Here is a 72,089-nt window from a genome sequence, read left to right as displayed (position 1 = left end):
CACTGTGCCCAAAGGTGATATCCTCATGCCTTTTTACATCCACCTGATAGAATCTGGTAAATGGACTGAAGGCCTTGCAGATTTGAGCCATGGAGGCTTGGTGATGCACTGCCCCTGAAGCACTAACAGCCCCGGTGGAGTGCTCTTTGATTCAAAAAGGTGGAATCATCCTCCTTAAACCATAAGCTTGAACAATTACTTGCCAAATCCACTTAGAAATAGTAGATTTTGATGCTGCCAGTTCTTTTTTAGGACCTTCAGGCAGTACAAACAAAACATTCTTCCTTTGAATCTGAGCATTCACCTTCAAGTAGACTTTGACTGCTCTCACTACATAAAGAGAATGAATCGACTTTTCTTCCGTAGAACAGGGTTCTGGAAAAAATGAAGGTAGAACAATATCCTGATTTAGATGAAAGCCTGACACTACCTTCAGTAGAAAGTTAGGATGAGGACACAATACTACTTTATCCTTGTGAATAATTAAATATGGCTTTTTACAAGAAAGAGCAGTCAATTCTGATAACCTTCTTGCAGAAGATATGGCTACCAGAAAAATGAGCTTCCTTGTCAAAAGGACCAAGGGAATATGTCGTATCAGCTCAAAAGGCTGTTTCTGTAAAGCCAACAGAACTAACTTCAAGTCCCAAGGGTTCAGGGGTAACCTAACCAGTGGATTAAGCCGCGTTACCCCCTGTATAAAGCTACAGACCAAAGAATGCGAAGCAAGTGGTCATTGAAACAATACCAATAAGGCCGAGACCTGGCCCTTGATAGTACTCAAGGCCAGCTTCATCTCTAACCCTATTTGCAGAAAGGCAAGGATTCTACCTATGACATCTTTTCTGGGATGCCAACCCCTGGATTCACACCAGGTAACATATTCCTTCCAGGCTCTATAATATATGACTCTGAAGGCCGGCTTCCCTGCATTAATCAAGGTACAGTGGTGTGAAAAAGTGTTTGCCCCCTTCCTCATTTCCTGTTCCTATGCATGTTTGTCACACTTAAGTGTTTCGGAACATCAAACCAATTTAAACAATAGTCAAGGACAACACAAGTAAACACAAAATGCAATTTGTAAATGAAGGTGTTTATTATTAAAGGTGAAAAAAAATCCAAACCATCATGGCCCTGTGTGAAAAAGTGATTGCCCCCCTTGTTAAAACATACTATAACTGTGGTTGTCCACACCTGAGTTCAATTTCTATAGCCACACCCAGGCCTGATTATTGCCACACCTGTTCACAATCAAGGCATCACTTAAATAGGAGCTGCTTGACACAGTAAGGTCCACCAGAAGATCCTTAAAAGCTACACATCATGCCGAGACCCAAAGAAATTCAGGAACAATTGAGAAAGAAAGTAATTGAAATCTATCAGTCTGGAAAGGGTTATAAAGCCATTTCCAAAGCTTTGGGAATCCAGCGAACCACAGAGAGAGCCATTATCTACAAATGGCGAAGACATGGAACAGTGGTGAACCTTCCCAGGAGTGGCCGGCCGCCCAAAATTACCCCAAGAGCGCAACAACGACTCATCCAAGAGGTCACAAAAGACCCCACAACAACGTCCAAGGAACTGCAGGCCTCACTTGCCTCAGTTAAGGTCAGCGTTCATGCCTCCACCATCAGGAAAAGACTGGGCAAAAATGGCCTGCATGGCAGAGTTCCAAGGAGAAAACCACTGCTGAGCAAAAAGAACATCAAAGCTCGTCTCAATTTCTCCACAACACATCTTGATGATCCCCAAGACTTTTGGGACAACATTCTGTGGACCGATGAGACAAAAGTGGAACTCTTTGGAAGGTGTGTGTCCAAGTATATCTGGCGTAGAAGGAACACTGCATTTCATAAAAAGAACATTATACCAACAGTAAAATATGGTGGTGGTAGTGTGATGGTCTGGGGCTGTTTTGCTGCTTCAGGACCTGGAAGACTTGCCGTGATAAAAGGAACTATGAATTCTGCTGTCTACCAAGAGATCCTGAAGGAGAATGTCCGACCATCTGTTCGTGTACTCAAGCTGAAACGAACTTGGGTTCTGCAGCAGGACAATGATCCTAAACACACCAGCAAGTCCACCACCGAATGGCTGAAGAAAAACAAAATGAAGACTTTGGAGTGGCCTAGCCAAAGTCCTGACCTGAATTCTATTGAGATGTTGTGGTATGACCTTAAAAAGGCTGTTCATGCTCGAAAACCCTCTAATGTAACTGAATTAGGACAATTCTGCAAAGATGAGTGGGCCAAAATTCCTCCAGGACGCTGTAAAAGCCTCATTGCACGTTATCGCAAACGCTTGGTTGCAGTTGTTGCTGCTAAGGGTGGCCCAACCAGTTATTAGGTTTAGGGGGCAATCACTTTTTCACACAGGGCCATGATGGTTTGGATTTTTTTTCACCTTTAATAATAAACACCTTCATTTACAAATTGCATTTTGTGTTTACTTGTGTTGTCCTTGACTATTGTTTAAATTGGTTTGATGTTCCGAAACACTTAAGTGTGACAAACATGCAAAGGAACAGGAAATGAGGAAGGGGGCAAACACTTTTTCACACCACTGTAGATACCACTGATCCTGACAGCCCACGCTTCATCAGAATGTGGGTTTCAATAGTCAAACTGTTAAATTTAGCATTTGTAAGGTAGGATAGAATACCGGACCTTGCGAGAGTAGGTCCGGACGTGGTGGTAGGGTCCATGGGTCTCCTACTGCCATCTTTATGATCTCTTCATACCAAGATTTTCTGGGCCACAAGATTTACTGACTTCCCTTCCTGCTTGATACGAAGAAGTCATGGAAGCAGCAGAATAGGAGGGAATGCATAAATCAGTAAAAACTGATCCCACGGGGCCACCAAGGCATCTGTTCCGCAGGATATGATTCACCTCTCTCTGGGTCGCATGTGCCCCACCAGTAATTGATATAGGCCACTACTGGATGGGATCCTGACAGGACAATTCTGCAACCTGAATGTTCAGGCCCTCAGGGCCAAGAACACTGCCCAAATCTCTAAAATATTGGTGGGCAAGGTCCTTTCAGTTCTTGACCATTTCCCTTTGACAGTCACCTCTTCCAGGACTGCTCCCCAACCTGAAAGGCTGGTATCTGTTGTTACCACCTTCCAGGTAACTGGTAAGAAAGATTTTCCCTTCTGCAGATTTCCGGTTATCCACCACCAACCGAGGCTCTGGCGCGCCTTTGGAGACAGACGCATTGGGAAATTTAGAGCTTGGAACTTCTTGTTCCAAGTCGATAGGATACTGTTTTGCAGCAGTCTTGAATGAAACTGAGCATAAGGAATGGCTTTGAATGAAGCCACCATCTTTTCCAATAACCTCATACAAAGCCAACTAGAAGGATTCCTCTTTGCTCTGACCATCTGAATCAACTCCTTTATGGCTGATCTTTGCCTATGGCAAGAATACCCTTTTCTTGACTGTATCTATGATCAGACCCAAGTACTCTAATCTCCTTGATGGTTTTGAAGAAGATTTGTATAGGTTGAGAATCCACCAGGCATTCCAGGTAGTTGACTGTGGTGACCATACTTTGGTCTAAGCGAGCTACCAACTGGTCTATCAAGAGCAGATAGTCTAGGTAAGCTATAATCGTTATACCTCAAGCCCTTAATCTGACCAGAGGAGGGGCCAGGACCTTTGTAAACACCCGAGGTGCCGTAGCTAGACCGAAAGGCAGAGCTACAAACTGAAAATTTAGTTTTTCTACCTTGAAACTTAGATATTTCTGGTGAGCAGGGTCAGAATGATACCAGAAGCTCTCCTCCTTGTAGGATGGAGACAACTGGTCGGATTGATTTCATGCGAAAAGAGCAAATATTCAGGAACCGGTTTAGAACTTTGAGATCTAGAATGGGTCTGACATCTCCATTTGGTTTTGGCACCGTGAAAAGGTTTGAATAAAACCCCTACCCCTGCTCTTCCATGGGGACTGCCATGATCCCTTTTTGAGACAAAAGATGGTCCAATGCTTGAAAAATAACTTCTTTTTCTCTGGATCCTTGGGGACATTCGATCTGAGAAAACGAGGAGACGGGAACTCTCGTAACTCTAGTTTGTAACCTAAAGCTATTGTGGAGATCACCTATCTGTCTCAAAACTCCTCCAGCCAGACCCTTGAGAACTGCAGAAGTCTTTCCCCCACTCAAGAGAGTGGGGGCACCCCTTCATAAGAGGCTTTAGTATTTTTTAGGTTTCTCTCCTCTCTCCATCCAAATCATCACCATACAGCCACAGAAAGGAAAACTAGCCAGGAGTTTTTTTGCATTGCGCTTTGGCTAACCAATTTTTAAACCAAAGGATTCTACACATATGCACCAGCCCAAGCGTAAGGCACGAGGCCTGAATAAAATAATCTCTCATAGCGTCAATTGCAAAACATAAAGCCCCTGGCAGCTCAGCTAAATCCTGGGCTTGCTGATCAGGGATAACCTTGAGCACCTGTCTCAACTGGTCTTTCAAGGACTGACATACACCAATTGCTGCCACTGCAGGTCGAGTCACTGAACCTGCCAAGAATTTTTTTTTCTTTTTAACAGGAATTCAACTTTCTTATCAGTTGGATCCCCAAGCATTTGAGCGTTGTCAAGCGGACAAGTAAAACTTTTATTCACAGAGGATATAGCAGCGTCATTTGCTGGTATCTCCCACTTTTTATTGAATTTTTCCTCCATGGGATAAAGTGTTGAAAACTTTTTAAGAGGAAAAAAATGCTTATCTGGGTGATCCCACTCAGAGTACATAAGTTGTCCAGCCAAAGCTTAAGGAGGCTTTAGAGAACCCATACAAGAACTGGGCTTTTCAGCTGACTTAGTTAAGGATACCTTAAATGTGGAATAGACCATTTCAGTAAGAGATTGCACCAGAAATTTCTCAGGTTGTGAAGCAGGTTCATACATACTTGACCCCTCAGAAGAGGAGTCATCAGCCTCTTCATGATCCCTTGAGAGGGATTCATTTTCTCACTCCCACTGTTCCCCTGTTTGAGGGTCCTGGGTGGTAGAAGGGGGCCTAACGCGCTTTCTCCTATTCTGGGAAGATGCGATTTAAAGCCATTAACCTTTCTTCCAATCTCATCATAGCTGAGGAGAATATAGATGGGGGGTGAAATGTTGGAAACAATGGCAACACCTGCCGAACCCGATGGCTCACTCTGACTGTCTCCCCCATTCCTCCAGGGGAGGATGATGCTGTAGAAGCAAGACCAGGGTCCTCAGAGCCCAAAAGGTAAAACCTTTTTTGGGGTGTTTGCACCTCCCCTTATGCCAACCATAGTACCAAACACAAACAAATTCACCAGGTAGACCCATTATCGCTGGGATAGACAGTCTAACAAGTAATCTAGGATGCTACATCAATCACTTTCTACAAGATTTGGTAACACAACTTCCATCCTTTGTCAAAGATTATGGACATATGCTTGAAATTCTTTCATCATTCTTGTGGCAACTGCATTTCAAGTGTCTCTCCCTGGACGTCACATCACTCTACTCTTCTATTGAACACAGATATTGCATAGCAGCGGTATATTTAGCAGATAGAATATTTTCTATCCAATAGTGATATACATCCCTTACAAACTAAATTCCTCCTCGACTCCATTGAGTTTTGTCTCACTCACAATTATTTCTCTTTTGTGGACGAGTACTTCAGACAAATTAGAGGGACAGCCATGGGAGCTAGATTTGCTACCAGCTACGCAAACCGCTTCATGGGCCTCTGGGAAGACAGGTCCATTTGGGCCAACAATCCCTTTAAGGCTCAGCTTGCCCTCTACACTAGATACATAGATGACATTCTGATCATTTGGGATGGATCTAACACGGATCTAAATAAATTCCTCGAATATTGTAATTCTAATCCATGTAGCATTTCCTTCACCCATGTGGTTGATGATACAGCCCTCGTCTTTCTAGACCTTGATTTGCAAATTGATGAAGAAGGCATGATCCTGTCCAAAACCCATTTCAAAGAATGCCATAATGGAAACCCAATAGGCCTCAAAGTGTTTGGCATTGAAGCCATCAAAAGCGATGACAACATAGGGAGGAGATTTCAAAGATTTTGTAGACAAGAATCATTCTGGATTTTCACTTTTGGTTCCTTGGCCCCTGTTGGAATGAATGAAGATCTTGAAGTCCACGGGGTTATTTAGATACATTACTAGAATCAGCATGTACACAGACTACTCTTACATCAAACACTACTGCCCCTTTTATGTTAATTTGCCGGTATGTCCACACTCATATTTATATCCTATTTTATTCCATTTCACTTTTTGAACCACAACTATTTTCACATCTACTAAGTACCCTAGGGCCTATTTATTTCCCCATATATTTATCATGAATTTTTGAAGCCATCTGCACAAGTTGTTACCTCTATTCCTTTCATCAATTTCTCTTTCAGTTCAGATATTGGCATATTCATACAACCATATCTGTATGCATCATCATTAATCATATATATATATATATATATATATATATATATATATATATATATATATATATATATATATATATATATATATCATATCATATTTTATATATTATACTAGACACTACAGTTATCAACGTCTGCATCTACTACTACTATTTTTTTTTTAATTCTCCACACTCACTTTCGACATCCTAACTTCTCCTACAAGTTGCCTCTTGTAAATTGCAATTGCATCCTGCAGCCTAATATTACTACAACAATTTATTTCATATATATGTATATTTATATATATCTTTACAAATAAGACAGATTCCTCTGAGTGCATATCCTGTACTGGCAGTTCCACCCTTATTTGGGATGGTGTGTGTCCTGGTCTTCACACACCTATCATGTGCTCGCCATCTGGAGCCACCGATGTATGCTATCCTCACAGCATACACCAATCTGGCTCGTCAAAAGATTGCCGTCTCCTTAGATCAGCCTCTTCAGGGTACTGGGCAGACCTTTGGACACATGATCGGCCTTTGGAACGCATGACCACGCCCACTCACTCAATGACGTGCGCTCCAATGAAATACCATACATTCTCCGGGTCTATCACGAGGACTTACAAGTATGCCCATGGATCCGCCATCAACCGGCCTATTTAACAAGCCCCCACGGCTTGGCACTGGAGAAAGCCTGCAGCTTCTACTGAGACAGAACAAGACCTGAAAAAGCTTTGAACAAGTACGTGCTCTTGACAGCCCCCGGTGGTGACTTTGGGCATGACAATGTTTACTGAAAGGAAAAAAAAACCCATAAGAACTTAAAAATTCTTTAGGAATCTCCACTTATCTTATCCTGCTGCAGGGTTCTGTGATAAACCAAACAGACCCAATATTTACCCCTTACAACGGGCTCCGTTAAAAAAACCTTCAAGGACTGGGGCCCTTTTTTATCGGGGGTTAAACTCCCTTGGACCCATATAGCACCCCGCCAGGAAGCTATATGGCTGAAAAAACCAAAGCACTGGATCCCGGGGTCCAGCTCTCAAAATAGAGAAGTGTTGCAGGCTAAACCTTGTTTCTTCAGACACGAAGCCCAGGTACCATTCAATTTGGCCTAATTTGGCTGCATAGCCCCAGCGAGGATTACTCCAGTGGAGCTCAGCAAAGCACATCTTTACTCGTGACCAACACCTTAGACACTGGCAAAAAAAATGGGGTACTCCCAGTAATCCCAGGGAGGGTATTACTAGGAGGGGTTATATAGCGAGTTAACTTACTGTCTTAGGGTGTGCCAGAGTCCATCACCTAAAGGTGGCCTACATAACCCACATAGTAACTACTATGGCACTGTGTCCCGTGATTTATGATAAAGAAAGAAATAAATGTCCGGCAATGTAAATCCATCTCTGATGACAGCACCTGATGGACCTAAAAAAAAACACACAACTCCGCCTCCATGGGAGGCTCCCGCTGACTGACGCTTCTTCGTGATGACAGCTGTTATTTAGTTGAGGGTGGGGTCACCCGTTTACATTAGCAGGTGGCCCCGCCCTCAGCTATATAACAGCTGTCATCAGTATGAAGCGTCAGTCAGTGGGAGCCTCCCAATGGAGGTGGAGTTGTGTGTGTGTTTTTGTTTTTTTCAGTCTGTCAGGCACTTTCATCGAAGATGTATTTAAATCACGGGACATTTTTATTTTTTTATTTTTTAACAAAGGACTTGCCCCAAAGTGTCTCCTGTCATTTTTACTATTTTTTGTTGCAAAGTTTTTAAAGTTTCATAGAGATACAATACAGAATAAACAAATGCGGGTGCAGCCGCTACAACAAACAAATTTATAAATCAAAACAGTAGAATGAGAACTGTAAGGAACCATTTAACCGTAAGCTGAAGTTAATGCACCTTTGCTAGTGTATACTGAATGGTTGAAACTTGGGTGATTGAGGTGTTCGCAGATATATCCCATATTCACCTTTACATGGAAGTGCTTTGAGGCAGCTCCCTAAGAATGTAATAGAGACATAGCACGTTGGAACGGGCAACGCTAGTTGTCTATAGCTAAGCTCATGGATCAAGCAGTTACGGACGTCTGTCTATAACCCTCAGACAGATGCATCCTTGATCATAAGCCACTGGCGTGGTGAAAAAAAAGCCAAGCTCCCCTGACCCTGTACTGGTGCCATACTCGCACAGGTGGCCCTCTACTGCGTATGCAGCCGCTGCAGTATTGCCAACGTTGAGTTCCACCTGGTGGGCATGTTACAGATGAGGCGGTTCTTGGGCAGGAAGAGGCCATAGAGGAAGAAGAAAAGGAGTGGGTGGAGGAGAGAGGTGTGGCAGAATCACCACTAATAGCATTTTGGAGGCGTGGTGGCGGAACAAGCTCCAACAATACTGCACTCTGTCCTGCATCCTTCCCAGCTATCAGCAGGGTTACCCAGTGCGCTGTGAAAGAAAGGTAACATCCCTGTCCATGCCTGCTGGACCATGAGTCAGTGTAATATGCACCTTACTGCTGACCACCCAGCCCAACGAGGCCAAGACGTTGCCTTCCACATGTCGGTAGAGAACCGGAATGGCCTTCCAAGAAAATAATTGCCATTTGGGAACCTGCCACTGAGGTACAGCCCATTCCACAAATTCTAGAATGGGGGCAGAGTCTACCAGCTGAAAAGGCAGCAGTTGGAGTGCTAGCATTCAGCTGCTGAGCATGTGGAAGCTGGGACAGAATTTCATTCGCTGGGTTTAGCAACTGGGCTAGGGAAATTTGCCTGCTACAATCAGATGTTGGTGTACCCCTAGCAGATTGCCCAGAGGGAGGTGCTTGGGACACCTAATTCTCCACCTTCATTCCTTTCAGTGCAGGTCTCTGAGAGGACTGAAGTTATAGTGGGGTTGGAGATCCCAGCTGATGAGGAGCAAGGAGAGGTCCACCTTCTTTGGTGTGGGTCTTTTAAGCATTGTTGCCAACGGACTGCATGGGAGCTCAACATATGTCTGGTCAAGCATCAATATGTTGCAAACAGCAATGGTGCGATCTGCTACACGTCTCAAAAAAGGCCCACACCAAAGAACTTTTGGAAAAACATGCGGAGTCAGCAGCACCCTGCACATGTGGAGCTATGCGGTGTGATGCAGTCGGTTGCCTGCCCTTAATCTGGCCCCTGGAGGGCATCCTGCCTCGTTGGAGATGTGACTCCTCCTCCTCTCTTCTATCTGGCACCCATGAAGAGTCAATGACCTCATCATTCCCTCCCTCCTTGGCACTGGAGCAAACCTGGCAGTATGCTGCAGCTGGGGGAACATGACTGCCAGTTTTTTGTCCTTCTTGGACACCCCCTCTCTCTGGGCTCATGTTACTGCCTTCATCCTCAACCTGGGTACCATAATCAGAGCCTTCAAAATGCTGCGCATCCTCCTGCAGCATGTACCCTACACTGTGGTCGAACAGTTTGGGGGACACCTCAGAGCATGATGGTGGGGCTAGGAAAGGAGTGACTGATGACATTGAGCTGATAGAAGAGGCCACTTTGGCAGCTACATTGGCAGACAAAGTACCCTGAGCCAGGGTGACAGAGGATGAGGAAGATGAGGATGGCTTGGTCATTCACTCTACCAACTCTTCTCTATGTTATGGCTCAACACGGCCAGCTGCCAAAAAAAATGACAAGTGTGCCCCACGGCCACATGCTGAGGATGCACCGTGTCCATGGCCAGCACTGTTGGCTGTGGACACAGAGCCTGCTTGCCCTCTTTAAGTGGCCTGTGAGCAACTTCCTCTCCTTGGTGGCCTTCTAGACATACTGTACAATTAGATAAGCAGAATAATGCCTGAAGTTTACTAAAAACAGTACACCAGGAATGGCCTACAGTCAGGTATAGGCTTGGCTATACACATATATATATATATATATATATATATATATACACACACATATATATATATATATATATATATATATATATATATATATATATATATACATATATATATATATATATATATATATATATATATATACATACATACATATATATATACATATATATATATATATATATATATATATATATACATATATATATATATATATATATATATATATATATATATATATATATATATATATATTGAACTGCAGCTCACTGAGTCACCTACCTGCCTGCCTGCAAGTGTCTTTGAACACGCACTCCAGGAATAGCCTACAGTCAGGTATAGGCTTGGCTGGACTACAATGCAGTGGATATATATTTTATAAACTGCAGCTCAGTGAGTCACCTACCTGCCTGAAAGTGTCTTTGAACATGCACTCCAGGAATGGCCTACAGTCAGGTATAGGCTTGGCTATATATATATGTATACACACTAAATATACACTGCAGCTAACTGAATTGCCTGCCTGCTCAAACTAAATGAAATTACACTCTCTCTGCCTCTCTCTTAGCAATGTCACCAACACACTACACACGGCCAACGTGCAGGTGGCCTTATATAGTGTGGGGCGTGGCCTAAACCCCCTGAGCCATAATTGGCCACACGCACCCTGCCTTTGGCCAATTTTTACTCTCTTCGCTGACGGCGCTGTGATTGGCCAAAGCATGCAGGTCATAGTGCATTCTTGGCCAATCAGCAGCCAGCAATGCACTGCGATGACACAGTGCACATTATGGACCATGACGCACCACTCGAATTTGGCACGAACGGCCCATAATGTTTGATCTTCGAACGATCAAACAGCCGATGTTCGAGTCGAACTCATGTTCGACTCGGACAGCCCATCCCTAACTGTGCTATAAAGTTAATGCTGCATCACAACCACAGCTAAGGAGAAAGTATCACAAGTGCTTTTCCGTTTTGCAAGTACACTATTATCAGCACATCACCTTACATACAGTCTGCTGTCCACTTGTTTTCCACATTCGATTTACAAATACTGCAGTCTAATACCCTGAGCTAGCTGAAGACAAAGAAGACAAAGGAAATTCTATCACCTCCTACAAAGTACTGTAGTTCACTTTGCTGAAGCTAACGTTGCATTACAACCTGGGGGAGGGGGGGGGGACCCTTGAGCACAGGATATACTTATTGTGTTTACTACTGTGTGACCACAACAGTTATTGCAGATTTGGTGTGCATGCTTGGAGGTCAGTGGGAAGTTGCTCAGTATAATTGTTTGAGGATATTGAGTGCCTGTCTTACTGTGCGCCTGTCTGCATGTACATCCTGACAGTGGTCATTGATTTTTAAAGTTTCATGTACACATTGACTGTGATCTATTGTCATTCTCTATATTTAAGTTACCACTTTGTTTATTGTGCTAAGTATTTTCTCAGTAAACTTCCTACATGGTTAATTGACAAATGGTGTGAGACTATATCTATTACTGCAGCCGGTGAAGTGACGGCTTCCAAGAATATGGTAAATATTAAAAATAATTTAAAATTATATATATATATATATATATACACATACATACATATACATATATATATATATATATATATACACACACACACACACACACACACACACACACACACACACACACACACACACACACACATATATATATATATATATATATATATATAAAAATAATAAACTGTGTGGTGTACCATTACTGTATTTTTCCTTACTGTTAGGTCTCACACTAACATCACCATACAAGTGTGCCAGAGGGGTTGGAGTCTGTTCTTGGGGTTGATAGGTAGAGTACAGGATTAAACATGCATCAGCAGTTCCTACGGGGGGTGAGTGCTACAGAGACAATACAACTTTCTCTTAGTTTTACACGTCTTCTCTAATTCATCCATTTTCTGTTCCTATACACACTTCTCAGTCACCAACTGTTCAATGTGATTGCAAACATTTGCATCTGCCTTTACCGCCATTGCTAATATATTCTTACTTACACTTCCTATCTGATTCATTAATTGTGTTCTGTCCTTATGCCACCACATTTCTTTTTCTATAGCCATGATTTTCATTCTCAATAGCATACATATTACATTACCATTCTCACTTTCTTGCGTTTGTTTTCGATGATGGTTTATGTTTTATATCATCAATTTGAACATCACATTGGCTCAATAAATCCTTAACTTGGGTGGGTTAAAGCGTTTGCTGCCAAAGTGTTAAAATTGACACAGGCATGTCTCCTAATAAAATCTTCAATGACCTCCATTGATATGCTAAATTCACACTGAAGCTTGTCTAACCAGTTTTTACAAGACACAGACACACAGTTGTTCAAAAGTGAATATGGACTTGTAGTCCTTCAAGAAAAATGACACTATTAGCCCTTGTACACACGGTCGGACATTCCGACGGAAAATGTCCGATCGGATCGCGTTGTCAGATAATCCGACCGTGTGTGGGCTCCATCGGACTGTTTCCGTCAGAATATCCAACCGACAAAGCTTTAGAGCTGGGCTATAACATTTTCCGACAACATGATCCGATCGGACGAAGTGTAGAGAATTCCGATCGGACAAAGTGCCACGCATGCTCAGATCAAATTCCTAGACCAAAACTATTGGCTACTAGCATGAAACGTAGTCCCGTCGTAACGAAATAACGTCATCACGTTCTGAACGATCGGATTTTCCGACAACTTTGTCCGACCGTGTGTATGCAACACCAGTTTCGGATAAAATCCATCGGATTTTGTTGTCTGAATGTCCGACCGTGTGTACAAGGGCTTAAATCAGTGCCTTACTATATCCTTATTACCGATAATTTTAGCCCTCTCAGATCTCAGGCCACATGGAAATTCTATTGGAACAGAAAGCTATTTCACTCTCACATGGATATAAAAAAAAAAATATAAAATATAATCTATATTTCTCCTACTTTCTCCTCAAAGATGTATAGTTTATCCTATAAATCTGCAGGGTGCATCAGTTAATCAAGGGTGATCAGCCCCTCACTCGCCAGCACACTTGACCAGCTACACAAGCCTAAAACAATTTGCATTAATGATACAATAAACTTTAACACATACCAATAGATATGCATGTCCACTCACTGATGAAATATTTCACAGTGTGTACCTGTGTATTGTAAGTACATGAGTGCATGTGGGCTGTATTCAGTATCAGTGTCTGGTAGTACCTGTGTATTGTGAGTACCTGAGTGTTGTCTGAGTAGTGTGTGTGGATCGTTAGTACTTGGGTATTGTGTGCACGTGGGTCTGCAAGTACCCGTGTATTGTCTTGTTGAGTATTAGTGTCAGGAAGCGAGTCGTTAGGTAATTTGGACTGGGTGTAATCCCCAATCCTCATTAAATTTAATAGGTACAATGCCAGATGGGTGTGGAGACACGACTCTTTGTACATCTTGCAGCATTCCTTGATCATCGGATCCAGGGCGAATACTGCTGTGCAAAATGTAAGTGCATTGTTTCCCTAGAAGCCCAGGTTCTGAATCTGGGGAACCAACTGTCAGCACAGAGAAGACCATCTATACTAAAGGGATGAGCCAGGAACGTCCCCAGCAGGTGCCAGGAGGCCAGCACAGAAGCGGGTGGAGACAAAGAGGTGCAGGCACTAGAAAAGAGTAGATGGGTGACAGCAGTAAGGGTTGAGGGGGAAGTGGCAGGAAGGCTGATCCAGGGTTGGGGCATCCCAATAAGTACGCTACATTGGGTGACATTGGTGAGACCAGTCAGGGACCAACACTGCTGGAGCTGAGGGACTCTCCTAGTTGCAGGGGGAAGAACTCCTCCAGTGTAAGTGGGGGGGGGGCAAAGGGAAAGGAAAGAAAGATTCTGGTGGTAGGGGACTCAATTCTTAACAGGACAGAGAGGGCAATCTGTAACAAAGACCTGAAGCGCCGAACTGTATGTTGTCTACCGGGCACTCGGGTTCGGCACACCACAGATCTGGTGGACAGATTACTGGGAGGGGCTGGGGAAGACCCGGCTATCATGGTGCACATTGGTACCAATGACAACGTCATAGGCAGATGGAGTGTCCTAAAGAAAAATTTTAGGGACTTTGGAGCTAAATTGTGGAAAAGGACCTCCAAGGTAGTATTCTCAAGAATACTACCAGTACCTCAAGCCACAAAAGAAAGACAGAGGGAGATTAGGAAAGTAAACAAGTGGTTGAGGAGCTGGTGTAGTAAGGATCTACTGATTACCAACAATACAGACCTGATTATGGATGTGGAACTACGGGGCAATTTAGGAGACAGCTATCACAGGTCAATTTGCTTCTGTATAAATCACACAAATAGGAAACACAAGGGGAATAAAAAGACACTGAATTTCAAAAGAGCCAACTTCCCTAAACTACGAACCTTGCTAGAAGGCATAAATTGGGATAAAATCTTAGGAACAAAGAACACGGAGGAGAGATGGGTTTGCTTTAAAAGCATATTAAATAAGGGCATGAGCCAATGCATTCCATTGGGTAATTATTTTAAAAGAGCAAACAAAAGTCATGGATGGCTTAACTCCAATGTAAAAATGCATATAAAAGCAAAAGAGAAGGCCTTCACAAAATACAAGGTTAAGGGATCATCATCAGCATTCAGCCTTTATAATAAATGCAAGACATGTAAGGGTGCAATTAGGGCAGCTAAGATGGAACACAAAAGACACATAGTGGAGGAGAGCATAATATAAATAAAAAATCCCAAGAAATTCTTTAAGTATGTAAACAGTATACAAGGGACGACAGACCATATTGGCCCCATAAAGAATAAGGAATGACATCTGGTTACAAAGGATGGGGAGATGGCAAAGGTGTTGAATTTTTTCTTCTCCTCAGTCTTCACAAGGGAATCGGGGGGCTTCAGTAACCAAAACTGCAGTGTTTATCCTCATGACACGTCACAGGAAGCACCTCCATGGTTAACAGAGGACAGATTTAAAATTAGACTTGGGAAACTTAACATTAATAAATCAATGGGATAAGATGGCTTACATCCGAGGGTATTTGGGGAACTTTGTCAAGTAATTGATAGACCATTGTTCCTCATTTTTATCGACAGTCTACTGACTGGAATGGTACCAGCTGATTGGAGAAAAGCCAATGTAACACCAATATTTAAAAAGTCCCAAAAATACATCCCTGGGAATTACAGACCGGTTACCTAACATCAATAGTATGCAAGCTCTTTGAGGGGACTATATACATGATTTTAGTAAAGAGAATGGTATCATTAGCAGTAATCAGCATGGATTCATGAAGAATCATTCTTGCCAAATCAATCTAGTATCTTCTATGAGAAAGTGAGTTTGCCATCTAGATAAAGGAAGGCCCATAGACATGGTGTATCTGGATTTTGCAAAAGCATTTGACACAGTTCCCCATAAATGTTTAGTGTACAAAATAAGGACCATTGGCATGGACCATAGGGTGAGTACATGGATTGAAAACTGGCTACAAGGGCGAGTTCAGAGGGTAGTGATAAATGGGGAGTACTCAGAATGGTCAGGGGTGGGTAGTGGGGCCCCCCAGGATTCTGTGCTGGGACCAATCCTATTTAATTTGTTCATAAATGACCTGGAAGATGGGGTAAACAGTACAATCTCTGCATTTGCGGACAATACTAAGCTAAGCAGGGCAATAACTTCTCCGCAGGATGTGGAAACCTTGCAAAAAGATCTGAACAAATTAATGGGGTGAACAACTACATGGCAAATGAGGTTTAATGTAGAAAATTGGAAAATAATGCATTTGGGTGGCAAAAATATTGTCAGAAACCCTGAAATCAGACCAAGAAAGAAGTATAGTTAAATCACACTTGTGTAATAATAAAAGTAAATAGATCAAACATGGTCAAAACATAGCCATAGTTCAGGAATCGGAAAGGATAGTCAGACAAGCCAAACGTCAGGGAGCCGGAGATGAGCGTAGTAAAACAGCAAGCAGGATCTAGAGCCAGAGGGATGTCAGCCAAGCAAGTCTTTTACCAGGCATGCAGGAGATAGTCTCTGTGATGTTGACTATGGCGAAGGCAGAGATCCTCTGGGCTGGACAGCTTAAGTAAGCTTAGCCAGCAGCACAAGGCAACGTGGCGGGGCACAAGATGGCGTGGGCATAGCATGAAGAGGAGGACTTCAGTGAGGACTCCCAGTCTGCTGCAGAGGACACAGGTGGGGGCTGAACATGCGCTAACAAACCCCTCACCTATGCAGATATGTCTGGGTTCACTGCAGATATTAAATCTCTGTGAGGTTGACTATGGTGAAGGCAGAGATCATTTGGGCTGGATGGGTTAAGTAGGCAGGACTGATGAGCAGAATATCATCAACAGCTGAGTAACTGTGGAGAGATATGAGCTGGCAATTAGCAGACAGCTGAGCAGCCAGCTCAGCCCAGCCCTGACAGTTCCCCCTCCTCAATGACCCCTCTCCCTTGGTGGACCACCAGGCTTGCAGGGAATACGTCTATGGAAATCACGGAGGACAGGGACATGTAGGTCCGAGGATGAGACCCAAGAGTGTTCCTCCGGACCGTACCCTTTCCAATGCACCAGGTACTGTATGCAAACAAAGGTGGGACTTTACATGAAGTGCGTGAGTGCAATGAGATAAAATTTGGTGAGCAATTGGGAAAATGTATTAATTGGTTCATAAAGTTAATCAATGTAAATACAGTATACATACAATATTGTCAATTCCATATAAGAATATATTTGGTACAAAAAGGTAAAAATAATGAAACATCTATACATAGTAATATGAACACAAGACCATTTTCCACCGTACACCAAATTCATGTTAATATAAAACCATAGATATAAGGTAGTGCCTGCCTGACAAATGGCTCGGATATCCAGTTGGAAGAAATATAGATAAGATATTTGGAGAATTAAACATAGTTGAAAATAAACGCGACAGTTGATAGCTCTACGCATTTCGTGGCTGAGGTACCACCCATCAGGAGCAAGCGCTTGGCTTCTCTAAAATAAAAATGGTATAGAAATAGTCTGTTATTGACAGACATATGGTAAAGGTGGGGCAATAAGAAAAAGACCCCACCCTGAGTACATTCTTACGTAAAATGGTGAAAAATGGCAGTAGCTAGATGTCGGCCACCGCCAGCCATTCGGAAGCACCATCCCCGGGAGCCAAGGCGGACAAGTCAGCGGGGGCAACCCTCAAGGCGCCATCCGGCCGGCACAAACTCACGGGCAAATCTGCGTGTAAAGTGAAAAGTTAAGCGGCAATACAAAGCAAAAAGTGTCACCAAAAGATAAACTAAAGTGATTGTGTGAACAGAAACAGTGTGTATTGATGGTGAGAGAATAAATAAATAAATAAATAAATAAATAAATAATTATTGGAGAAAGGAGAGTGCAATCATTTGTCATGGTCAAACCATTTGTCAGGCAGGCACTACCTTATATCTTTGGTTTTATATTAACATGAATATGGTGTACGGTGGAAAATGTTCTTGTGTTCATATTACTATGTATAGTTGTTTCATTATTTTCTAACTTATTGTACCAAATATATTCTTATATAAAATTGACAATATTGTATGTATACTGTATTTACATTGATTAACTTTATGAACCAATTAATACATTTTCCCAATTGCTCACCAAATTTTATCTCATTGCACTCACGCACTTCATGTAAAGTCCCACCTTTGTTGCTCTCCTCAATTTATCATAAGGATAACTGTGTGGCCCTGGGAGTTGGGTAACTCCACAATGAAATCCATAGACAGGTGGGTCTATCAACTGTAGGAAGCCCCCTGGAAGGTGTCATGGAGTTTTACTCTGCGCACACACCGAACAGGCAGCTATGAAGTTGGATACATCAGCACGTAGATTAGGCCACCAGAATTGTTGGGAAATGGCACAAAAGAGTTGATTCTTCCCAGGGTGGTCAGCAGCCTTGGGAGAATAGTAAGTCTGGAGCACGGCAGTATAGAGACTCTCTGGGACAAAGCAGTGGTCACAAGGTTTCTCAGGAGGAGCATTGACCTGAGCAGCAATAATTTTGTCACCCAGAGGAGAAGTGAGACTGGTGCGAACCATAGCCAGAATAAGATTGGGAGGAATCACACTTGTGTAGCACTTACCCTCCGAAGGAGCTGCTGATAATTGAATGGGCCTGTACTCTGCTATTCCACCCTCAATAATTTGGCTCAACCTACTTGACACAGCTGTGTAACAGTGTTGGTGCGAAGACCCAATAACAAAGAACAATTCAATAATAACAGATTACATACATTTCACCTTTTGTTGTTACCTGGGTATACGCAGCTCCACCTGCTAGGAGAATAAACAAGCCTCACAACAATTGTACATAAACCAAAATATAAATTTACTGAGGCAAGTTTAAACAATAAGTACAAGAATTGTATTGGCACACAAGTTTGACACAATACTGAGATAAGTGTTTGTAAATGGTTATACTCAAGGGTTACCTAAATGACCCCTGCAGGTGCACCTCCAAGTGTGACTAATGCTCAGAGCGATAAACTCTTGGCACTGGGCACCTTCCCACTTACAGCAACAGCCGTGCAGACACTCTAAGCCTGCAATACACTTTACAGCACTAGCAAAACAATATAACGCAATGTAATACTCAAGAACTCCCCCTGTGAAGAAATGCAGTTCTTTGTATGTAGCGGCAACACTGTAAGGCCTGACAGTAAATGATGTAGTCTCTTGTCTTCTGTCTTCAGCTAGCCATTATACTGCAGTATTTGTATTTCATTGGATTTGCAGATGGCAATGCGACGTAAAGTAATGAACAACAGTAACTCCAATTGTGCAATGCACCTATAAACTCCTTTTCCTGGGAATATATCCCCACCATCAGTCGATTTTTAGTGAAGTAAGGCTTTGAGGCCTATCTGAGCACAGTCTAATTGAAAGGACTGTTTCGTGGAACTACAGGTATCAGCAATGCTATGAGATTAGTCGATGTGTGTGAAGTGCTGTATATAACTTCTGGGCAACAGCCCTCTCACCACACCAGGCCTGGATAACTGAATGCCTCCACTCCAGTGGTCTCAGTCCTGATGCCTGCCAGCTCTTTCACGCTGCACCCCTCCGCAAGATGACCGGGACCCTCTTTTGGCTCCATCGGGTGTTCTGGATCCTCTGGTCAGATCACACCGTTGCTCCAGCACACTGTGGTAAGACACTCTCAGTGATGGCCGTTCCTCTCTGCATGATACAAGCCGCGGCTCTTCAAACACCCACCTGCAGATCCCTGTAGGCAGGCCATGCATCCCCGCAAGAAGAAACAGAAAATGGCCGTGCCAAGCCTTTTATTACCTACCCAGCATGCAGTTCTTTCACTCAGTGTTCATGGTTAGGTGAGTGGGCATTGTGGGTAGGTGAGTCCTTTCACAAAGTAAAACAATTAAGTCACTTCCTGCTCAGCTACTATGTGAAAGTTAAACAAGTCTCTTTCCTTTTCATACCAGTAAAGGGAGCCAAATACCAATCTAATAACATGGTCCTATTAATAGCATTACATGGCAAAAATTTCAGTGCTAGACTTGTTTAATAATAAAAGTAAATAGAATAAACGTAGTCAAAACATAGCCAGAGTTCAGGAACCAGAATGGATAGTCAGACAAGCTAAACGTTAGGGAGCCAGAGATAGGTGTAGTAAAACAGCAAGCAGGATCTGGAGCCAGAAGAGATGTCAACCAAGCAAGTCTTTTTACCAGGCATGCATGAGAAAGTCTCTGTGATGTTGACTATGGTGAAGGCAGAGATTCTCTGGGCTGGACAGCTTAAGTAAGCTCAGCCAGCAGCACAAGGCAACGTGGCGGGGCACAAGATGGCGTGGGCCTAGCATGAAGAGGAGGACTTCAGTGAGGACTCCCAGTCTGCTGCAGAGGACACAGGTGGGGGCTGAACATGCACTAACAAACCCCTCACCTATGCATATATGCCTGGGTTCACTGCAGATATCAAATCAACATTCTCAGTGGCCATTACTGATTTGAAATCAAACCTTCTGGTCCTCACTGAAAAGATGGCGACAGTGTATGCCACAGGCAGACACAGAGAAAGAACATTACACAGGCTGGAGAAGGAAGCAGATTCTCATGTCTCATACTTCATTGAAATGAACAGACATTTAGAGGATCAAGACAATAGAGGACACAGAAATAATATAAGGGTAAGGGGGATCCCTGAAGACTGTAGACACTGATCAGATCATCCCTCCTTTACAGAGAGTCTTCAATAGCTTATTGGAACGGCAGGAGGATTCAGAAATAGAATTTGTTAGAGCACACAGGGCCCTCAGAGCCAAGGGCTCAGACACTGCTCCCCAAGGGATATCATTTGTTACCTTCAAAATTACCCGCTTAAAGAGGACATTATGAGGAAAAGCATGCAGAAATGACAACATTGTTTTTAATGGTGATAATATCATGCTCTTCAAAGATCTCTCTCAAATCACTTTGAAAAACCACAGGGCACTGCGCCCTGTTTTGGACAAAGTTAGAGAGAGAGACTTGAGATACACATGGCGCTTTCCTTTCGCTTTGGTTGACACTAACGCTGTTAAACAACATGTTTTACGTTCTACTAATCTGCCAGAATTCTGTGAGGTCCTAGATTTGGAATTAATAGAACTCCCAGAATGGTATCAAGAGTTCATCTTACCACCTCCCACCAGAAGTCCTCCCAGCTCTCCCTTCTCCACACCAGAAAAACAACAGTCAAAAAAAATGAAGTACGGCTGTGGTGGTGGCTCACATTTGGGGACCCCCACCTCACGCCCTACCCCTTCCAGGTCTCACACAGCTGAATAAATGAGTGCCTCTGCTTGCCTGGATTTGATACAAAAAACTCCCCATGCCTGAAACTGACAGCTGACTATAAAAATTCAGACCTTGTTCTCCTCTTGTGATGCACTGATGCAGCAATAAACTACCTATGACCCATTTCCTGTTCACGGCCTTGGGAACTAAGGTTCAGCTGAAGGATACACCTGTTAACACCGCCATGAACTTCTGAATGGAGCCACATATTAACACAGTTTAGACAGCTTGATTGAGGGGGTTGTAGAACACCGCAGAGCACCTGGTCATGTTGACCCACCCTCTGGAACCATTGAGGTCCATTGTATCTCAACAAGAATGCAGCACGACTTTGATCAGGGGTGTAACCCCTGTGAATCGCTGAGACCAGGAACTCTCTTGGACTTAATGTTCAGAGATGAACCCCCCTTGACATAATTCTCAGTCGACATAAGCTTCAGGAACATCCCTCACTAGACCCAGAGACACTCACAGTAAGGGCCGGCCTACTTAAAACTGAAGGAGTCGTAAAGAATCCTTGGGACACATCTAATGCCGCGTACACATGAGCGGACTGTATGGCGTACTTAGTCCGTCGAAAACACATTTCAGCGGACAATCCGCTCGTGTGTGGGCTTCAGCGGACTTTTTCAGCGTGCAGTCCGGCGTACTAAGTATTTCGGTTTTTTCGAAATTCTGTCCGTCGTACTTTGGTTTCAGCGGACAGTACGGTCGTCAGTATGCTAGTTCGACGGACTAAGAATGGCGCATGCCCAGAAAGGATTTACATGGCGGAAGGGTGCATTGCTGTGTCTTGGACTTCCTATTTCTAGTCCCGTCGTACGTGCTGTACACGTCATCGCGCAAGCTTTCGACGAACTGTTTGTGCATCCGTGTGTGGTCAAGTCCGTTCAGTGGAAAGTAGGGATGAGCCGAACACCCCCCGGTTCGGTTCGCATCAGAGCTTTCGAACGGACCCCACGTTCGTTACGAACGTTAGAACCCCATTGAAGTCTATGGGACTCGAACGTTCGAAATGGAAAGTGCTCATTTTAACGGCTAATATGCAAGATACTGTCCTAAAAAGGGTTTGGGGACCTGGCTCCTGACCCAGGGGACATGGGTCAATGCCTAAAATGTTTTTAAAAATGGCCGTTTTTGCGGGAGCACTGATTTTAATGACGATTAAAGTGAAAAAAAAAAAAGTGAAATATTCCTTTAAATATGGTGCCTGGGGGGTGTCTGTAGTATGCCTGTGAAGTGCCACGTGTTTCCCGTGTTTAGAACAGTCCCTGCACAAAATGACATTAAACTGAAATAACACCATTTAAAACTGCTTGCGGTTTTAATCTTATATCTGGTTCCTGCAATATGGTTGAAAATCATTCAGAAAAATGGCATGGGTAGCCCTCCCTGCCCATTACCAGCCTATTTGGGTCTTGTACGCATATTAAGGGGAACCCCGTACCCATATTAAAAAAAGGAAATGCGTGTGGCCCCCAGGCCCTATATACTCAGAACAGCCTTATACAGGCGGTGCAAACAAGACAGGGACTGTGTAGGTTTGTTGTGTTAAGTTGAATTTGTTTGTAATTTTCAACTTGTACATTTTTAAAGTGTAGCTCCAGTCAAAAAAACTATTTTTAAGCTTTTTGGAAAACATAGGGAAGGGTTATCACCCCTGTATAATTTGTTTTGTCGTCCATCTTTTTTCATCTCACTTGCTGTTGTCTCCTTCCGTTTGCAAGTAGGAGATGTTTGTAAATTGGATGTTTGAAAGTAGGGGCCTGCCCTATATGCTCTGCAGAAATGGCGGAACAAGGTGTTGGTTTTGCCACAACATTGTAAGCCCTCAAAGTTACTCTTGGTGGGCGCTGGAGCGCTCTGCTGTGAACGATTATATCAAGAATTGTAATTACATGCCATTGTTGAACAGTGGTAGAAAAATTGACCTTTGGTGGTTGTGGTGCTGGTGCCACAACACTGTAAGTCCTCACAATTACTCTGGGTGGGCACAGGAGCGGGCCTTCCTGTGAAATATTATATCAAGAATTGTAATTACATGTCCCTGTTAAACAGGGGCAGAAAAATTGGGCTGCTGGCACTGGTGTTACGACACTGCAACCTCTGCCATATACTCTAGTTTTATTGCAGGAATTAGCCCTGCTGCAAAGCATTGCATCAAAAATTGTACTTAAACGCCCCTGTTAAACAGGGGCAGAAAAATTGGGCCTTAGGCACTGGTGCTGGTGCCACCACACTCCAACCTCTGCCATATACTCTAGTTTTATTGCAGGAAGTAGCCCTGCTGCAAAGCATTGCATCAAAAATTGTAATTAAACGCCCCTGTTAAACAGGGGCAGAAAAATTGGGCCTTAGGCACTGGTGCTGGTGCCACCACACTCCAACCTCTGCCATATACTCTAGTTTTATTGCAGGAATTAGCCCTGCTGCAAAGCATTGCATCAAAAATTGTAATTAAACGCCCCTGTTAAACAGGGGCAGAAAAATTGGGCTGCTGGCATCACCCAGAACCAAAAATGTTCTTCCAACATATCAGCGGAGGAGGAAGAGGATAGACAATCAACATAACAGGACAGTCACTCAGCATCAGCATAGGCAGTCTTGAAGGGATGTGGTATTTCAAAAAAAATTAGTCGGTTACATCAGCTTCAGGTGCTTGGTAGCTGTGGGTGATCCAAGACTGATTAATCTTGATGAAGGTCAGTCGATCAACTGATTCGGTGGACAGGCGCACCCTGTGATCGGTAACAAAGCCACCAGCAGCACTGAAGGTGCGTTCCGAAAGAACGCTGGATGCAGGACAGGCCAGTAGCTCAATTGCATACTGTGCAAGCTCTGGCCAGTGATCCATCCTCAAGACCCAGTAAGCCAGAGGATTTTCGGTGGGAAAGGTGTCCAAGTCTGACCTTGCCCCTAGGTATTCCTGCACCATGTAAATTAGACGCTGGCGATGGGTGCTGGAACCAATCATACCTTGGGGCTGCGGACTAAAAAATTGTCTGAAAGCATCAGTCAGACGGCCACCTTCTCCACCGCTCCTTCTGACTGATGCCTCAGCAACACGTTGTCCAGGACCAGGAGTTTGTGACCTCCCAGTCTCTGGGAACGCGTTGCACAGAGCTTTCTGCAAGGCCTCCCGGAGATGTCTCATCCTCTGCTCCCTCTGCGATGGCAAGATAAGGTCGGCAACCTTACCCTTGTACCGTGGATCAAGGAGAGTGGCCAGCCAGTAATGGTCCCTCTCCTTGATCCGAAGAATACGAGGATCCTTCCGCAGGCTTTGCAGGATCAGGGAGGCCATGCAGCGTAGGTTAGCTGAGGCATTCGGTCCGGAGTCCTCTGGGTCACTAAGGACAACATGATCCGCAGCTACCTCCTCCCAGCCACGTACAAGTCCACGTGTTTCTTGGGACTGTAAATCATCCCTATAAGACTGCTGCTGCTGATGCTGATGCTGAGTGCCAGCCTCCACCTCCATGCTGACACAATCATCCTCCTCCTCCTCTTCCCCCTCCTCACCCTCTTCCTGTGTGATGGGTGGCACAGCAGGAACACTGTCTGGATAAAGGGGGCCTTGAGAGGCAAGGAAGTCCTCCTCTTCCTGCCTCTGTTGTGCCTCAAGTGCCCTGTCCATTATTCCACGCAGCGTATGCTCCAAGAGGTGGACAAGAGGTACAGTGTCACTGATGCATGCACTGTCACTGCTCACCATCCTTGTGGCCTCCTCAAACGGTGACAGGACAGTGCATGCATCCCTGATCATGCCCCACTGGCGTGGTGAGAAAAAACCAAGCTCCCCTGACCCTGCCCTGGTGCCGTAGTCGCACAGGTACTCATTGATGGCCCTCTGCTGCGTGTGCAGCCGCTGCAGCATGGCCAATGTTGAGTTCCATCTGGTGGGCATGTCACATATAAGGCGGTTCTTGGGCAGGTTCAACTCCTTTTGGAGCTCAGCCAGCCGAGCACAGGCATTAAATGATCGGCGGAAATGCACACAGACTTTCCTGGCCTGCTTCAGGACATCATGTAAGCCGGGGTACCTGCCCAAGAACCGCTGCACCACCAGGTTAAGGACGTGAGCTACACAGGGCACATGGGTCAGTTGTCCCTGTCGGAGGGCGGAGAGGAGGTTGGTGCCATTGTCGCAAACCACCATTCCTGGCTTAAGCTGGCGTGGCGTCAACCACCTCTCGGCCTGTCCCTGCAGAGCTGACAAAACATCCGCCCCAGTGTGGCTCCTGTCCCCCAAACAAACCAGTGCAAGCACGGCAGGGCATCGTTTTGCCTGCGTACTTGCGTAGCCCCTGGAACGCCTACGGAGCACCGCTGGTTCTGAGGACAGAGCACTGGAAGAGGCCATGGAGGAAGAAGAAGAGGAGGGGGTGGAGGAGAGAGGTGTGTCACAACCAATAGTAGCATTTTGGAGGCGTGGTGGCGGAACAACCTCCAACACTACTGCACCTTGTCCTGCATCCTTCCCAGCAGCCAGAAGAGTGACCCAATGGGCCGTGAAAGACAGGTAACGTCCCTGTCCATGCCTGCTGGACCATGAGTCAGCGGTAATATGCACCTTACCACTGACCGCCCTGTCCAGCGAGGCAAGGACATTGCCTTCCACATGCCGGTAGAGAGCCGGAATCGCCTTCCGTGAGAAAAAGTGGCGTTTGGGGACCTGCCACTGAGGAACCGCACATTGTACAAACTCACGGAAGGGGGCCGAGTCTACCAACTGAAAAGGCAGCAGTTGAAGTGCTAGCAATTTAGCCAAGCTAGCATTCAACCGCTGGGCATGTGGATGGCTGGGAGTAAACTTCTTCCGCCGGTCCAGCAGCTGGGGCAGGGACATTTGCCTGCTATAATCGGATGTGGATGTACCACTAGCAGAGGTCCCGGAAGCACTTGGCTGTGACACACCTAATTCTACACCTTCATTCCTCTCAGAGCAGGTTTCAGAGAGGACTGAAGGTCTAGTGGGGTTGGGGATGCCAGCTAATGAGGAGCAAGGAGAGGTCCGCTTTGTTCTTTGGTGTGGGTCTTTGAGGTACGCTTGCCAACGAGCTGCATGGCAGGTCAACATATGTCTGGTCAAGCATGTGGTGCCCAAGCGGCTGATGTTTTTGCCACGTGAGATACGCTTGAGACATATGTTGCAAATAACAGCGGTGCGATCTGATGCACTCGTCTCAAAAAAGGCCCACACCAAAGAACTTTTAGAATAACACGCAGAGGAAGCGCTCTGCGCAGGCGGAGCTCTGCGGTGTGATTCAGTCGGTGTGCTGCCCCTAAGCTGGCCCCCGGAGGGCATCCTGCCTCGTTGGACATGTGCCTCCTCCTCCTCCTCCTCCTCCTCCTCCTCCCTCCTTCCAGGCACCCACGTGGAGTCAGTGCCCTCATCATCCCCTCCCTCTTCATCGCTGTAGCAAACCTGGCAGTATGCTGCAGCTTGTGGAACATGACTGCCAGATTGCTGTCCTTCTTGAGCATCCCCTCTCTCTGCGCTCACGCTACTGCCTTCCTCTAGCTGAGTGTCATCATCAGAGCCCACCAAACACTGGGCATCCTCCTGGAGCATGTACCCAACACTGTGCTCAAAGAGTTCAGGAGACTCCTCAGGAGGACGTGGTGGGTCTAGGGAAGGAGTCACTGATGATGACATTGAGAGGAGGGAAGACGATGTGTTGGCAGCTGCTTTGCTACTACCCTGAGACTGGGTGAGAGAAGATGAGGAGGATGAAGAGGGCTTGGTCATGTCCCATGGCCACGTGCTGATGACAATGCACCGCGTCCACGACCAGCACTGTTGTCTCTAGACACAGAGCCTGCTTGCCCTCTTTTATCGGCTCGCGCCTGTCTGCCTCTCCTTGCTGGCCTTCCAGACATGGTAATGGCCTGAAGGGAGTTGGGCAAAACAGTAGTTGGGTAGTTTATATTGTGCTGGAGGCACACAACACCCACTAACTCCTGCAGATGCCTTTTTTATAGAACAGCAGAGATAAAGGGGTATATACAGATGTATACTGTGCTGTGCTGGAAGCACACACAACTTCCAATAACTCCTGCAGATGACAATTGGGCCCAAATAGAGAACAGCTATGTAGGTGGATTATAGCGGTATTTACTGGGTACAGAGCACGCAGACAGCACGCACTATCTCCTGACACTACTGACTGCAAGCTCTTTTATTAAAGATGGACCACTAGCTATATAGGTGAGGTGAATATCGCGGTGTATACTGCGGTCAGGGCACGCAGACAATAACCAGAAAACAGCAGAGTTAAAGGGATATATACAGATGTATACTGTGCTGTGCTGGAAGCACACACAACTTCCAATAACTCCTGCAGATGACAATTGGGCCCAAATAGAGAACAGCTATGTAGGTGGATTATAGCGGTATGTACTGGGTACAGAGCACGCAGACAGCACGCACTATCTCCTAACACTACTGACTGCAAGCTCTATTATTAAAGCTAGATCACTAGCTATATAGGTGAGGTGAATATAGTGGTGTATACTGCAGTCAGGGCACAGACAATAACCACTACACAAGAGCAAGATAGGAAATCAGCCAAAAACGATTGGTGTGTAACTGTGTTGAAGGTACACAGAACACCCACTGCTTCAGATGCCAACACACTACACGAGGCCGCCTCAAAGGCGGCCTTATATAGTGTGGGGCGTGCACTACATAGCCTGAGCTATGATTGGCCACAGGCAGGATGCCTGTGGCCAATCATGGCTCTCCTCGCTGCTGGCGCTGCGATTGGCCAAGCATGCGGGGTCACAGTGCATGCTTGGCCAATCACGAGCCAGCAATGCACTGCGCCACCGCAGTGCATTGTGGTCCGCGCGCGCCACACGAATTTTGACGCGAACGGACCAAGAGTTCGGATTTCGTCAAACGCCCGAACAGCCAATGTTCGAGTCGAACGTACGTTCGACTCGAACACAAAGCTCATCCCTAGTGGAAAGTACGATGGACTGTCCGTCGGATTGTATGACGAACTAAGTATGCCATACAGTCCGCTCGTGTGTACGCGGCATTACACTACCTATGCAGGGTCGATTTATTTAGACCCAAATAACTTGCCTTAGGCCGCGTACACACGCGGGGACTGTTCGCCCAACTTTGTCCGTCAAACAGTTTCGGCAAACAGTCCGCTCAAAATTAGCATGGACGGACATGGCCACACACGACGTACGAACAGTTTGCTGAAACCGTGCGCGATGACGTGAACGGCACGTACGATGGGACGAAAAATATGACGTCCTATACACTGCATTATAACTTTCGACGTGTAAATCCTTTCTGAGCATGCGCGGAACTTAGTTTGTCGAACAAGCCTACACACGAGGGAACTGTTCGCTGAAACAAAGTTTCAGCGGACAGTTTTTCGGAAATTCCGAAAAACCTTGTTCAGCGGACTGTTCGCTGAAACTGTCCGCTGAAAGCCCACACACGGGCGGACTGTCCACCGAAACACTGTTCAGCGGACGAAGTTGGCCGAACAGTCCCCGCGTGTGTACGCGGCCTTACACAATAGAGGCCGTGACCTTCTATGTTCTACCGTTAACTTTTATGTTGTACAGTTTTGATTCGGATATTGATATGTCCATACAGTGTGACTACAAAAACACTGGTCATAGCTTTCTTACGGCCCTACAAAGTGTACATGAGCCAAGGTTTTCTCAACTCAGATACACTACTTTATTACTTTAGATATGAATATATATTACCTAGAGGGTTTTTGTTATTGCTCCGTTTGTTAAAGGGTTCATCTCTCCTCTCTGAATCTTCATCTTTCTTTCTACCCAATTTCATTCTTGTATATTCCTTCTCCCCCTTCTGTTTTTATTTTGCTTTTTGGTTTTGAATTTGGTAAAAAACTTAGTCGTTAACAGGCTCTTGAGATCTATATTGCAGAGTCCACAACTGACATCTTACCTCCTGAATCGTCCTGATGGCTTACTCCTCGCTGGGGAAATGGCCCTTGATGTGATCTCACACAATACAAAAGACTTGAATATATGAGAGAAGCGCACCTCCTTCCTCATGGAACTGAAGAAAGGTAGGCAGCACTTTGTTTTCTCGCAGGAAACCCACTTGAAAACGAACCAGGTACCAAAACTTACTAATACTTTCTTCACAGAGGCATACCATTCAACCATTGACAGTGCTAAAAGGGAGTGTTGACCTTAGTGAGCAAGGAGGCCACGTTCACCCTCACGGATCACCAAATAGAACCTGAAGGCCGATTTGTTTTTCTCAAAAGGTACCTATAGTGGCAAGCCAATCACGTTAGCAAAGGTCTATTTCTCCAACTCAGCTCATATTACTTTTTGACAAAAGATAATACAGGAGCTTAAAGGTTTTGTGCCGGGTCTCCTAATTCTGGGTGGTGACTTTAACATTCCACAGAACCCTGCAGTTCATTCCTTCTGTGGGAAATTCTACATCACGTATAGAGCCCTTAAATAAATCAAAACCTTATTGAACTCTCTACAGTTGATAGACACCTGGAGGTTCCTTCACCCAGACTTTAGAGACTTTACTTCTAACTCAATTCCTCACGATTGTTATTTACGCATTGATTATTTGTTCATCACCCAAAGGTATCTGTAAATCATGACAGGCATACATATAGATATTGTGGCAGAGCGTCCCAGAGAAGAAAAGTCCTGTTCGAGGTTTATACGTCTCCCAGGCTCCTTTCCTACACATTTAGGAATCTCTGATCCATGGTCCAGTTTGGGTCTTGGTCCTCTTCCCCAGGCTAATTTAGGCTCACCTGAGCGGACAGCTTGTGCTCTCAGCCTGGAAAACACAGAAAACACTGGTCTCTGCTATTAAAGGGGTTGTAAAGGTAAATGTTTTTTCACCTTAATGCATTCTATGCATTAAAGCGGAGGTCCACCCTAAAGTGGACCTTCCGCTCATTGGAATCCTCCCCCCCTCCGGCGCCACAATTGGCACCTTTCAGGGGGGAGGGGGGTGCAGGTACCTGTACAGTACAGGTATCTGCACCCACTTCCGGCATAGCTATCTGCGGAAAGGGGCGTAGATTACGCCCCTTTCCGAAAGTCCCCCGCTGCCTGCTGGGAAACACACGGATCCCAGAGGCAGCGGGACCATCCTTATTGCGCAGCGCGACTCGCGCATGCGCAGTAGGGAACCGGGAATTTAAGCCGAAAGGCTCCACTTCCTGATTCCCATACCCAAGATGGCGGCGGCAGCACCCGAGAGACGATCGAGAGATCGGCTTCGAGTGCCGACATCGCGGGCATGCTGGGCCGGTAAGTGTCATTATTTTAAAAGTCAGCAGCTGCAGTATTTGTAGCTGCTGGCTTTAAAATAAATAAAAAAATGGCGGAACTCCCGGCGGACTCCCGCTTTAAGGTGAAAAAACATCTCCCAGTGCCGGGGCCCCCAGCCCCCCCGTTTTACTTACCTCACCCCTCGAAAGTCCCACGCTTGCCCCCGACTTCCTCTTCACCACTCAACCTGGCCGCTGATTGGCTGGAGTGGAAGGATTGAAGGCAGTGCAGCCATTGGCTTGCGCTGCTGTCAATCACATCCAATGATGCGGCATGCCGGGGGCGGGGCCGTGTGATACAGCCAGCGGCTATAGCCGCTGGCTGTAACACGGGAGCGCACCCACAGGTGCTTCTCACCATGTGAGGGAGCTCGCATGAACGTGAGAAGTACCTGCGGGAAGAAGCAGAGACAGCCGCCGAGGGACCCCAGAAGAGCAGGTTCGGGGCCACTCTGTGCAAAACGAGCTGCACAGTGGAGGTAAGTATAACATGTTTGTTATTTTAAGAAAAAAAAATTCCTTTACAATCCCTTTATCTGTATCTGGGGAAGTTGACAAGCTCTAGGCTTGCTCAGACTGTTATTTAGCCGCGTCTCAGCTCTGTAGTTAGAGCCGAGACACGGCTAGGTTTTTGTTTTGCTATTTTTGGTTCTTAATTGTTTTATGGAACACTGTACAGCACCTGTATATAGACTTATATATAACACAAATAAACACAGCACTGTTTTTCACTACCTCACTGGATTTGGTATCTGTGCCTGAAAAACTGCTCATCCCCCCAGGTTACAGTATACAATACATTTCTGATCATGCTTCAGTATCACTTGTAGCAGACTTATGCACGCCCACACATAGATTGAATACCTGGAGACTAAACACCTTTCTATTGACAGACCCCGGCCTGTTACCCAAAATCGCAACAGCACTTTCAGACTTTTTTCAGCTCAATACCACCCCAGACATGGGCCCCATGATGATCTGGGAAGCACATAAATGTACCATCCGGGGGGGATTGATCAAAATGGGATCCTAGCGCAAAAAGACACAGGAGCGGGAAATCAAAAATCTAGCAGGAAAAATGTATAGACTAGAAATTACACACAAACAATCTCTGTCTGTCCAGTCTGCAAAATAATTATTAGAAACTAGGATGGCACTACAGCAGATATTCGAGGCTAAAACTAAGAGATTGCTGTTTTTTAAACAGAAAATCTACTATGAGTCAGGCGACAAAACAGGAAGATTTCTAGCCAGAGCACTAAAAGACATTAATGCTTCCAAAAACATTATGGGCATGAGAACACAAGATGGGTCATTAGCTGTTACTACAGATGCCATAGCAGTGCACTTCCATCAGTTTTACACAAAACTGTACAACCTCCCGCACCAGCACAAACCCTCCGACATGATGGGTGACAGTACACAGGTAATCCAGGATTACTTAAGCAAAAGCGGACTCCCTAAATTAGAAGAAGTGAAGACAACTCCCCTGGAAGATAAGATCACCTTGTCAGAAATTCAGATGGCAATTAAAGATCTCAAGTCAGGGAAAAGCCCGGGGCCGGATGGTTTCACATTCACTTACTACAAAATATTTAGCGTTTAGCGACATTTTATCGGCCCCCTTGACCAGGGTCCTGAACTCCTTGTCTTCACCCAGACCAGTGCCACCTGACTTCCTCTCAGCCTACATAACAGTAATACCTAAGCCTGAAAAAGATGCCACGGAGTGATCCAGTTATAGACCTATCTCCTTATTAAATCTAGACCTCAAGCTGCTAGCAAAAGTTATGGCCAACAGACCACTTCTTTCTGACTTGATAGGTCCGGAACAAGTCAGCTTCATGCCTGGTAGACAGGCGAAGGACAATGTGATCAAGCCCCTCCTTTTAACACACGCTGCACATACTCAGAACTTTGGAGGCCTTCTCCTGTCTACGGATGCAGAGAAGGCCTTCGACAGGGTCTCCTGGGACCATATGCTAGCCCCATGTAAACACGTTGGTTTAGGCCCACACATGATGGTGTGGATTTCTGCCCTCTATCAAAACCCTTCTGCTAGGTTAAAGATAAATGGCTCATTATCGGATAAAGTCACTAATTTGAAAAGGCGTCATCAGTCGCATGTGCTTGGTTACAAAACTCTAAAGCCATGAATGGGGATACATTCAGAGGGGTAATCAAGGGCTCTGCAGATGGATACAGACAATCAGTGGAAAACAGCATATATCCTCTCCCACAAATGCTTCATTAGCACTACAACACAGGAGACCGCATACAAGCTCTTGACACATTAGTATGCCCCCTCTGCCAAACTAAAAAGATGGTTCCCCCATACCTCCGACAGTTGCTGGAGACGTAGAGAAGAGATAGGCACCCTCTTGGCAATGCCCATTGTTGAGTGCCTTTTGGAGACTAGATTCACATTAGATGCAGCCTGTTGCCTGCTCCACATCACTAACTTTCCACTTAGACGATACAAAAACAGGGGCGGACTGACAACTCATGGGGCCCCCGGGCAATAGAAGTTCATGGGGCCCCTTGGGTGCCACACTCAAGCCACACACACCTGCACAGGGAGACTTGGGGTGGACAAAGCACACGGGGACACGGCGGGGGGGGGAGCACACAGGGGGAAACTGGAGGGAGAATACACACACACACACACAGGGGGACACTCACACGGGGACACACACGCACACAGGGGGACACTCACACGGACACACACACACAGGAGGGAGACCATACACACACACAGGGGGTCACTGGAGGGAGAACGCACACACACACAGGGGGACACTCACACGGGGACACACACGCACACAGGGGGACACTCACACGGGGACACACGTGCACACAGGGGGACACTCACATGGGGACACACACAGGGGGACACTCACACAGGGGAAGACACACACAGGGACACACACAGGGACACACACACACAGGGGGAGAAACACACACACAGGGACACACAGGGGGAGAAACACATACACAGAGGGACACACACACAGGGACACACACACACACAGGGACACACACACACAGGGACACACACACAGGGGGACACTCACCCAGGGGGAGACACACACACGGAGACACTCACCCAGGGGGAGACACACACACGGAGATACTCACAGAGGGGGGCACTGTGGGGTGGGGGGAACCGGCGCCCCATGCATCTGTACCGCTGCCTCCCCAATCCCCATCCCCCCATCACTTATCACTTGTGGCAGGCCCAGGCTTCACTTACCGGATGCCGATAATACTTATAACGGCGCAGATCCCCGCTAGCCCCTTCACTCTTCTGCTGTGCCTGTATCACATGCTGATTATAATACTGCTAACGACGCGCTGCTCCCCGCCGGCCCCTCCTTCCCTCCAGTCCTTCCCAGGTGCTTGTACTGTATGCGTCGTGGCATCGCCTGGGACGGACGGGAGGGAAGGAGGGGCCAGCGGGGAGCAGTGCGCCGTTAGCAGTATTATAATCGGCATGATCACGGCATGTAATACAGGCACAGCCGCTTCAAGTGACCGGGCCCCTAATGGCCCCCGGCCCTCGGGCAGCGCCCGAATGACCGACTGGTCAGTCCGCCCCTGTACAAAAAGTCCTTGAACAAGCATCTGCTAAATGCTGCCAAGACTTTAATACTGCTCCGATGGAAAAGCACCTGGGCCCCATCTATAAAGGGCTGGCTGAGGAAAGTCTCTGAGATTTGCCAGGTAGAAGAAACACTAGCCCAAACCTCTGACAAAGTGGAGAGATACCAAAAAACTTGGGCTCCATGGTTTACTTTTAAAGTCGTAGTTACCCATGAAAACCCAATGAATCAATAACTGAAAAGTAGATAACTGAGCTGATCCACCTTCAGGGACACCAGCAGTATAATCGCTAACCTACACAAACATCTGAATAAATGTAAATTGGGTCTTGCCAGGGCAAGACTTTATACTTTCCTTTCCCCTACCTTTCCTTTCCCTTTTCTGACCCTATCTGTTGATAATTATGAAATACAGATACATCAACATACATCAATAAATGATTGTGATAACCGATTTAACCATCATATATAGCTAAAAGATACTAAAACCTTGGACTGTTATGAAGATAAACTGAGTTATAGGTTCAACGTTATATAACCATTTTTGATACCCAATGGGTCTTAATATTGAGCACCTTAAGATGCCCGACTGTGCGGTTACACTGTCCTTGTTATCTGCTTTGATCTGTAAAACTGAATATGACTTCAATAAACTTTTGATGTGTTAAAAAAAAAAGAGGCGTAGTTGAAAGGAAAATGTGATAATGTCAAAATATCTGATCCACTGTCCTAATCTTTTTGAGGCATTCTGCAAGAAACTCTTTATTTTTAAATGTATAGATCAGCGGGTTCACTAAGGGGGTCCAGAAAAATAATACAAATGTGAAAGTGTTGGTGAGCTGTGTTGTTACTATCTTAGCTGGCAACATATAGACACCAAGAACGAGACCATACTGCATGGAGAACACAATGAGGTGGGAGCTACATGTGGAGAAGGTCTTCTTCCGGCCAGAGGATGAGGGAATTTTAAGAACTGTATGAATTATATAAACATATGATACAAAAACAGACAAAAGTGTGATCAATATCATGAAGAAGATTATTACAGCACTAAGATTACGGATGTGCGTTGTATTGGAGGTGGCCAGGTCCAAGAACGGAGAAGAGTCACAGAAGAAATGGTCAATTTTGTTATGGCCGCAATATAGTAACTGGCTCTGTAAACCAGATATTACACTTGTAAATGAGGCAGAAAAGACCCAAACTGCAATGATCACCCAAAGATAGATTTCATTATTCACAAAGGAGGAATAGCGCAATGGATGACATACAGCCAAGTATCGGTCAAAAGACATTAAAACATAGTGAAAGCACGAAACATCTCCTGTGGTTCCGTACACCTGACATTGTACAATACAGCCAGTGACAGTGAAGGTCGGCCTCTCATGAAGAACATCATTTAGGAATTTTGGAATAATGCTTGAGATGTTCAGCAGATCAGATACGCACATGCTCTGAATTATGAAAAACATCAGTGCCTTGAGACAAGCGCTGCTAAAAATGATATAGATGATCAACACATTTTCCAGGCAAATCAAAAGGTAAATGATCAGAAACAGAACAAACATCGGGATCCTGAAACCTTCAAAAGCTTTAAATCCGGTGAGCAGAAATTCAGTGACCGCTGTGCAATTCTCAGGATACACCATCTGTGGAGACAATCAAACATCAGATACATTGTTCATGTAGCACAGGAGCCGCTAGTATATTTGGGTCCTCTGTTCTTCTCCTGGCCCTGTACGGATGATCCCCATTCCAACTGACACCACCAAATATTCCTTTAAAGGATGAAGTTGAACCCAAGCAACAGAATTTCCTCTTTAGATAGATTACATGAACACAGATGGATGCAGCTATAGGGTTCAGGATAGCAAGGAGCCAAGTGGTTAACTGAGTTCAGACTCCTGCAGGTAGTGACCAGAATAACTGTTGAAAGACGGCAGTCTGCAGCAGTAAGGGCCACTGGCACATGCATCACTATTAGAGACCTGTGCTGAAAAGTGTCTATAACTTGAAGAATCTGAATGGCAGCAACAGCTTGTAATTGAACATGTCGATAAGTAGGTTAGGAACCCTCTAACCCAGTCCTTAGATAATGATCAGCAAAGCAATGACTGTCCAGTGATGAGGGGTCCCTCTTTTCTCTTTAAGATGCAGCTATTCTGGCTGTGGCTCTCACTCTTCTGCAGGCAACAGGTCTCTACAAGTCTGCATCCTGTACTCGATGCTCTGCTAAAACTGTGTACTCTGCAGCTTTCTGGCCTAACACGGTCCAGTCTAGTCCAACATGCCTCAACACAGCTCTCCCATATACACCTTCTTACACTAGCAAAGTCTCTCTCCAACTCTCCTTCATGTTCCTGGGATTTTATGTTTATTTGATCCCACCCCCCCCCCCCCCCCTCACCCCCCGATGATTGCCTCTGGACTTTGTCTCGTTCTGTTTAGCTTAACTGTGGGTTGAACTATAGACCTGTATTAAAAGTTGTGATGAGCAGTAATGCTAAACACTGCCATTGTGTGGTTAAATACAAATCTACATTACAGTAACAATGCACAGTTACATACTCCCCCCACTGAAATTCTTTGGTCCCCAAAGAAACTTTGTTCAAACCAACAATGTTTGAGAGGTTTAACAGTACAACAGTATTAATCAGGAAGTTCTCATTGTAAAACAAATTTAATAACAGGGTTTTCCACCATGGGCTAGGATGGGCAAGTGGAAGGGGTTAATAACCCTCTCCCCCAATCCTTAAGTAACAATCGACAAAGAGATGAGCATCCAGTGATGAGGGGCCCTTCTTTTCTCTTTAACATGCGGCTATGCTGGTGATGGCTCTCACGTATTTTCGGTGAACTGGTCTACACAAGTCTGCTTCCTGTACTCATTGCTTATCTTAAACCGTGTACTCTTCTTGATCTAAGGTGGTCTGGTCTAGGCCCACATGGCCCAACACAGCTCTCCCCTTGGTGATTGCTACTGGACTTTGTAGTTCTGTCTCAGCTTCACTGTGGGGAATAATTCTGCTTTCATTATACAAACGCAACAGTCTCTGTACTCCTATATTAAAAGGTTGTGATGAGCAGTAGTGCTAAACACCATTGTGTGGATAAATACACATCTGCATTACAGTAACAATCCACGGAAGTACATTTAGAAGATCAATAAATCTGCCCTATGGCTTCTGTTTGTTTTGTTTTTTGGGTATAACTATTTACTATTGAAGAAGTAGGCTTTCAGTCACCGGTTGTCTACTCTCATTTTTAGAACATATTTTTACACATGTAGTGGTAGCCCCAGAGGAACTACAAGTCCTTATGCTTCCTGAGGTGATGACCTACTTGGTGTCAGAAACCATGAAATCAGGCCGAGACAGAAGTACAGTTAAATCAAACGTTTAATAATAAAAGTAAAAAGAACAAACATAGTCAAAACATAGCCAAATTTCAATAACTGGAACGGATAGGCAGAAGTCAGGGATCAATGTAGTGAAACAGCAAACAAGATTTGGAGCCAGAAGGGATGTTAGCAAAGCAAGTCTTGAACAGGATCACAGGAGATTTTTCTGTGATGTGACCAAGGCAAAGGCAGAGCTCCTCTGGACTGGAGGCTTAAGTAGGCAGGACTGACGAGCAGGATATCATCAACAGCTGAGTAACTGTTGAGAGATAGGAGCTGGCAATTAGCCGACAGCTGAGCGGCCAGCTCAGAGAAGGAAGGGCTGAGCCCAGCTCTGACACGTGGGTAGTACTTGAGCTGACTGATAACTCTGTGATATAAATAGGTTATAAAAAACAGTAATGATCCCCAAAGAGTACATATAATCTGCTATTAAACAGAATAAGCGACAGAGTGGCCTTACTAAATGATACTACATAAACTACTGGCCAGTGGGCTGACGTTGGGCCCTTAGATACTAGTAATGCCATGTACACACAAGCGGAATGTCTGACAGAAAAAGTCAGACAGGAGCTTTTTATCGTGTACTCCGATTGTGTATGTATGCCACATCTGACTTTTTACGTTGAAAATTCTGACGGACCTAGAAAGAGAACATGTTCTAAATATTTCAAGCGGAACCAATTCCTATCGGGAAAAATGCGTCTGTATGCTGTTCCGAAGTACCAAAAATAACGCATGCTCTGAAGCAAGTACGAGACGGAAGCTATTGGCTACTGGCTATTGAACTTCCTTTTAACTTCCTTTTTTGAACAGTCTCGTCGTACGTCACTGTGCTCTTGACAGTCGGACTTGGGTGTGATCGTGTGTACTCAAGACAGTTTCAGCAGAAACTAACTAGAGAAGAGCGCTACAGCACATTTGGCTATTGTTGTTGATATTACTGCCTGCAGTGGGATACTTTCATTCTTCTCCTTGGATTGCAGGCTTTGAAGATAATACTCTTATGCCCGGTTTTTCCCGTCGGAATAAATTCTGAAGGTTTTTCCAACGGAATTCTGCTGAAAATGTTTTATTATATCTTTTCATGTGACAACACTGAATAAATGGCCCTTTGCTACAATGTAAAAGTAGTGAGTTCACAGCTTGTATAACAGTGTACATTTGCTGTCCCCTGAAAATAACTCAACACACAGCCATTAATGTCTAAACCGCTGGAAACAAAAAACAAAACAAAAAACGAGTACACCCCTAAGTGAGAATATCCAAATTGGGCCCAAAGTGTCAATATTTTGAGTGGTCATCATTATTTTCCAGCACTGCCTTAACCCTCTTGGGCATGGAATTCACCAGAGCTTCACAGGTTGCCACTGGAGTCCTCTTCCCCTCCTCCATGACGACACCACGGAGTTGGTGGATGTTAGAGACATTGCGCTCCTCCAACTTCCATTTGAGGATGTCCCACAGATGCTCAATAGGGTTTAGGTCTGGAGACATGCTTGGCCAGACCATCACTTTTACTCTCAGCTTTTTTTAGCAAGGTGTTTTTGGGGTTGTTATCATTTTGGTATACTGTGCAGAGTTCAGGAGTGCACTATGTACAACATTCAGAGTTCAGAAGTGTGCTATATGCAGAGTGCAGAGTTCAGGAGTGCACTATGTATAAGATGATGTAAATGGTGTTTTGTGTCCCTGTAAGGACCTCCATTATAACAAACTGTTTTACTAATTGATGTTTTATCATTTGTTATCAATCATAAATCATTCTGTATGTCAGCTCTCAGCTGTCTATAGAATGTCATCATTAATGATACAAGTGGAATGTTGTTTGTCTCACCATTCGTCCTGGGAATACGATCATCTGTGTTAAAACACTGAATGTGTAATTTTCCACGTTCCATGTACTTCCATGCTCTGGCAGAGGTCTCTGTAACATCTTAGGGGTTTTTCTTGGGCCCTTTTATAGTTTTATGATTATCTACTTTAATCATTTGCTTTGCGTAATTAACCCCACTGGGATAAATCAGTAGATTATATATTGTTTTTCAGACTGAAATAAAGAAAGGCTCTAACCTGTTTTTTTTTTTTTTTTTTTTTACACGGAGACCAACTTAATTGTTTTAGTCTTATACATTAGAACCTTTTTGAACCCCCACCTCCCAGCCCAAATACTGGACTTCCTGCAGACCGATCACACAATTTGTTTAATTGGATGGTTACCTGGCTTTATGCATGCGATCTAGACCTGCCTGCAGCTCTTGCAGATAAGAATCCCTATCAAAACTAAAAACAACAACCCAGATATGCCAAAGCATGTGTTTTTTTGTGTGGGCTTAGGAATGGGGTGCACAATTTTTAGAAATGAGGCCAGGTCCCCATGTAAGCCAAAATAAGACCACAAGCTGGAAAAGGCCATCTGGTGTCACAAAAGCAGAGTTCAGGAGTGTGCTATATACAGAATGCAGAGTTCAGGAGTGCACTATGTATAGATAAGGCTAAATTATGTGTCAACATACAGGAGACATTATCAAGGGGAAAAAATTGAAAAAATTATGACACATTACTCTATGTATAACGTACGGAATTCAGGGGTGTGCTATGTACAAAGTGCAGCATTCAGAAGTTCACTATGTACAAAGTGCAGAGTTCAGGAGTGCACCATGTATAGAGTGCAGAATTCAGGTGTGTGCTATGTACAGAATGCAGAGTTCAGGAGTGCACTATGTATAAAGTCCAAAGTTCAGGAGCGTGCTATGTACAAAGTGCAGAGTTCAGAAGTTTGTGATATTGCCAGAAACCATAAAATCAGACCGAGACCGAAGAATAGTTAAATCACACTAGTTTAATAATAAAAGTGATTGAACAACCGTAGTCAAAACATAGCTAATAGTCCGGTAACCGGAATGGATAGTCAGCCAAGCCAGAAGGTCAGGGATAGTGTAGTGAAACAGCAAGCCAGATATGGAGCAAGAAGGGATGTCAGCCAAGCAAGTCTTTGAACAGGAATGCAGGAGATCATCTCTGTGATTTATACCAAGGTGAAGGCAGATATCCTCTGGACTGGATGGCTTAAGTAGCCAGGACTGACGAGCAGGATATCATCAACAGCTGAGTAACTGTGGAGAGAGATAGGGACTGGCAATTAGCCAACAGCTGAGCAGCTAGCTGAGAGAAGGAAGGGCTGAGCCAGATATACAGGTACAAAGCTCAGAAGTACACTATGTATAGAATACAGAGTTCAGGAGTGCACTATGTATAGAGTGCAGAGTTCAGGAGTGCACTATGCACAAAGTGCACAGTGCAGAAGTGTGCTATATGCAGAGCTCAGGAGTGCACTATGTACAAAGTGCAGAGCTCAGCAGTGCACTATATACAGAGCACACTCCTGAACTCTACAGTGTAGAGAGTACAGGGTTCAGGAGTGGGCTACCTAAAGAGTGCAGAGTTCAGGAGTGCTCTATGTACAGAGAGCATAGTTCAGGACAGGAGTGCATTACATACATAGTGCAGGGTTCAGGGGGGTGCTACATACAGAGTGCAGGGTTTAGGTCTCTTCTACAGCTCCTTGCTATGCATGAGATTCACATCTCATTTCTACCCCTCCTCAACTCCGACCTGTGCACTCACTCCCCCCTCCATTACCTCATCTTTTACTCCCTTTAAAGCTCTCTCATCTTCCAGGTATCTTATCTTTGATGCTGTATTATCTGAACCACAGGGCCTAGCTCTAGTACCTCCCCATTGTAGGTGGTTCTGCCTCTTTTACTTGCAAAAAAGACATGGGGGGAGGGGGGGGTGGCGTCGGCACCAGGAAACAGATGGGGATCACAGAGACTGCTGCCTACTGCATGATGTCCCCCTCCAGTCCATGACCGCAATGCATTGGTGCACCTGCAACTCCCTTGCCCCAGCAAGTGCAGGGCAGGGAGGGGTCTGTGGGACTGCCTTCTACAGAGGGCATCGCTATGGAGCCTTGCACTCACACGGTATGGATACAGTACCGTTTTCTATAGCTTTAAAGCTCAACTCTGGGAAACGATAAAATTATCCATTGCAGTGGGGCTGAGCCCATACTGCAAAAGTTAATATTCTTTTGTAGGTCACCCAGAAAAGCAGATTTACTTACCCCACCCTCTGCTACTGCTAGACTGGTCTCTTCTCCCTTATGCACTAGTGCAGGTTGTGAGGACACCAAGAGACAGTCCACCTCCAGAGCGAGGAGTGCCATCAGCTGGAGCAAGAGAGTATCATTTAAGTAAAAGTGCTTCTTCTTTCCCCTAGACAAAATGAGCAGTTAACCATTGCAATGTGGGCAAAGCCCCACTGCCAGGGGTAATTTGATAGTTTCCCAGAGTTGTGCTTTCAGGACCACCCACTACCTGAGCAAGATCCAAAGAGGAATTGGGTGGTGTCCATCACATGGTCGGCCTGAAGACCTTGGGAAGTAAATAAAGAAAGGAAGTATATATAAAAAAACAAAAAAAAACAAACATACACCCATAGGCCTTGGGTGATGAGGAGCACTGAGGGCTAAGCTTTGAGTTTGGTTTGAAATGAGTGTAAGGCCTATAGCAGAAAGCATTGAAAGGGCCTCTGCTTCTATTTAGCAAAGAAAGGGGTCTTTTGCTCATAGGCTTGATGATATTTAATTTTGTAAATATACTTTAATTATTTTTATGCAGTTAAATGCACTGTATTGTATACAGTATGTAATGCAGTGTAACCATTGTTGATATACTTTTAAATAATTTAATTGCGTTTGACAGTGGCTATTGCATTATGTTCTGTGCAGAGAATAATGTACAAACATGTACTGTTCACAATGTAACTAATTTAACCACTTGCAGACCGGACCATTTTGCTGGTCAAAGACCAGACCACTTTTTGCGATTCGGCACTGCGTCGCTTTAACTGGCAATTGCGCGGTCGTGCGACGTGGCTCCCAAACAAAATTGACGTCCTTTTTTTCACACAAATAGAGCTTTCTTTTGGTGGTATTTGATCACCTCTTTGCGCTATAAACAAAAATAGAGCGACAATTTTGAAAAAAACGCATTCTTTTTTACTTTTTGTTATAATAAATATCCCCCAAAAATATATAAAAAAAACATTTTTTTCCCTCAGTTTAGGCCGATACGTATTCTTCTACATATTTTTGGTAAAAAAAAAAATCGCAATAAGCGATTATTGATTGGTTTGCGCAAAATAGGGATAGTTTTATAGCATTTTTATTAATAATTTTTTTTTTTTTTTTTACTAGTAATGGCGGCGATCTGCGATTTTTATTGCGACTGCGACATTGTGGGGGACCCATCGGACATTTTTGACACATTTTTGGGACCATTGTCATGTATACAGTAATCACTGCTATATAAATGTAGTGATTCCTGTGTAAATGACACTGGCAGTGAAAGGGTTAACCAGTGGGTAGCAGTGTAGGGGTTAAGTGTTCCTAGGGGTGTGTTACTAACTGTGGGGGGGTTGGGCTTTCATTTAGTGAACACTGATCTCTGCTCCAATCACATGGAGCAGAGATCAGCGTCACTAGTTGCTAGGCAGAATGGAGAAATGTTGTTTACACAGCATTTCCTCCATTCGGCGGCTCCGTGAGACGATTGCGGGATGCCCGCGGCGATCGAGTCCGTGGGTCCCGCGACCAGACTCACGGGGGTCCCGACCAGCGCGGGAGCGTGCCGCCGGCGACGCGCTCCCGATGGCAGGGCGGCATCGAATATTGGACGTACCTGTATGCCATTCTGTCGACGTACATCGTCGTGCGCTGGTCGGGAAGTGGTTAATAGAACAGTTAATCATATAAGTGCTTCACCATTTGGAGTGGACGTACCTGTATGTCCCTCAGAAGTCATGCAGTGGCGCGATCCTTTGATGGCTGTGATCTTCGAACACAGCACATCATAGATCAGGATATGGGCGCTGTGATTGGCCCTACCGATAATGTGATGGATGTGGATGATTTTACATAGAGAGCTGTCACAAATCACACAGACTGCAGCTATCCCCACACAGTACACCAAGCACCACTGTCCCTGTCCCATGAGCATCTGTCACAGTTTACCAGTGTCCCATTAACATCTGTCACAGTGTACCGGTGTCCCACCAACATCTGTCACAGTGTACCAGTGTCCCACCAACATCTGTCACAGTGTACCAGTGTCCCACCAACATATGTACCAGTGTCCCACCAACATCTGTCACAGTGTACCAGTGTCCCACCAACATCTGTCACAGTGTACCAGTGTCCCACCAACATCTGTCACAGTGTACCAGTGTCCCACCAACATCTGTCACAGTGTACCAATGTCCCACCAACATCTGTCACAGTGTACCAGTGTCCCACCAACATCTGTCACAGTGTACCAGTGTCCCACCAACATCTGTCACAGTGTACCAGTGTCCCACCAACATCTGTCACAGTGTACCAGTGTCCCACCAACATATGTACCAGTGTCCCACCAACATCTGTCACAGTGTACCAGTGTCCCACCAACATCTGTCACAGTGTACCAGTGTCCCACCAACATCTGTCACAGTGTACCAGTGTCCCACCAACATCTGTCACAGTGTACCAGTGTCCCACCAACATATGTCACAGTGTACCAGTGTCCCACCAACATCTGTCACAGTGTACCAGTGTCCCACCAACATATGTCACAGTGTACCAGTGTCCCACCAACATCTGTCACAGTGTACCAGTGTCCCACCAACATATGTCACAGTGTACCAGTGTCCCACCAACATCTGTCACAGTGTACCAGTGTCCCACCAACATCTGTCACAGTGTACCAGTGTCCCACCAACATCTGTCACAGTGTACCAGTGCCCCACCAACATATGTCACAGTGTACCAGTGTCCCACCAACATATGTCACAGTGTACCAGTGTCCCATCAACATCTGTATCAGTGCACAAAAACATTGTAATAGTGTTCCATTGTGACATTAACATTTGTCAGCGTCCACCTATGGAAATTCAACATCTGTCAGTGTATTAGTACACAAAAAAAAAGTCAGTGTACCAGTGTCCCACCAATAATTAATTTTTAAAGTGCCTCATCCCCCTGTACTCACATGCAAAGGCAAACACACACGTTGGTCCCGTACGCATAAATGGCGATCACACCACACATGAGGTATCGTTGTGAAAATCAAAGTGAGAGCAATAATTCTAGCAGCCGACCTTCTCTGTAACTCTAAACTGGTAACCAACGAAGGCTTATAAAGTGTCGCCTATGGGGATTTTTAAATACTGAAGTTTAGCGCAATTTCACGAGAGTGCGCAATTTTAAAGTGTGACATGTTTGGCATCCATTTTCCTGGTGCACCACCACATTTTATATTTGGGTATTATATTGTCTTTGTGCACATTGAAATTCAGTAAAATGTATTTTGCGTTAGTGTGTAAAATTGCATTTGAAAAATAGTTTTACTTTTTTAATTTTAATTTATACAAAATTTTGTTAAAGAGGGATTCCACCAAAAAAAAAAAATATTAAAAGCCAGCAGCTATAAATACTACAGCTGCTGACTTTTAATAAATGGACACTCACCTGTCCCGGGTTCCAGCGATGCCGGCAGCCGAAGCCGATCGCTCGCTCGGCTCTCGGCTGCCGCCGCCACCATTCTAGGTGAGGGAATCAGGAAGTGAAGCGAATCGGCTTCACTTCCCGGTTCCCTACTGCGCATGCGCGAGTAGTGCAGCGCAATAGGAATTCTCCGCGCTGTCACTGGGACCCGTGTGTGTCCCAGCAGACAGCGCGGCAGGAGAGGAAATGGCGTAGACTCCCACGGGAGTCTATGCCCGGAAGTGGGTGTAAATACCTGTCTTTGACAGGTATCTCCACCCCCCTCCCCCCTGAAAGGTGCCAATTGTGACACCGGAGGGGGGGGAGGGATCCGATCAATGGAGGTTCCACTTTAGGGTGGAACCCCACTTTAAGGAAATTTATTTATTCTCTTATTATTCTTTGCTCTAGGATTGATGTTCCCATATTTCCAGTTACATATTGTTCTGCACGAACCCGCTGTTGGGACCTATTTTTTGGGGATCCCTGTGAGGATCTCTCGAGCCTTAAGGATTTACCTTTTATTTTGTGACTTTTTTCATTCTGGATATGTATCCCCATTCTTGCTCAGCACCATCCTAACAATCTTTTTAACAAATATTTGACTCCATTAATGTAGTATTGGTATGTGCACATTTTTTGGCTATGATGCTTCCATGTTTTACACAATGTTTGCTTTGTTATTTTCTGGAAATCTACACTTCGTCTTCTCCATTTCAGAACATCTCCAACTATCATCTTCTTCATATCCCTGAAGAAGGGCTTGATCTTGTTTCTTATATACTATATATGGATATTATGTATCACTTTGTGTATGGTTGTTATCTTGGACAGTTATACTGTTTTATGAAATACATATTTCTATGTTTTGAAAATATTGTGTCTTTAAAATTTCACCCTTAAAGTCCCTTTGTACTGGGGGGTACTTTTTCTTTATATATAGTAGAGTGTGACACCTCCTCTTGATACCTTAACCACTAACCCCCCCCACCAGATCAATTTTCAGCTTTCAGTGATCTCACATTCTGAATGGCAATTAGTCATGCAACACTGTACCCATATGAAATTGTTGTCCTTTTTTCCCACACAAATAGAGCTTTCTTTTGGTGGTATTTAATCACCGCTGGGTTTTTGTTTCTTTTTGCATTATAAAAAAAAAAAGACTGAAAATTCTGTAAACAAAAATGCATTTTCTTTTTTTCTGTTATACAATTTTGCAAGTTAGTAGTGTTTCTTCATAAATGTTGGCCAAAATTTATATTTCTACATATGTTTGGTAAAAAATAACCCAAATTGGCACCATAGCTTGTGGACTTTCACAAAGACCAAATAATATACGGCAATCTCTGAAAAACACCTGAAGTACTGACAGCCTAGCTCATCTCTTGAGACCCTAAAATGCCAGGAAAGTACAAATACCCCCCAAATGACCCCTTTTTGTAAAAGTAGACATGCCAATGTATCTAGAAAGGGGCATGGTGAGGTTTTTGAAGTTGTAATTTTTCCCACAATTCTTTGCAAAATCAAGATTTTTTTTCTTCTTTTTTTTTTTCCCACAAAAATTGTCATATTACCAGGTAATTTCTCACACACATCATATGCATAGCACAAATTATACCCCAAAACACATTCTGCGATTCTTCCAGAGTATGGTGATACCACATGTGTGAGGCTTTTACACAGCGTGGCCACAGAGGCCCAACATGTAGGGAGCACCTTCAGGTGTTCTGGAGCATAAATTGCACATCTAATTTCCTGACTACCTCTTACATTCTGAAGGCCCTGAGAGCACCAGAACACTGACAAAGACACTGAATGTCTACATCACAAGGACTTCTCCACTCTACTCTTCTCCCGCCTCCCTTAAAGGACTCTGAGCACAATATCTGCACACTTTAAGCCCTTGTACACACGGTCGGACATTCCGACAACCAAATCCGTCGGATTTTGTCCGAAACTGTTGCATACACACAGTCAGACAAAGTTGTCAGAAAATCCGATCGTACTTAACATGATGACGTTATTTCATTAGGACGGGACTACGTTCAGGCTAGTAGCCAATAGCTTTGGTCTAGGAATTTGATCTGAGCATGCGTTGGCACTTTGTCTGATCAGAATTCTCTATACATGATCGGACAAAGTCCGATCAGAGCATGTTGTCGGAAAATTTTATGGCCAAGTTGGAAAACTTGGTCCGTCGGATACTCCGATGGAAACAGTCTGATGGAGCATATTGTCGGAAAATTTTATGGCCAAGTTGGAAAACTTGGTCCGTCGGATACTTCCGACGGAAACAGTTCGATGGAGCCCACACACTGTCGGATTATCAGACAACACGGTCCTATCGGACATAGTCCATCGGAATGTCCGACCGTGTGTACAAGGGCTTAGAAAGACTCTACTCTGCTGCATTTCTTGTAGTGTGTTGTTTTAAAATTGTGCCAGAACGTTTGTTGGGCCCGTGGCATCAGGATTTGAAGGGGGCAGTCTGACATAAAAAGGTCATTCTCTTCCCTTTTATCATAGGTTCTTTCAGGATTTACTTTTATTACTGTTTGACTTATTGTGATCTTCTTTGCATGGCATACCCTTTGCACATTTACAAAAAGAGATGATCTGAACACCCCCCCCCCCTCCCGGTTCACGTCAGAACTCTCGAACATAGCAAAAGTTTGGACCCGAAACACAAACCTCATTGAAGTCTATGGGGCCCAAACTTGAAAAATCAAAATTCCCCATTTTGAAGGGTTATACGCAAGTTATTTGTCAGTAAAAGGGTATGAGGCCCGAATACTGCCCTGGGGGACATGTACGAATCCAAAAAAAACGTGATTGTTTTTAATCACTTCCGTCCCCTTAATGACCAGGCCATTTTTTGCGATTCAGCACTGCGTCGCCTTAACTGAAAATTGCGTGGTCGTGCCCAAACAAAATTGACGTCCTTTTTTCCCACAAATCAAGCTTTTTTTTGGTGGTATTTAATTACTTCTGGATTTTTTATTAAAAAAAAAGACTGAAAACTTTCTTAAGTATTTGTTTCTCCTTTACGGATGGGCACCGATGAGGCGGCACTGATGGGAACTGATGAGGTGGCGCTTATAGGCACTGATTAGGTGGCACTGATGAGCACGCACAAATATGCCACACTTATGTGCACTGATATCTGGCTATAATTAGCACTGATAGGCGGCACTGTTGAGCACTGATGGACAGATAGGCGACCTGGATAGGCGGCACTGATGGGTGGTATTTATTGGCAGCAGTGATAGCCAGAACTGACTGGCATCACTAATGGGTACTGATTGCTGGAACTTGTGGGAACTCACTGCTGGCACTGTGGGAGCTTTATAGTAATCAGGGCACTGATTATCAGTGCCCTGATTACATGCCTAAATGTCCTCTGTGAGGAGATGCCGCTGATTGGCTCTCCTCTCCTCACACTCTGTCAGTTTGAGGCAAGGAGAGCCGATTACAGGCATCTACGTGTTTACATGTAACCGTCTGTGATTGGACACAGCCAATCACATGCTTAAAGAGCTGCAACCGCTTTTTACAGAGTTTGGGGTTACGCCGAGTAATAGCAACACAACGCAGCCCCGGGGGCGCAGTCATAGGACGTCCACCCAGAATGAGAGCCGCACCACCCAGCCGTAGTTTGATGGTGGGTGGGTGGCAAGTGGTTAATGAATGTAGAGTTGTTTTAGTGCATGCCTCTTATACTTGTATGAATTTCAACTCTAAGTTGTAAAAAAAAACATAGATTTGGTTCAAAGGAAAATGTCAAAATATCTTATTCACTGTCCTAATTTTTTTAAGGCATTCTGCCCGGAACTCTTTATTGTTGAATGTATAGATCAGCGGGTTCACTAAGGGGGTCCAGAAAAAGAATATGAATGTGAAAGTGTTGGCGAGCTGCAGTGTTACTACTTTGGCTGGCAACGCATAGACACCAAGAGAGAGGCCAGACTGCATGGAGAACACCACGAGGTGGGAGCTACATGTGGAGAAGGTCTTCTTCCTCCCGGAGGACGAGGGAATTTTAAGAACTGTTTGAATTATAAACACGTATGTAACAAAAACAGACAAAACTGTGACGAATAACATGAAGAAGCTTATTACAGCAATAAAGATACGGATGTACGTTGTATCAGAGATGGCCAGATCCATTAATGGAGAAGGATCACAGTAGAAATGGTGAATGGTGTTATGACCACAAAATTGTAACTGGCTCAGTAAACCAGATATTACACTTGTTAATGAGGCAGAAATAATCCAAAACACAATGACTGCCCGAAAATAGATTCTATTGTTCACAAAGGAGAAATAGCGTAATGGATGACATACAGCCAAGTATCGGTCATAAGACATTAAAACATAGTGAAAGCACCCAACATCTCCTGTAGTAGCAAACATCTGTGATTGTAAAATGCAACCAGTGACAGTGAAGGTCGGCCTCTCCTGAAGAACGTCATTTAGGATTTTTGGAACGATATTTGAAATGCTCAGCAGATCATAGATGCACATGCTCTGAATTATAAAAAACATCAGTGCCTTGAGATTAGCGCTACTAAAGATAATATAGATGATCAATACATTTTCCGAGCAAATTAAAATGTAAACGATCAGAAACAGAACAAACATCGGGATCCTGAAGCCTTCAAAAGCTGTAAAGCCGGTGAGCAGAATTTCAGTGATGGCTGTGCAATTTTCGGGATACACCATCTGTAGAGGAGACAATCAACATGACATACAATATTTTGAAGATCAATAAATCTGCTTCTGGTTTTTGTACTAAAGCTAATGTTTCACGTTGAAGCAGAAGACTTCAACCATCTAGTCATCTTCACTCATCTTTATAACATAGTGTTGTAAATGTTGGACTAGTGCAAGCCATGAAGGTTGGTTGAGCGAGTCCTTATGCTTCCTGAGGCAATGAGCCACTTGGGTAGTACTTGAACTCATTGACACACCTACAGTCGAAATGTGCTTTAGTAAGCAAGTAGGCAGGTGCAGTCTATTTTCTCCAGGGTAGGTGGCACTCGACCGCAGTTGCATTGCAGATGGAGGGGGAAGTCAAAAAGGGCCATGGTTCCTCTATGATTTCCTGGGTCACTATGGAAGCTATCTTATTGGATGCTGCTACCCCATGTGACTATAGCAGCCATCTTGGGCCAATTTTCAGCTTTCAGCGCTGTCACACTTCGAATGACAATTACACAGTCATGCAACCCTGTACTTATATAAAACGTGTATCTTCTTTTTTTCCACACAAAAAGAGCTATCTTTTGGTCTTATTTAATCACCCGTTTTTTTTTTGCTAAACAAAAGTAAAAAAGAACAGAGAATAAAAGTGTTTTCACAGTTTGCTATAAAATGTAGCAAACAAGTAATCTCCTTCACTGATGAGCCTGCACTAATGGGCACAGATGAGGTGGCACCGATGAGGCTGCACTAATAGGTGGCACTGATATGTGAGACTTATGGGCACTGAATGGCAACACTGGTGGGCACTGTTGGGACTGCACTGATAATCAGTGTCAATATCCCTTTAACAAAAGCCAGTTATCAGCTCTCAACTTCTCTTCTCTCCTTTCCTAGTGTGAGGAAAGAAAAGCTGATAACGGGCTTGTGTTGACATCCGTGATCAGCTGTAAATGACTGACAGCTGATCACATGGAAAAGCACTGCTGTGAGTGACCCTTTACTCAAAGAATTAAAGTACTCAGTGATCACAAAGCATGGTAGCGGCTCCCACCCATAGGTGGACATCCATGGACACGCTCCTGGCAAAGTATGCCTGGGCTGTAGCCATCTTTTGGCTATAGCATGGGCAGGAAGGGGTTAAGGCAGGGAGAGGTTCCTACTGAGTAGGGAAAGGATAGGGACATACCATCCTTTCTGGAGACCTACCTCTTTGGGGATGGAGCTTCCAGGTCGCATTCCACCCCTCAAGATAGATGCAATCAGTACATTCGAGCCCTGCTCCGCTACACATCACTGTTGCAGTCCGAGTGTTCCAGGTCAGATGCCTTCCTGCTGGGCTTGTTGTGAATTTCTGAACTTTAACATTAATACAAGTTCTGTTCTCTGCAACTTGACTCAGTGTTTACTGCATCAGCACCATGCTGCACCTCCCCACACCTGGAAGCAGTCAGCAGGATACAGTATGCCTTTTCTTGCAGCAGGTGAGTGAGGAGGAGCAGAAACAGTCAGTGCACAGCTAAAATTAGCCCTGGCTCTGGTGCCCAAGGTTAATGGCTCCAATATTCCTCTGGCTAAGTGGGAGGAGAGATTCAAAAGTTCTTCATGTCTGTATCAGGTTCCTGCCTGAAAGATCAAGGAGCTGGCTATTAACCCCCCTAGCGGTAATCCCGAGTCTGGCTCGGGGTAGGAATACACTGATAGGAGCGGTAACCCCGAGCCAGACTCGGGATGACTTCGCTCGATGCAGGGGAGGACACAGGGATCGTTACTTACCTTGTCCCCTGGATCCAGCGATGTCCCCCGCGCTGTGTGATCGAGCCGTTCTCCGCTCGATTCACAGTGCCGAATGCCGCCGAGCTCCGTTCCCTGCGACGTTACGGCGCACGGGAGCGGAGAACGGCGGCAAATTCAAAAAAGTTAAAACACACAAAACACACACAAAACACACACAGCACTGTAATCTTACAGATTACAGTGCTGTATTAAAAAATACACACCCCCTTTGTCCCTAGTGGTTTGTGCAATGCCCTGCATGCACTTTTATATTATAAATACTGTTTTTTACTGCCTGGAATTTGGAGATTGCCCATAGCAACCAAAAAGTGTCAATTTTTCAGTGTTTTAGGATTTTATTACATTATTGAATAAATTTTATTATTCTTTATTATATTATAAACTTTATCATACCCGGGATGTCTGCTAGACTCTGGTTTGAACAGATTTAAGAGCGTTATTCCTAAGAATTACAGGAATACAAAATAAAAGCCAGATTTCCGTGCAAAATAATTGTACCGCTTTCAGCACCTTATTCCAGACTGAATCATACCGCCAGGGAGGTTAACTCTTTGGAGGATGAGGTCCACAGACTGGGGATGGCACTGTCAGAGAAAGATTGGGCCACCCTGGAACAAACTGTGGAGCAACTGGAGGGCCTGTTCGGGGAAAATGTGATAGTTCCAGAGTTGAGGTGGAGATTCCTTGTCTGGAGGCAGCAAGAGAATGAGACAGACTGGGCGGAGGGAACCGCGCATTCATCTAAGGCTCGCCAGTTCCTAAAGGTCTTGCAGGACAATTTTATGGGTCAATGGTAGACGCATCAACTAGAAATAAAGTTTTACGGGATCTACTGATTACCAACAATACAGACCTGATCACGGATGTGCAAATATGGGGAAATTGGGGAAATTTAGCAAACAGTGATCACAGGTCAATTAGCTTCCGTATAAATCACACAAATAGGAAACATAAGGGAAATACAAAGACACTGAATTTCAAAAGAGCCAACTTCCCTAAAACTACAAACCTTACTAGAAGGGATAAAATCTTAGTAACAAAGAACACGGAGGAGAGATAGGTTTGCTTTAAGAGCATATTAAATAAGGGCATTATCCAACGCATCCCATGGGGTAATACATTTAAATGAGCGAGCAAAAGTCCTGGATGGCTTAACTCCAATGTAAAAATGCATATAAAAGCAAAAGAGAAGGCCTTCAAAAAAATTAAAATACAAGGTTGAAGGATCATCACCAGCATTCAGACTTTATAAAGAATGCAACAAGATACGTAAGGGTGCAATCAGGATGGCTAAGATAGAACATGAAAGACACATAGCGGAGAGCAAAAAAAAAAAAAATCCCAAGAAATTCTTTAAGTATGTAAACAGTATAAAAAAAAAGGGAGGACAGAAAATATTGGCCCCATAAAGAATGAAGAAGGACATCTGGTTACAAAGGATGAGGAGATGGCGAAGGTATTGAATTAATTCTTCGCCTCAGTCTTCACGAGGGAATCGGGGGGCTTCAGTAACCAAAACTGCAGTGTTTATCCTCATGACACATCACAGGAAGCCCCTCCATTAGGGATGAGCCGAACACCCCCCTGTTCGGATCGCACCAGAACCTGCGAACAGACCTAAACTTCGTGTGAACTTTAGAACCCTATTAAAGTCTATGGGACTCGAACGTTCACAATCTAAAGTGCTCATTTTAAAGGGTAATATGCAAGTTACTGTCCTAAAAAGTGTTTGGGGACCCGGGTCCTGCCCCAGGGGACATGGATCAAAAAAGTTTTAAAAACGGCCGTTTTTTCAGGAGCAGTGATTTTAATAATGATTAAAGTGAAACAATAAAAGTGTAATATTCCTTTAAATTTCGTAGCTGGGGGGTATCTATAGTATGCCTGTGAAGGGGCTCATGTTTCTGGGGCTTAGAACTGTCCCTGCACAAGTGTCATTTGTGCAGGAAAAAAAGTCTTTTAAAATCACTTGCGGCTATTGTCGGGTCCCGTAATACAGAGAACATTCAATGAGTGTTCTCTGCATTAGCCGACAATTCATTCATTCATTGATTAAAAAAAAAAAAAAAAAAAAAAAGCGTGGGGGTTCCCCTAAATTCAATTACCAGGCCCTTCAGGTCTGACATGGATATTAAGGGGAACCCCGTGTCAAATTTAAAAAAAAAATAAAAAATGACGTGGGGGTCCCCCTAAAAATCCATATCAGACCCTTTATCCGAGCACGCAACCTGGCAGGCCGCAGGAAAAGAGGGGGGGACGAGAGAGCGGCCCCCCTCCCTCCTGAACCGTACCAGGCCACATACCCTCAACATTGGGAGGATGCTTTGGGGGTCTGTGACCCCTCAAAGCACCTTGTCCCCATGTTGATGAAGACCAGGGCCTCATCCTCACAACCCTGGCCGTTGGTTGTGAGGGTCTGCGGGCGGGGGGCTTATCAGAATCTGGAAGCCCCCTTTAACAAGGGGACCCCCAGATCCCGCCCCCCCCCTGTTTGAAATGGTAAGGGGGTACAAAAGTACCCCTACCATTTCACAAAGAAAGTGTCAAAATGGTTAAATAAGACAAACACACTTTTGAAAAATTCCTTTATTAAAAAAAAATAAAATAAAAAAAAAAAAAAATAAAAAAAAAAGATTCCAGCGGTGCTAATCCACTCTTGCTATCCAGCGACGGGTCTCCGGGGTCCAGCGATGGATGATCATATCCAGCGACGGGGGATCTCTCAGTCCAGCGCTGTCCATACATCCTTCTTCTGTCTCCACAACGGAGACACTGCAGAGATCCCAGCGCTGACGTTTCTTATATTAGGTGGGCGGGGCCACCCGTCACCTGACCCCGCCCCTCTGACGCTGGAGAGGGAAGCCAGGGGTTCCCCAGTGACGTGTGGGTGACCCCGCCCCCTCTGATGTAACGCAGGTTTCCGTTACATCAGAGGGGGGCGGGGTCACCCACACGTCACTGGGGAACCCCTGGCTTCCCTCTCCAGCGTCAGAGGGGCGGGGTCAGGTGACGAGTGGCCCCGCCCACCTAATATAAGAAACGTCAGCGCTGGGATCTCTGCAGTGTCTCCGTTGTGGAGACAGAAGAAGGATGTATGGACAGCGCTGGACTGAGAGATCCCCCGTCGCTGGATATGATCATCCATCGCTGGACCCCGGAGACCCGTCGCTGGACAGCAAGAGTGGATTAGCACCGCTGGAATCTTTTTATTTTTTTTATTTTTAATAAAGGAATTTTTCAAAAGTGTGTTTGTCTTATTTAACCATTTTGACACTTTCTTTGTGAAATGGTAGGGGTACTTTTGTACCCCCTTACCATTTCAAACAGGGGGGGGCGGGATCTGGGGGTCCCCTTGTTAAAGGGGGCTTCCAGATTCTGATAAGCCCCCCGCCCGCAGACCCTCACAACCAACGGCCAGGGTTGTGAGGATGAGGCCCTTGTCTTCATCAACATGGGGACAAGGTGCTTTGAGGGGTCACAGACCCCCAAAGCATCCTCCCAATGTTGAGGGTATGTGGCCTGGTACGGTTCAGGAGGGAGGGGGGGCCGCTCTCTCGTCCCCTCTCTTTTCCTGCGGCCTGCCAGGTTGCATGCTCGGATAAAGGGTCTGATATGGATTTTTAGGGGGACCCCCACGTCATTTTTTTTTTTTTAATTTGATGCGGGGTTCCCCTTAAAATCCATATCAGACCTGAAGGGCCTGGTAATTGAATTTAGGGGAACCCCCACGCTTTTTTTTTTTTTTTTTTTTTTTTTTATCAATGAATGAATGAATTGTCGGCTAATGCAGAGAACACTCATTGAATGTTCTCTGTATTACGGGACCCGACAATAGCCGCAAGTGATTTTAAAAGACTTTTTTTCCTGCACAAATGACACTTTGTGCAGGGACAGTTCTAAGCCCCAGAAACATGCGCCCCTTCACAGGCATACTATAGATACCCCCCAGCTACGAAATTTAAAGGAATATTACACTTTTATTGTTTCACTTTAATCATTATTAAAATCACTGCTCCTGAAAAAACGGCCGTTTTTAAAACTTTTTTTTGCATTGATCCATGTCCCCTGGGGCAGGACCCGGGTCCCCAAACACTTTTTAGGACAGTAACCTGCATATTACCCTTTAAAATTAGCACTTTAGATTTCTCCCATAGACTTGTATAGGGTGTTCCGGCTTTTCGAATTTGCTGCGAACAGCCCAAATTGTTCACTGTTCGCTGAACAGGCGAACAGGCAATGTTCGAGTAGAACATGAGTTCGACTCGAACTCGAAGCTCATCCCTACCCTCCATGGTTAACAGAGGACAGAATTAAAATTAGACTTGGGAAACTTAACATTAATAAATCACCGGGACCAGATGGCTTGCACCCAAGGGTACTTAGGGAATGTGGTCAAGTAATTGCCAGACCATTGTTCTTAATTTTTACCGCCAGTCTACTGCCTGGAATGGTACCAGCTGACTGGAGAAGAGCCAACATTGCACCAATATTTAAAAAGGGCCCAAAATACATCCCTGGGAATTACAGACCAGTTAGCCTAACATGAATAGTATGTAAACTCTTGGAGGGGATGATAAGGGACTATATACAAGATGTTAGTAACGAGAACGGTATCATTAGCAGTAATCAGCATGGATTCATGAAGAATCGTTCTTACCAAACCAATCTACTAACCTTCTATGAGGAGGTGAGTTGCCAGCTAGATAAAGGAAGGCCCATAGACGTGGTGTATCTGGGTTTTGCAAAAGCTTTTGACACAGTTTCCCATAAACATTTACTGTAAAAAATAAGGTCTGTTGGCATGGACCATAGGATGAGTACATGAATTGAAAATTGGCTACAAGGACGGGTTCAGAAGGTGGTGATAAATGAGGTGTACTCGGAATGGTCAGGGGATGGGTAGTGTGGTCCCCCAGGGTTCTGTGCTGGGACCAATCCTGTTTATTTCATCCTCCAGGTCATTTATGAACAAAATAAACAGTTCAAGCTTAGTATTTGCGGAGGATATTAAGCTAAAACAGGGCAATAACTTCTCAGCAGGATGTAGAAACCTTGCAAAAAGATATGAACACATTAATGGGGTGGGCAACTGCATGGCAAATGAGGTTCAATGTAGAAAAAATTAAAATAATGCATTTGAGTGGCAAAAATATGAATGCAATCTATACACTGGGGGAGAACCTCTGGGAGAATCTAGGATGGAAAAGGACCTGGGGGTCCTAGTAGATGATAGGCTCAGTAATGACATGCAATGCCAAGCTGCTGCTAACAAAGCAAACAGAATAATGGCATTAAAAAGGGGATCAACTCCAAAAGATAAAAACGATAATTCTCCAGCTCTACAAGACTCTGGTCCGGCTGCACCTGGAGTATGCTGTCCAGTTCTGGGCACCAGCCCTCAGGAAGGATGTACTGGAAATGGAGCGAGTACAAAGGGGGGCAACAAAGATAATAAAGGGTCTGGAGCAGGGCTCGAGTCCTGCGGGAACGATGTCCCTGCCCTTTTTTCACAGCAGGAACTCCGTTCACCTTGCAGGACTAGAGCCGCCAAAGCCGATCCTTCACTAAGCAACGAAGCCCAGCATCGCTGCATAGTGAAGGACGGCGTCCTCCCCTCCCTCGGTCCTCCTCCTCCAGCAGCCGTGGCCATACCATAGAGGGCCGTGCCTGCCAATCTGCAGCACTAGATCCCCGTTGCAATACTGTCATTGGCTGCTAGAACCGCCATTGTCCTAACAACCAATGACATCACCTGTGCTCCCTGCCTTCATCAGCAAGTTCCTCCGCCCGGCTTTTGCCCCCCTGCAGCATGCTCCTTTGTCAAGGACTTATCCAGGTACACATTTTTCTACTTTGTGATGGCTCAGTCACAACTCTGGGGGGGAACTCTGGGGACACTTTGATGGGGGGGGGACACTCTGATGGAAACACCTCCTCTCTGGTGGAAGGAATAGTCCCCCATCATTGGTGTCAGTGGGAGGAATTGTGCCACATCATCATTGGTGTCAGTGGGAGGAATAGTGCCTCATCATCATTGGTGTCAGTGGGAGGAATAGTGTCCCATCATTGGTGTCAGTGGGAGGAATAGTGCCCCACCCATCATTGGAGCAGGTGTGTCAGGAGGAAGGTGTCTCTGGAGCTCCTCCAGGTGATCGGTGTGAGAGGGGAGTGTTGGTGAAATCTATCCCAGCTCTCCTGGCTCCTTTCTGGGGAAGCCATGGAGGCCAGTGGGGCCTCTCCTGCTGGAAGTTCGCAGCCATCTCCTGGGCCGTCGGGTGACATGCCTTCCTGTGTACAAGCCGATCTCTCTACCCATAGTGAGGACGAAGGCTCCCAAGCCATTCGGGAGCGAGTGGTGGCAGGCTAAAGGTCCTAAATTGGGAGAGGGACAAGCTTTACAAGCTACAAGCGGAGCTGAAGTGCCTGCAAAGGCAACGTGAGGGCTTACACAGCCAGAAATGATGATCCATGGATTCAGTGATCCAATTGGCCAAAGTCCGTGTGGACCATCAGGAGACCATCGTGGCCATGATGGAAGGCAGAGATGGGCCCTTCAAGGAGAAATTTGGAAATGGCAGGAGGTTTAGAAGGATGACAAAGATGGAGGTGGAGGAGGAGACCCCCAATTCTGCCCCACTGCCCCCCCCCGGGAGAGGCAAGCAGCCCCGTGCCTTCCCAGGACTCAGGAGGCATGCTGGGTGCCATCCAGGTAATGGAGTCTCCTATGCGGGGGGGGGGGGGGAAATCAGTTGGTATTTAAAGAGGAGGACATTACGGATGATGTTTCTGATAAGGTAAAGCCCACCAAGTTCCATGTTGTGGATAAGACTATTTTTGCGCCCATCTTGTATATAGTCCCTTATCATCCCCTCCAAGAGTTTACATACTATTGATGTAAGGCTAACAGGTCTGTAATTCCCAGGGATTTATTTTGGGATGTGCCTGATGATAGTCAGGCTGCTAATGCTGTGTGCAGCAATGTTGTGTCTGCAGATGCTGCAATGCAGCAAGAGTTGCATTTAAAAAGTGTCATTTCTGTGGATGAACTACAGGTGTCAGCAGAGCCCATTAACCTTTCTTTAGCAGAGTCCAAAGCTGTTTGCCCCACTGCTGCTGAAGACTCTACAGCACAGCATCAGGAGACAGTTGGTACTGCAGCAGTGACTGACCATTCCGGATGGGAGATTGAACATTTCTGTGACTGATAATCACCGCAGAACCAGTGTGATGGACAATTGTCCTGCTACGGATTCTGATAATTCACTTCAAACTGTTGATAATGCTAATAATAACAATAATAATGTACAGACTAATGTGACTTCAGTGTGGGGCCTTGGCCCTGATAAACCTACATTTGCTCAGGTGGTACACTCTACTCCTGGTAGCTACGCTCCCAAACAGGGTTTTCCCCTACAGCCTACCACTTTGGGCACCCCGGGATCTGGTCTTGGGTCTCTGGCTTCTGCTGGGGATCCCAGACGTAATGTAGTAATTCTGAAATGGCAAGGTGGTGCAGTCCCTCCAGGCGGCATGCAGTAGTGGATCTGATTCTGGAAATGGGTTTTGGGGCAAATGACCTGTATGACTTTATACATGTAGCTGGGACATGGGATTATACGGTTAGCTTCACCAGGCCAGAGGGTCTTGACCTGTTCTGGGAGCGATATGAGGCTCGGTACAGGTCAAGACCTGAATGGGAAGGTCTGGCTTCAGTTGTGATTTCTCAGAGGTCAACAGTAAAAAAAATAACAATTATTCTGACTAATGAGAGCGTCCCCGCTCGTGATCTAGAGGTTTGGTTAAGGAATTATGGGGAGGGTTTAGATTAAGCCCAGCAAAATCCTTGATGAGCATAACATCTGGACTGGGGGTTGGTCAGTAACAGTCAGGTTGGCCAGGGATGGGAATGTTGTCAGTCACCTGCCCTCCTCAGCTTTTATAGGGAGGGATAGGATGACTATTTTCTACCCTGGTCAGCCAAAGCTGTGTCGCTGCTGTGGAGAAAAGGGGCATTTGAGCTCCTCCTGTTCAGCCTTGATATGTTCAGTTTGTCGGGGTCAGGGTCATATGGCCAAGGACTGCACGGGTATGATCAGGTGTAACCTGTGCCTGTGCCTTGGCCATCCCTACAGCACATGTCCTAAAGCCTGGCACAATATGGAGAAGGAGGTAATGGATGACTTGTCTAGGATGGAGGGCGAGGCTCCTGGTGTACCATCCTCTGCGGTGACTGACCCCCCTGGTCCTGCTCAGGATCCCTCTCCAGTTCCTGTGGCCACCCCTCCTGTGTCTGTAAGTATTCCTTCTGTATCTGTCTCCGTGTCCCCCCAGCCTACTGTACCCTTTCCTCTTGTGTCAGAACCTTTCAAGTCTGTGGCCCCCAGGTCAGTTACCCCCCAGGTGTCTACCCCTTCTAAGTCTGTCTGAAAAGGGAACACCACTCCCACAGAAGTGGTAGCATGTACTAAAAAGGTCGCTTCTTCCTCTGTAAAGGAGTCTTCTGTGAAGATTCCAAAGAAAAAAAATAAGAGATGATGGCATTTCTGAAGCTGATCTGCAGTACCTGAAGGAGAGAAGGAAGGTTGGAAAGCGGGAGCAGGTGGTGAGGACGGAACGGGCTCCAGGGCCTGTCTCCAACCGTCATAGGTCCTCTGAATGGTATATTTCTTCATCTGGAGCTTCTTTGGTGTGAAGTTCAGATTCTGAAATGGAATTTGTGGCTGCCTCAAAAAAGAGAGAGGCTTCTGGTGATGAGCAGCAGAGGGGAGCTAAGAAGCAATCCACCCAATAACCCAAATGGTGGTTCCCCCTCCGTTAAAAGTGGGGACAATAAAGGTCGCCAGCATTAAGTCAGTAAGAGCTCGTTCTATGGCCTTCTTTTTGTTCAGCCAATTAGACGCTGACATTTTATTTTTGCAAGAGACTAGGCTCACCTCCTTGGCAGATATTCATATGGCCAAGAGAGAGTGGAGGAATGGTCTATCTTGCTGGTCTCTTACAGCGGTGTTTAAAACCGGCATGGCAAATGTCCGGCGGGTTATTGAGGTGGAGATTGGGAGATGTATGGTCTTAGACGTCCTTGTGGGGGGGCAGGACCTGTGCCTAATTAATGTTTATGGGCTGCACACAAAGTGGGACAGGAAATGCCTTTTTACAAGGATCAAGCCATTTCTTTTTACATCCCGGCAAGTGGTCTTTGGAGGTGACTTTAATATGGTAACTAGGCCCAAGGACAGGAAGGACTTCAAGGACAGGCTGGGACATGATAGCGTATTTTTAAATAGTATGGTTAGGGATGCTAGTCTTGTGGATGTGCACATTAAGCACCTCCCGGATGACACCGGGTTCACCTTTCATCGAGGTAGTAGTCAGAGTAGGATAGATAGGTTTTTTTGTTTTTTTTAAGGAGACCTCTGCTTTCTCGCCCCCAGTGGTGCAGGCAGTAGAGTTCTCTGATCACTGTATGCTATCTGTGGTCCTGAATGCTTCAGACGCCCCTCAGAGGGGCAAGGGCATCTGGAGATTGAATTTGACTCTGTTCAAAGGAAGAACATGTTAGACAATCCTTTGAGAAATTCTTTCAGGCTCTGGTGACCATCCTGGACTTTTGTAGCAGCAAGGCTGAGTAGTGGGAGCTGACCAAAAAGAGGTTCGCTGGATTCTCCAGGGCCCTATCTAATAGAAAACAGTTTAATACATGACCTACCAAAGTTTATGGAGGAAGCTGGATATTCTTGTCTCGAGAGGAGGAGATCCTGGGGCAATCTCCGAAGTGAAACTCCTTCTCAGGAAGTGTCAATATGACCGGCATGCCTCTTTGGTTCTAGAGAGGGACTATGAGAAGTACCACTCACCTAACCCTTACCAGAACTGCAAACAAGGTGAAGCTGTTAAAACGGTTGTTGGCCTTAAGGACAGTACAGGTTCCTTGACAAAGTCCAGGTCAGGGATCCTGGAGGTCGCGAGGTCCTTTTATGCTGACCTTCTTGGGAGGAGAGAGCTTGACCGTGACAAGATGGACAGCTTTTGGACTCTACTCCAGGTCTAATTAGTGGAGATGTTCCATTGATGAATTGGACAGAGGAGATCACAGTTGATGAGGGCAATTGAACAGTTTGCCATCAAAAAGTCACCTGGACCGGATAGCTTGATGGCTGAGTTTTACAAAGCCTTTAAGTCTATTCTGGCCCCACATTTAGTAGAGGTTTTTAACAGTTGCCTTGCTGAGGGGGTGCTTCCTTCCATGAGGCACTCGGCTGTGATTCTTCTTTCAAAGGGTAAAGACCCTTTTAGGATTGAGAATTGGCGCCCCATCAGCCCTCTTAATGTCGATAGAAAGATACTGGCAAAGATTCGTTTCTGGCGCCTATCGTCAGTAGCAGAGTCTTTGCTTTCTCGCCATCAGCACTGTTCGGTCCAGGGTAGAAGCATCTTCACAGTGTTTTTAGCTGTCCGGGAGGCCTTGGAGTGGTGCAGGGCTGCAGGCTGGGGAAAGTATTTGCTGACATTGGATCAGGCAAAGGCTTTTGATCGTGTTAACCATGAGTACCTATGGTTGCTCCTTAGTAAGTACGGTCTGCGGGTGGTTGTCGATTGGTTAAAAGTCTTGTATAAGGGGGCAGAAAGCTTTCCTCTTGTTAATGGTTGGGTTGGGCAGTCCTTTGAGGTTGGCTCCGGAGCGCGCCAGGGTTGTTCCCTGAGTCACCTGCTCTATGTGTTTGTTCAATCGACCCCTTCATCAGGAGGCTAGAGAGTGGCATGTTGTGTGGGGTGCCAGTGGGGCTCCCGGGTGAGCCGCCTTTGATGGTTGTTGCCTATGCGGACAATGTGTCGGTGATTGTCACTGGGGCAGATGAAGCAGAGGAGGTGGTCTCTCTGACATCACGGTATTCTGAAACATCAGGCTCCAAGATCAATCAGGTAAAGAGTGAAGTTTTCTGGATGGGAAAGGAAGGTGAGGGGTTTGATCTCCTGGACACTTTTCCAGTGCCCCAGGAAACAATTAAGATTCCAGGCACTGAATTTGGACCCGGCGATTATGGCCTCAAAAACTGGGAAGGCAGACTGGAAATTTCCAATACTAAGGTGGTCAGCTGGAAGAGATGGAAGTTATCTCTGAGGGAAAGGGTTGATCTGATTAAGACTTACCTGATTCCGATCTTCTTGTATGTCAGCTTTGTCTGTATCTTACCAGTGTCTCTCTAAGCTGGGGTCAGTAGTGTGTTCTTCCAGATGCTGTGGAACAGCACCCCATCAAGAGGAATGTCACCTATCTATCCAGGAGGGAGGGTGGCTTAGGTATGGTCAACCCAGTTCTTTTCTTTTCACTGCCATTTCTCAAATTCAACATTGGTAATATGCTTACAGTGGAACCTCCTGGATGGGTAGGCATATTTAGATCTTGGTTTAGGCCTTTTCTACGACTTTGGGAAGAAGGTGGCCAAGTGAAGAATCTCAGGGGTCATCGTGGTCAGCTACCAGGCTATGTTGCTCCGTGCCTGAAGTTATTGTCGGCTGAAGATCTCAGATCGGTTCCGAGGAAAGTCCTTATGAGCCGAGTCTTGAGCGGAGTCTTTCATGACTCACTGGCCTTAAGGGATTATCCAGGCCCAGTTTTGAGGGTGGGGTTAAGATTGATTAATTTGGACAGAGTACCCCCTATATTTAGGGATCTGGCCTGGTTGTGCTTCCACGGGAGGCTCTATGTTCGGGGCAATTTAAAATTCCGCAGTGGGGTGGATCGTAGCTGTCCTCGGGAGGAGTGTGCAGATGAGGAGGAGACTATGGACCATTTTTTGCTTCATTGCCCCTTTAACAGAGATGTACAAATAGGTGGGACGGGCCCTCGGTGTTCCTTTCTTCTCCAGGCTGGGTTATGCTGAGTGGGCGTACGGAGCATTCAATACTGGTGGGGTTTTTTGTTTGGATACACCATTTCTAGTTAGCCTAGTAGTCCGTTATTTCACCTGGAACGCACGGTGTCAGGTCTGCACACGGCCTAAAATCCTTCCTTTTGAGGTGGTGGTGTATGACATTCTGCATGAGGTGGAGAAGATTTGGGCGCTTGAGAGAGACAAGCGGAGTCAGGGAGCTTGGTTGAAGGAGTGGAGGGGTTTCAAGCCTCCCTGACTGCCAGGAGTCTCTTTCCCGGGTGTGGCTGTCTGTCTCTTATCAACCTAGATTTTAACTTATGATTCATTTTTGATAAATGGCTGCGTACATAGGTGATGGGTTGTGCCTCTTAGGCCCTCTCTGCTGCTTTATGTAAATAGTTTTCTAAAAATGTTTTGTTAATGGACTATGTATATATTCCGAATATAGATGTGTATTCCTTAGTTTTCTGTTGAAGTTTTATACTATGCTTTTGTTTTTTACTTTTGTATAAAATTGGTCGCTTGATTCTTTTTTAATAAAAGATCAATAGTGCCTCGTCATTGGTGTCAATTGGAGGAATAGTGCCTCATCATTGGTGTAAGTGGGAGATTCCGTCTCAGCTATAATCCATCTATCTGTGAAGGTTTCAGAGACTACATTGATAATGGTGGTGAAGAGATTCCTGAAAAGCTGAAACCAGTGGTGACAGCAGTGAACAGTCTTCCAGTGACATCCGGAGATTGTGAAAGGGGCTTCAGTACAATGAATTTGGTGATGTAACCCATTGGGAGTGGGCTTGGCATTGAACGCCTGTCTTCTCTTTTGTTTATTAGTCTCATTGCCCCCCCCCCCCCCCCTGTGCATTTATGGGATCCTTTACCATATGTCACAAAAATGGCTGACCACACATCCCAGTGCAGATGATACTAAATCTCGTAAAGTTGATAATCTTGCACAGCAAGGGCAACGTTATTCCAGTTTGTGGGATATTTTCTAATGGGCTGTGTAACATAGAATTTGCAAAATAATTTGGAACAGGGTATATTTCTGTTAGAAATTCCCTGCGAGGAAAAGATTACCACCGATTTTGGTGATTATTCTGTTAGTTTGACAAGTTAACTTATTTTGTTTTTGTAAACTGGCACTTTACAATAAATGTCACACTGTATTTTCTGTGAAATATATATGCATATGAGCGTATTTTCTTTTTTTTTTTTGTGGTGGTGGAGTGGATCTTGGGTGGGAGTTCACACACTTTTTTCCCCAGGACTTGACCCCTGGTCTGGAGGATATTAGTTATATTATGAGGAAAGGTTGCGAGCACTGAACTTATTCTCTCTGGGGAAGAGATGCTTGAGAGGGGATACGATTTCAATATACAAATACCGGACTGGTGACCCCACAAGAGGGATCAAACTTTTTCGCAAAAGGTAGTTTAACAAGATTCGTGGCCACTCATTAAAATATGAAAAGGAGGTTTAACCTTAAACTACGTAGAAGGTTCTTCACTGTAAGAGCGGCAAGGATATGGAATTCCCTTCCACAGGCAGTGGTCTCAGCGGGGAGCATCGATAGTTTCAAGAAACTATTAAATAAGCACCTGAACGACCACCACCATACAGGGATATACAATGCAATACTGACATATAATCACACACATGGGTTGGACTTGATGGACTAATGTCTTTTTTCAACCTCACCTACTATGTAACTATGAGAGCCTCATTCAATTTGCGGTAGCACTATAGAATCTCTGGAAATGCCTATGGAAGAGGCAACTGTGGCAGTGACAAAAAAGTATGACCCATTGCAATTGAAAGAGGAAGCCCTGGCTTCTTCACCTCTGTCAGCCGATCACACAGCGTTGAGGGAACTCACCTAGATGTGGCCTTCCTGAAACAAGAAATTTCCTAAAACAGGATTTGGCCTCTCCCACCAAGGGTGGGACCAAGAAGAGGACCGTAAATGTTGGCAATGCAGCCTCTTAGGACACATAGCTAAGAACTGTGGCTGAGCTGAATTAAAAGCACATCCAAACTGCCATTACCTGCTCTGTGCAGTGGTTTTGCACAGAGCAGCCAAGATCCTCCTCTTAAATCGGGTCCCTCTTCGGAACTCCTGCCCCTCCAGCAAGCAGCTTGCTCCATGTGTCCATTTAGACATGGAGCTGCGGCTAGGCCCCACCCCCCCCTCTCTCCTCATTGGCTCACTGCCTTTGATAGCAGAAGAAGCCAATGGTGCTCCACTGCTGTCTCAGCCAATGAGGAGGGAGAGTCACAGGCAGCTGAGTCTCTCCTACAACATTGCTGTATGTAGAAGTGCTTAGATAAGTATTAGGGGGCCTGCTGCACACTTTTTTTTATCTTAATGCATAGAATGCATTAAGATAAAAAAGCCTTCTGCCTTTAGAATCACTTTAAACTAGTGGCCTCTGAGGTAGAGGGATGACACTCACGACAGTCTACACAAGGTCCCAGCAAACTGGTCTGTGGTCGTACCTAGTCCTGTGGTGATGGCCTTAGTTAATACACTAAAGGTATCATGCCTCATTGATACCAGTTCAGAGGTCACTGTCATGAAGTATGACTTCTACACCAAGTGTTTCTGGACATGACACCAATTGGACCCCCTCTTTGCTATCCCTCAAGGCAGCCAACAACTTGACTATCATAGTAGAAAGTGCAAACCTAGGTGAACATCCAGGTCATTGACCAGGTGGTGGATCAAGTACGGGTGGTGGTGACTTGTAGATCAGTAGGTTCAGCTGTGCCTATTGTCATAGGCATGAACATCCTCAAGGATTTTGACTTACCCGCTAAAATTTAGCATTCTGGTCAGCGTGTGTAGGGCTGTGGTTTGCAAGCTGTGTTGCTCAATGTGATACTGGCCTATGAGGCTCAAAAAAGAGCAGCAAAGAAACAGCCTGTACAGGTGGGGGTTATGCACACCCCCCCCCCACCATAGGGGTCACCATAATGGTGGAACCCCACAAAAAAAAAAAAACTCTGTCCAAGGTCCACAAAAGGAAGGTCCTGGTGCAACTCATTAACACAGAGAAGACCCCAATTGCACTCCCCAACCATGCCACCCTAGCAGACCTGTATGTAGAGGCTCAACACTATCTCAAAAGCTCAGCCCAGGGTAGAAGACAAATGTGCCCCACTACAGCCAGCCATGGCTTTGTTGGATAAGTTCCAATACCAAATATTGCTAGAACTGGAAATTCCCTTCTGAGACTACCCTCTGCCACAACAACTGCTTCATCAACTGCTGGGAAAACACTTAATAGTCTTTACACATCTGTAGTCTTCCAGGCTGGTAGCAAAGGCCATTGACTCCCTAATCTATATGGGGACACTCCATCTGGGAGTGATACCATCAGATTCCTCCAGTTCTGTGACTGCAGGTCAAAGATCTACTTTGCAACATGTTGCAAAGTGGGGTGATTCAGAAGAGCCGTAGTAGTACTGGGCCAAGTACTTCTCCACCCTTGCCTTGGCGAGTGGCTACTGGCAAGATTCAAGATCGCGAAAAGACTGCCTTCATTACACCATTGGGCCTATTTCAAATTTAACAGCACGTCCTTCCGGCTAACGCTCCTAGCACTTTTTAGTGCTCAATGGAGAGGTGTTTGGGAGATTTCAACTTTGAGACTGTGCTAGTCTACTTGGGACAACATCATTTTCTACAAGACCGTGTTAAGCATCTGGACTGGGTGTTGGCGAAAAATACCAAGAACGAGCAAGGCAGTAGACTGGATCCTTGAAACAACCACCCTTTCCCCCAACTTCAGTATATATGACGTGATCATAGCAGGGACTAATCCTGTCAAGGGACATCTCTACTGCAAACCAATAAGCTTCGTGGCAACTGTTCCGCCAAACCAGCAGGAGATAGAGGAATGTTTGACACTCTGGAAGTTGCACCTGTGCAGGAAGTCCCTGTTCAATGGTACCTGCATCCGCTTTTGCTTGAGCCTCCAGTCATTTGGAAGCAGTAAGCCCCACTACAGCAACTTCGGACAGCCCAGCCACTCCAGTGAGTTCCACAGACTGTCTAGACATGACTGAGAAGTCAGTCTGGGGCCTGGGTGAAGGGGGTAAGGAGGACCCCATTGACCCCCATCCCCCTACAGCCCCAGAGTCACAATCGGAAAATGAGAAATTGATTACTTGCAATGTGACTCCACAGAGAACACTAAAGTCCATGACCCCTTGCAGTCTAACCACAGGCACTCTGTTAAACTCTCTTAGTCCTGTTGTGCATTTACCATATTCATTACATTTCTCCTGTTCTTTACCATGTTGTGATGCTGAGGGCAGCATCTGTCGGGGGGAGTCAAGAGGAAAGGGAGGAAGGGGGGGGGAAGGGAGGGGGAAGTCAAGAGGAAAATGGCTGCACTGTGACTCTGGCAGCCATCTCGAGTCATGCAGAGTCTATTTAAGGCCTCCCCAGGGCTTGGCACACATTTCACAAGTGGGTAGTGTAGGAACAGATCACCTGTCTAACAGGGCCAATAAATAGCAACAGGGAGAGGTTCTTGACGAGAAGAGAAAAGATAGGGACACACCATCCTTCCTGGAAAACTTCCCTTTGGGCACGGACAAGCCGGGCCTCATTTCAACCCTCAAAGCAGACATGGTCCGCACATCTGAGACCTGCTCTGCAGTCACTGTTCTTGTGAGTGTTCCCAGTCGGGCACTTCCCTGCCGGGCTTGTTGTGAATTGCTGAACTTTAACCTTATTGCAAGTTCTGTTTTCTACAACTGGGCTCTGACTGTTTACTGCTTCTGGGTAGGTGCAATGTGGTACGTGGGAGTAAAGTATTGTGAAGGGATAAAATGAGTAGTGGCAAAACACACACACACACACACACACACACACACACACACACACACACACACACACACTTAGCAAAAGTATTGGGACACCTGCCTGTACACACGCATACAACTTTAACCACTTCCATACCGGGCCTATTCTGGCACTCCTCTCCTACAGTTAAAAATCATCTTTTTTTTTTTTTTTTACTAGAAAATTACTCAGAATCCCCAAACATTTTTTTAGCGGAGACCCTAGGGCAGTGATGGCGAACCTTGGCACCCCAGATGTTTTGGAACTACATTTCCCATGATGCTCATGCACTCTGCAATGAAGTTTAGCATCATGGGAAATGTAGTTCCAAAACATCTGGGGTGCCAAGGTTCGCCATCACTGCCCTAGGGTATAAAATGTCGGTCGTTGCAACTTTTTAAGTCACACGGTATTTGCACAACAATTTTTTCAAATGCATATATTTTTTGAAAAACGCAGGCGTGACTTACATGTACATTCGCTTCAGTGCGGAGAAGCACCGGAGGCGGTGGGGGGGGGGGGGGGGAGGATTTGCCTTCCCGCCGCCTGTAAGAATGAGCAAGTGGCTGAACTGCTATGATTGTTCTTACGGTGCACAGGATCGCCGGCAGAAAATAATGATGATGATACCTGAACGAAGGCTGCAGGCATCATTCAGATATGTCCACTCAAATTCAATGACGTGATTGGGCTGCAAGTGGTTAAGGGCATCCCAGTCTTAGTATCATAGGGTCCAATATTAAGTTGGCCCACCCTTCTAGGAAGGCTGCCCACAAGTTTTAGGAGTGTGTCTATGGCAAGGCTCTCAAACTGGTGGCCCTCCAGCTGTTGTGAAACTACAAAGTCCCATGATACATTGCAAGGCTGACAGTTACAAGCATGACTCCCACAGGCAGCGGCATGATGGGACTTGTAGTTTCATAACAGCTGGAGGGCCACTAGTTTGAGAACCCTGGTCTATGGGAATGTTTGACCATTCTTCCAGAGGTGCATCTGCCTGGCTTGCAGTCTACTATGCAATTCAACCCAAAAGGTGATGTGGTCAGGACTCTGTGCAGACCAGTTAAGTTCCTTAACACTTAACAGAAAGAGACATAACACTCTGACAGACAATAGCAGGAGACACCAGTATCGGGTTGCTTTGAGCCGATCATATTAACATCTACTCTGAGTCTCACAGTGTAAAGAAGCAAGTGGTGGGTTTATTGAACGTTCTGTACATGTGCACCATTTGTATCCACAAAATTGATTTCCCTGTGCGAGACTGAAGACATACAACAAATGATCAGAGACTGCAGACACACTAAAGAGGTGGTTGGAGACATTACATGAGACTGCTAGAGATCACTGCCATGACAGCCCCATTACAAATCAATACTTCCACTAATAACTTTCCAGATCTGACAACTGCACAGGATCTACCAAAGATCCTGAGGTTGGACCCCGGGGTTCTATGGAGAATAATCTGTGTGTTTAATAATGAAGGTGATATATCAGAGAATAAATATTTTCAATGTTTTCTATGATAAGAATCTCCTGAAGATGTTCCATATTCCTCCTCAGACATCATCACATCTCCTGTACATAAAGCACATTATGAAGATGATGTAAATGGAGTTTTGTGTCCCTGTAAGGACCTCCGTTATACCAAACTGATAACAAATGATAAAACATCAATCAGTAAAACATTCATAAATCATTCTGTATATCAGATCTCAGCTGTCTATAGAAAGTCATCATTAATGATACAAGTGGAATGTTGTTTGTCTCACCATTCGTCCTGGGAATACGATCATCTGTGTTATAACACTGAATGTGTCCTTCTTCATGGTCCATGGACCTCCATGCTCCGGCAGAGGTCTCTCTTAGGGTTCCGTCTCATGGATTCTTCTCGGGGCCTTTTATACGTTTGTGATCAGATACTTTACTGATTTATCCCCGTGGGGTTCATTTCCCAAAGCAGATCATTAGATAGATATTCTTTGCAGCATCCAAAATAATAAATTAATATATATATATATATATATATATATTATATATTTATATTACACACACACACACACACACACAATTTTCAGACTGAAATAAAGGAAGGCTGTAACCTGTTTTTTTTTTACACTAACTGGGACCAACTTTTAAATTGTTTGAGACCGTTTAATGATTTATGAGCCCCCCCCCCCCCCCCAGCTCAATGCTGTAGTCCAGCTACCGGGACTCTTGCAGACCTATCACACATTTTGTTGAACTGGCTGGTAATGTGGTTTAATGTGTGGAAACTAGAACTGCCTGAACCTCCTGCAGATAGGAATCCCTGTCAAAAACTAAAAACGGCAACACCAAGATACGCCAAATCATATCTTAGGAATGGGATGCACAATTTTTATAAATGAGGTCAGGGCCCCATGTAAGCCAAAAAAATAGGACCCCAAGCTGGCACAGACCATCTGGTGGCTTTTACCAATATCCATCAGAATGACCACGGGTGGCGGTGTACCTGGTGGGACCCAACCTTTCTATAAACTCATCAACTTAGAGTATGAGATAAATATCAAATTTGGATATTTAATTTAGTTTCTTTAAGTCATTGCAGAACCTTCCTTTGGCTACCATCGGGGTTGGAGATGACCACTACGGGACCTAACCAGTTGCTGTTAGATTCCTCCATAACCTCATTTGTTGTTCTATTCCTCCATAACCCGATTTACTTTTAGATTCTTCCACAACTCCATCCTGCATGCTCTTTATTGATTTTAGCTCAGCACTTAATACAATTTTGCCAATGAATCTTGTTACTAAGCTGAACTTTTTGGGATTGAGCCTAATGCTTTGTAACTGGATTTCGGATTTCCTGGCAGCAAAGAGTAAAAATTGGTATTTGTTACTTATCAATGCTGTCCCTTAGTAGAGGGGTGCCACAGGGATGTGTGCCAAGTTTACCTTATTTTCGGTTTACCTTATACCCTTCAGATTGAGTTTCCCACTCCGAGTAGGACTCCGGGTTAAAATTTGCAGATGACACCACATTAGTGGGGAAAATAAGGGGTGGTGTTGAATCTGCATATTGTCAGGATATTGAAAGTCTAGTTGGATGGTGAAGAGAGATACTTACAGTTAAATGTAGCAATGACAAATAAGACTATTATTGATTTTAGGAAAGTACGGGAAGGTTAACTATGAGTCAATTGTGAATAATGGGATGGAGGGTGAGAGGGTAGAGAAGTTCCACTTTTGAAGAAAAATCATTAGGGAGGACCTGTCATGGACAGAGCATATATCCCATCTGGTGGGCAAGAGTCTTCAGAGACTGTACTTTTTGAGAAAGCTATGGAGGGTTTTCCCTCGATCTATACAGCTCTTGAATGCTAGAGGTATTTTTGGAATAAATGGAATTGTGACTTACAGTATGCATTTATTACAGTATGTAGGCTGCTCATGGTTAAAGGTTTTATGCGGTGCATGGAATGGTTTTATTAATGTGAGGGAACTACAAGTGTTTCATTTTATGGTTGTTATTGTATAAGGCCAATACATTTCTCCGATTCAGAATTTCTGGGTGTTTATCATTTCACCCTCCCTCCTAGATTGTAAGCTCTAAGGAGCAGGGCCCTCCGATTCCCCGTCTTGAATTGTAATGTCTGTCCTAGTGTTGTAAAGTGCTGCGTAAACTGTCTGCTCTCTATAAATCCTGTATAATAATAATAATAATAATTTCATTTCTCCATTCTATGACATATTTCTCATTGGAAT

General features: G+C 45.1%; 2 protein-coding genes across 2 annotated transcripts; both read right to left on the bottom strand.

The window, feature by feature from the left end:
• Positions 1 to 34,841: 34,841 nt before the first annotated feature.
• On the bottom strand, positions 34,842 to 35,783 carry LOC143998172 (olfactory receptor 5AK3-like). Its single transcript, XM_077493903.1, has one exon. It carries the CDS (start codon positions 35,781 to 35,783, stop codon positions 34,842 to 34,844), a length of 942 nt encoding a protein of 313 aa, XP_077350029.1.
• A 13,101-nt stretch (positions 35,784 to 48,884) lies between these two features.
• LOC143998171 (olfactory receptor 6F1-like) lies at positions 48,885 to 70,205 on the bottom strand. Its single transcript, XM_077493902.1, has 2 exons — positions 70,115 to 70,205; positions 48,885 to 49,838 (listed from the first exon to the last, which is right to left on the bottom strand). The coding sequence occupies exons 1-2, from the start codon at positions 70,169 to 70,171 to the stop codon at positions 48,897 to 48,899; spliced, it is 999 nt and encodes a 332-aa protein (XP_077350028.1). The 5' UTR covers positions 70,172 to 70,205; the 3' UTR covers positions 48,885 to 48,896.
• Between the last annotated feature and the right edge of the window lie 1,884 nt (positions 70,206 to 72,089).

Source organism: Lithobates pipiens, unplaced genomic scaffold (assembly GCF_037356315.1).
Source record: "Lithobates pipiens isolate NorthernLeopardFrog02 unplaced genomic scaffold, aLitPip1_a1.2 Scaffold_19, whole genome shotgun sequence".
Lineage (NCBI taxonomy): Eukaryota > Metazoa > Chordata > Amphibia > Anura > Ranidae > Lithobates > Lithobates pipiens.
Note: the sequence above shows the minus strand (reverse complement) of the source record. Positions and strands in the feature narration are given on the sequence as shown.

Coding starts and splice junctions, on each gene's coding strand:
- LOC143998172 (XM_077493903.1), bottom strand. CDS start 35,783: ATGGTGTATCCTGAGAATTGCACAGCGGTCACTGAATTTCTGCTCACC.
- LOC143998171 (XM_077493902.1), bottom strand. CDS start 70,171: ATGAAGAAGGACACATTCAGTGTTATAACACAGATGATCGTATTCCCA. Junction 49,839..70,114: donor TCGTATTCCCAGGACGAATG/GTGAGACAAACA, acceptor TCTCCTCTACAG/ATGGTGTATCCCGAAAATTG.